Here is a 70,848-nt window from a genome sequence, read left to right as displayed (position 1 = left end):
CAGGAATGCAGTTTTGACATCCATTTGCCAAATTTCATAATCATAAAATGCAGCAATTGCTAACATGATTCGGACAGACTTGAGCATTGCTACGAGTGAGAAAGTCTCATCATAGTCAATCCCTTGAACTTGTCGAAAACCTTTCGCAACAAGTCGAGCTTTATAGACAGTAACATTACCGTCAGCGTCAGTCTTCTTCTTGAAGATCCATTTATTTTCAATGGCTTGCCGATCATCGGGCAAGTCAACCAAAGTCCATACTTTGTTCTCATACATGGATCCCATCTCGGATTTCATGGCCTCAAGCCATTTTGCGGAATCCGGGCTCACCATCGCTTCTTCATAGTTCGTAGGTTCGTCATGGTCTAATAACATAACCTCCAGAACAGGATTACCGTACCACTCTGGTGCGGATCTTAATCTGGTTGACCTACGAGGTTCAGTAATAACTTGATCTGAAGTTTCATGATCATTATCATTAACTTCCTCACTGATTGGTGTAGGTTTCGCAGAAACTGGTTTCTGTGATGATCTACTTTCCAATAAGGGAGCAGGTACAGTTACCTCATCAAGTTCTACTTTCCTCCCACTCACTTCTTTCGAGAGAAACTCCTTCTCTAGAAAGGATCCATTCTTAGCAACGAATGTCTTGCCTTCGGATCTGTGATAGAAGGTGTACCCAACAGTCTCCTTTGGGTATCCTATGAAGACACATTTCTCCGATTTAGGTTCGAGCTTATCAGGTTGAAGTTTCTTTACATAAGCATCGCAACCCCAAACTTTAAGAAACGACAACTTTTGGTTTCTTGCCAAACCATAGTTCATAAGGCGTCGTCTCAACGGATTTCGATGGTGCCCTATTTAGAGTGAATGCAGCCGTCTCTAAAGCATAACCCCAAAACGATAGCGGTAAATCAGTAAAAGACATCATAGATCGCACCATATCTAGTAAAGTACGATTACGACGTTCGGACACACCATTACGCTGTGGTGTTCCGGGTGGCGTGAGTTGTGAAACTATTCTGCATTGTTTCAAATGTAGGCCAAACTCGTAACTCAAATATTCTCCTCCACGATCTAATCGTAGAAACTTTATTTTCTTGTTACGATGTTTTTCAACTTCGCTCTGAAATTCTTTGAACTTTTCAAATGTTTCAGACTTATGTTTCATTAAGTAGATATACCCATATCTGCTCAAATCATCTGTGAAGGTGAGAAAATAACGATATCCGCCACGAGCCTCAATATTCATCGGACCACATACATCTGTATGTATGATTTCCAACAAATCAGTTGCTCTCTCTATAGTTCCGGAGAACGGTGTTTTAGTCATCTTGCCCATGAGACATGGTTCGCAAGTACCAAGTGATTCATAATCAAGTGATTCCAAAAGTCCATCATTATGGAGTTTCTTCATGCGCTTTACACCGATATGACCTAAACGGCAGTGCCACAAATAAGTTGCACTATCATTATCAACTCTGCATCTTTTGGCTTCGACATTATGAATATGTGTGTCACTACTACTGAGATTCATTAAAAATAGACCATTCTTCAAGGGTGCATGACCATAAAAGATATTACTCATATAAATAGAACAACCATTATTCTCTGATTTAAATGAATAACCGTCTCGCATCAAACAAGATCCAGATATAATGTTCATGCTCAACGCTGGCACCAAATAACAATTAATTAGGTCTAATACTAATCCCGAAGGTAGATGTAGAGGTAGCGTGCCGACGGCGATCACATCGACTTTGGAACCGTTTCCCACGCGCATCGTCACCTCGTCCTTGGCCAGTGTTCGCTTAATCCGTAGTCCCTGTTTCGAGTTGCAAATATTAGCAACAGAACCAGTATCAAATACCCAGGTGCTACTGCGAGCTCTGGTAAGGTACACATTAATAACATGTATATCACATATACCTTTGTTCACCTTGCCATCCTTCTTATCCGCCAAATACTTGGGGCAGTTCCGCTTCCAGTGACCAGTCTGCTTGCAGTAGAAGCACTCAGTCTCAGGCTTAGGTCCAGATTTGGGTTTCTTCTCCTGAACAGCAACTTGCTTGCTATTCTTCTTGAAGTTCCCCTTCTTCTTCCCTTTGCCCTTTTTCTTGAAAGTAGTGGTCTTATTGACCATCAACACTTGATTCTCCTTTTTGATTTCTACCTCCGCTGCCTTTAGCATTGCGAAGAGCTCGGGAATTGTCTTATTCATCCCTTGCATGTTATAGTTCATCACGAAGCTCTTGTAGCTTGGTGGCAGTGATTGAAGAATTCTATCAATGACGCTATCATCCGGAAGATTAACTCCCAGTTGAATCAAGTGATTATTATACCCAGACATTTTGAGTATATGCTCACTGACAGAACTATTCTCTTCCATCTTGCAGCTGTAGAACTTATTGGAGACTTCATATCTCTCAACCCGGGCATTTGCTTGAAATATTAACTTCAACTCCTGGAACATCTCATATGCTCCATGACGTTCAAAACGTCGTTGAAGACCCGGTTCTAAGCCGTAAAGCATGGCACACTGAACTATCGAGTAGTCATCAGCTTTGCTCTGCCAGACGTTCATAACTTCTGGTGTTGCTCTTGCAGCAGGCCTGGCACCCAGCGGTGCTTCCAGGACGTAATTCTTCTGTGCAGCAATGAGGATAATCCTCAAGTTACGGACCCAGTCCGTGTAATTGCTACCATCATCTTTCAACTTTGCTTTCTCAAGGAACGCATTAAAATTCAACGGAACAACAGCATGGGCCATCTATCTACAATTAACATAGACAAGCAAGATACTAAGAACTCCCACTTAGATAGACATCCCTCTAATCATCTAAGTGATTACGTGATCCAAATCAACTAAACCATAACCGATCATCACGTGAAATGGAGTAGTTTTCAATGGTGAACATCACTATGTTGATCATATCTACTATATGATTCACGCTCGACCTTTCGGTCTCAGTGTTCCAGGCCATATCTGCATATGCTAGGCTCGTCAAGTTTAACCTGAGTATTCTGCGTGTGCAAAACTGGCTTGCACCCGTTGTAGATGGACGTAGAGCTTATCACACCCGATCATCACGTGGTGTCTGGGCACGACGAACTTTGGCAACGGTGCATACTCAGGGAGAACACTTTTATCTTGAAATTTTAGTGAGAGATCATCTTATAATGCTACCGTCAATCAAAGCAAGATAAGATGCATAAAAGATAAACATCACATGGAATCAATATAAGTGATATGATATGGCCATCATAATCTTGTGCTTGTGATCGCCATCTCCGAAGCACCGTCATGATCACCATCGTCACTGGCGCGACACCTTGATCTCCATCGTAGCATCGTTGTCGTCTCGCCAACTATTGCTTTTATGACTATCGCTACCGCTTAGTGATAAAGTAAAACAATTACATGGCGATTGCATTGCATACAATAAAGCGACAACCATATGGCTCCTGCCAGTTGCCGATAACTCGGTTACAAAACATGATCATCTCATACAATAAACTATAGCATCATGTCTTGACCATATCACATCACAACATGCCCTGCAAAAACAAGTTAGACGTCCTCTACTTTATTGTTGCAAGTTTTACGTGGCTGCTACGGGCTTAGCAAGAACCGTTCTTACCTACGCATCAAAACCACAACAATAGTTTGTCAAGTTGGTGCTGTTTTAACCTTCGCAAGGACCGGGCGTAGCCACACTCGGTTCAACTAAAGTGAGTGAGACAGACACCCGCCAGTCACCTTTAAGCAACGAGTGCTCGCAACGGTGAAACCAGTCTCGCGTAAGCGTACGCGTAATGTCGGTTCGGGCCGCTTCATCTCACAATACCGCTGAACCAAAATATGACATGCTGGTAAGCAGTATGACTTATATCGCACACAACTCACTTGTGTTATACTCGTGCATATAACATCAACGCATAAAACCAGGCTCGGATGCCACTGTTGGGGAACGTAGTAATTTCAAAAAAAATTCTACGCACACGCAAGATCATGGTGATGCATAGCAACGAGAGGGGAGAGTGTTGTCCACGTACCCTCGTAGACCGAAAGCGGAAGCGTTAACACAACGCGGTTGATGTAGTCATACGTCTTCACGATCCGACCGATCAAGTACCGAACGCACGGCACCTCCGAGTTCAGCACACGTTCAGCTCGATGACGTCCCTCGAACTCCGATCCAGCCGAGTGTTGAGGGAGAGTTTCGTCAGCACGACGGCGTGGTGACAATGATGATGTTCTACCGATGCAGGGCTTCGCCTAAGCACCACTACGATATTATCGAGGTGTAATATGGTGGAGGGGGGCACCGCACACGGCTAAGAGATCAATGATCAATTGTGTGTCTAGAGGTGCCCCCCTGCCCCCGTATATAAAGGAGCAAGGGGAGGTTCGGCCGGCCAAGGGGAGAGGTGCGCCAGGAGGAGTCCTACTCCTACCGGGAGTAGGACTCCCCCCCTTTTCCATGTTGGACTAGGAGAGAGAGGGGAAAGAGGTGGAGGGGAGGAAGGAAAGGGGGGCGCCGCCCCCCTCTCCTTGTCCTATTCGGACTGGGGGGAGGGGCATGCGGCCCTGCCCTGGCCTCCTCTCCTCTCTTCCACCTAGGCCCACTAAGGCCCATTAAGTTACCGGGGGGTTCCGGTAACCTCCCGGTACTCCGGAAAAATCCCGATTTCACCCAGAACAGTTCCAATGTCCAAACATAGGCTTCCAATATATCAATCTTTATGTCTCGACCATTTCGAGACTCCTCGTCATGTCCGTGATCACATCCGGGACTCCGAACAACCTTCAGTACATCAAAACATATAAACTCATAATATAACTGTCATTGTAACGTTAAGCGTGCGGACCCTACAGGTTCGAGAACTATGTAGACATGACCGAGACACCTCTCCGGTCAATAACCAATAGCGGAACCTGGATGCTCATATTGGTTCCCACATATTCTACGAAGATCTTTATCGGTCAGACCGCATAACAACATACGTTGTTCCCTTTGTCATCGGTATGTTACTTGCCCGAGATTCGATCGTCGGTATCTCGATACCTAGTTCAATCTCGTTACCGGCAAGTCTCTTTACTCGTTCCGTAATACATCATCCCGTAACTAACTCATTAGTCACAATGCTTGCAAGGCTTATAGTGATGTGCATTACCGAGTGGGCCCAGAGATACCTCTCCGACAATCGGAGTGACAAATCCTAATCTCGAAATATGCCAGCCCAACAAGTACCTTTGGAGACACGTGTAGAGCACCTTTATAATCACCCAGTTACGTTGTGACGTTTGGTAGCACACAAAGTGTTCCTCCGGTAAACGGGAGTTGCATAATCTCATAGTCATAGGAACATGTATAAGTCATGAAGAAAGCAATAGCAACATACTAAACGATCGAGTGCTAAGCTAACGGAATGGGTCAAGTCAATCACATCATTCTCCTAATGATGTGATCCCGTTAATCAAATGACAACTCATGTCTATGGCTAGGAAACATAACCATCTTTGATCAATGAGCTAGTCAAGTAGAGGCATACTAGTGACACTCTGTTTGTCTATGTATTCACACATGTATTATGTTTCTGGTTAATACAATTCTAGCATGAATAATAAACATTTATCATGATATAAGGAAATAAATAATAACTTTATTATTGCCTCTAGGGCATATTTCCTTCAGTATGTGGTACTATCATTACTATCTTATATCTTTTGGCATGAACATGTGTATCACTACGATCGAGATTCAATAAACCATTCATTTTAGGTGCAAGACCATTGAAGGTATTATTCAAATAAACAGAGTAACCATTATTCTCCTTAAATGAATAACCGTATTGCGATAAACATAATCCAATCATGTCTATGCTCAACGCAAACACCAAATAACAATTATTTAGGTTTAATACCAATCCCGATGGTAGAGGGAGCGTACGATGTTTGATTACATCAACCTTGGAAACACTTCCAACACATATCGTCATCTCACCTTTAGCTAGTCTCCGTTTATTCCGTAGCCTTTTATTTCGAGTTAGCAACACTTAGCAACCGAACCGGTATCTAATACCCTGGTGCTACTAGGAGTACTAGTAAAGTACACATTAATATAATGTATATCCAATATACTTCTGTCGACCTTGCCTGCCTTCTCATCTACCAAGTATCTAGGGTAGTTCTGCTTCAGTGACAGTTCTCCTCATTACGAAAGCACTTAGTCTCGGGTTTGGGTTCAACCTTGGGTTTCTTCACTAGAGCAGCAACTGATTTGCCGTTTCATGAAGTATCCCTTCTTTCCCTTGCCCTTCTTGAAACTAGTGGTTTTACTAACCATCAACAATTGATGCTCGTACTTGATTTCTACTTTCACGGTGTCAAATATCACGAGTTGCTCAAGGATCATCATGTCTATCCCTGATATGTTATAGTTCATCACGAAGCTCTAATAGCTTGGTGGCAGTGACTATGGAGAACCATCACTATCTCATCTGGAAGATTAACTCCCACTCGATTCAAGCGATTGTAGTACTTAGACAATCTGAGCACATGCTCAATGATTGAGCTTTTCTCCCTTAGTTTGCAGGCTTAAGAAACTTGTCAGAGGTCTCATACCTCTTGACGTGGGCACTAGTCTGAAATCCCAATTTCAGTCTTTGGAACATCTCATATGTTCTGCGATGTTTCAAAAACGTCTTTGGCGCCTCAATTCTAAACCGTTAGCATTACGCACTAAACTATCACGTAGTCATGAAAACGTGTATGTCAGATGTTTCGCAACATCTACAGACGACGCTCGAGGTTCAGCACACCGAGCGGTGCATTAAGGACATAAGCCTTCTATGCAGCAATGAGGATAATCCTCGGTTTACGGACCCAGTCCGCATAATTTCTACTATCAACTTTCAACTAAATTTTCTCTAGGAACATATCTTAAACAGTAGAACCAAAGCGTAAGCTATGACATAATTTGCAAAGACCTTTTGACTATGTTCTTGATAATTAAGTTCATCTGATTATTTAATGAACTCCCACTTAGATAGACATCCCTCTAGTCATCTAAGTGATACATGATCCGAATCGACTAGGCCGTGTCCGATCATCACGTGAGACGGACTAGTCATCATCGGTGAACATCTTCATGTTGATCGTATCTACTATACGACTCATGTTCGACCTTTCGGTCTCTTGTGTTCCGAGGCCATGTCTGTACATGCTAGGCTCGTCAAGTCAACCTAAGTGTTTCGCATGTGTAAATCTGGCTTACACCCGTTGTATGCGAACGTTAGAATCTATCACGCCCGATCATCACGTGGTGCTTCGAAACAACGAACCTTCGCAACGGTGCACAGTTAGGGGGAACACATCTCTTGAAATTTTAGTGAGGGTTCATCTTATTTATGCTACCGTCGTTCTAAGCGAATAAGATGTAAACATGACAAACATCACATACAAATCATAAAGTGACATGATATGGCCAATATCATCTTGCGCCTTTTGATCTCCATCTTCGAGGCGCGGCATGATCACCTTCATCACCGGCATGACACCATGATCTCCATCATCATGATCTCCATCATCGTGTCTTCATGAAGTTGTCTCGCCAACTATTACTTCTACTACTATGGCTAACGGTTAGCAATAAAGTAAAGTAATTACATGGCGTTTTTCATTGACACGCAGGTCATACAATAAATTAAGACAACTCCTATGGCTCCTGCCGGTTGTCATACTCATCGACATGCAAGTCGTGATTCCTATTACAAGAACATGATCAATCTCATACATCACATATATATAATTCATCACATCCTTTTGGCCATATCACATCACATAGCATACCCTGCAAAAACAAGTTAGACGTCCTCTAATTGTTGTTGCATGTTTTACATGGCTGCTATGGGTTTCTAGCAAGAACGTTTCTTACCTACGCAAAAGCCACAACAGTGATATGCCAATTGCTATTTACCCTTCATAAGGACCCTTTTCATCGAATCCGATCCGACTAAAGTGGGAGAGACAGACACCCGCTAGCCACCTTATGCATCAAGTGCATGTCAGTCGGTGGAACCTGTCTCACGTAAGAGTACGTGTAAGGTCGGTCCGGGCCGCTTCATCCCACAATGCCGCCGAATCAAGATAAGACTAGCAACGGTAAGCAAATTGAACAAATCATCGCCCACAACTATTTTGTGTTCTACTCGTGCATAGAATCTACGCATAGACCTAGCTCATGATGCCACTGTTGGGGAACGTAGTAATAATTCAATCCTACGTGTCACCAAGATCAATCTAGGAGATGCTAGCAACTAGAGAGAGGGAGTGCATCTTCATACCCTTGAAGATCGCTAAGCGGAAGCATTACAAGAACGCGGTTGATGGAGTCGTACTCGCGGCGATTCAAATCGCGGAAGATCCGATCTAGCGCCGAACGGACGGCGCCTCCGCGTTCAACACACGTACAGCCCGGGGACGTCTCCTCCATCTTGATCCAGCAAGGGGAGAGGAGAAGTTGAGGGAGAACTCCAGCAGCATGACGGCATGGTGGCAATGGAGCTCGTGGTTCTCCGGCAGAGCTTCGCTAAGCACTACGGAGGAGGAGGAGGAGTTGGAGGAGGAGAGGGCTGCGCCAGGCAAGGGGTGCGGCTGCCCTCTCTCTCCCTCACTATATATAGGGGGGAGGGGGGTGGAGGAGGCGCCCTAGGGTTCCCTAGGGGAGGGGCGGCGGCCACAGGGGAAACCCTAGATGGGTTTGGGCGCCCCCACCCCTGGGAAACTTGCCCCCCAAGCCGGGAGGGGTGGCTGCCCTAGGGGAGGCCCCCCACCTCTCCACGTTACGTGAGAGGGGTTGGGAGGGGCGCACAGCCCCTTAGTGGGCTGGTGTACCCCCTCCCCTTGGCCCATAAGCCCCCCCAACGCTTGCCGGGGCCTCCGAAACACCTTTCGGTCACGCTGGTCGTCACCCGGTACTCCCAGAACAATTCCGGACTCCAATACCCTTCGTCCAATATATCGATCTTCACCTCCGGACCACTCCGGAGTTCCTCGTCACGTCCGGGATCTCATCCGGGACTCCGAACAACCTTCGGTAACCACATACTATTTCTCATAACAACTCTAGCGTCACCGAACCTTAAGTGTGTAGACCCTACGGGTTCGGGAACCATGCAGACATGGCCGAGACACCTCTCCGGCCAATAACCAATAGCGGGATCTGGATACCCATATTGGCTCCCACATGTTCCACGATGATCTCATCGGATGAACCACGATGTCGGGGATTCAATCAATCCCGTATACAATTCCCTTTGTCTATCGGTATGTTACTTGCCCGAGATTCGATCGTTGGTATCACAATACCTTGTTCAATCTCGTTACCGGCAAGTCTCTTTACTCGTTCCGTAACGCATGATCCCGTGGCTAACTCATTAGTCACAATGAGCTCATTATGATGATGCATTACCGAGTCGGCCCAGAGATACCTCTCCGTCATACGGAGTGACAAATCCCAGTCTCGATTCATGCCAACCCAACAGACACTTTCGGAGATTCATGTAGTGCACCTTTATAGCCACCCAGTTACGTTGTGACGTTTGGTACACCCAAAGCATTCCTACGGTATCCGGGAGTTGCACAATCTCATGGTCTAAGGAAATGATACTTGACATTAGAAAAGCTCTTAGCAAACAAACTACACGATCTTATGCTATGCTTAGGATTGGGTCTTGTCCATCACATCATTCTCCTAATGATGTGATTCCGTTATCAATGACATCCAATATCCATGGTCAGGAAACCATAACCATCTGTTGATCAACGAGCTAGTCAACTAGAGGCTTACTAGGGACATGTTGTGGTCTATGTATTCACAAATGTATTACGGTTTCCAGTTAATACGATTATAGCATAAACAAATAGACAATTATCATGAAAAATCAATGCACTGTAATCCATATATAGAATGAGTGGGTGGACAGTTTACCAAATTCGGATTCTGAGCGCAGCTGCTCCAGGGACTCTGCGCGTGTTCATCCATTTTCCGCAGGGGCCGTGCCAATGTGGCGCTGCCAAACTTCCCTGTATCTTTTTAATTATATATATATCGGATGTCCCCGAAGGAACGATGCTGGCGGCCGCGCTGAGGCGAATAAACCGGTTCGCCTCTCCCTAGCGGGCCGATGTGGGACTAAATAAAACGAGCTTTTGTTTGGCGAGTTCATCATGTGTGGCTGCGGCAGCTCCCGTCCGTCGCTGGGCCCTAGTGCTAGACTGTGTACATGTCAGTTTGTTGTCGACTGGGGCGCTCTGTGGACAGTTTTGGTGTGGCTGTTAACGCTCGATCACCTCTCGCCGATTCAACCGTGTGTACTCGTATCCAACATTCCAACCGGCCAGTGCTCTTGCAGTCGGATTCTTCGGAAGCTCTGTCCAGTTTGTCCAATGATGCTCTGGTTCGCTCAGCGTATGGCCAGTTAGTTTGAGAGATTAAGGAGTTGATGAGTGAGAGGGAGTTTGTACCTCAGAAAATTAAACGTAGTCAAAATAGAGTTGCCGATCGGTTGGCCACCTATAGCCGGTCTGAACGAGCTACATCAGTGTGGTTGGGCTCGATTCCACCTTGTATCGAGGACTTGTGGCCTCTTGACTGTAACTCTATGAATTTGCAATAAAACTCCTTTTTACCCCGCAAAAAAAAAACATGTGTTCAAAGGGAAACAAGCAAAATCAATGGCGACAAGGCAGGCTAGGAACCCTAGCGGCTAGCGCGATGGCCGACGATGAACTGGGCTAGCGAATGGCGGGCAACGACGGCGGTATGCGGCACTGCTACATCCTCTAGTCCAGCTCCCACTCTGCCACTGACATTGCCTAACGCAGATTAGACACTTCCTTGTTATAGGATTTTTTCCCTTAAATGTGCACACACTTCTTTTAATTAAATGAATATATGAATTTGCAATAAAACTCCTTTTTACCCCGCAAAAAAAAACATGTGTTCAAAGGGAAACAAGCAAAATCAATGGCGACAAGGCAGGCTAGGAACCCTAGCGGCTAGCGCGATGGCCGACGATGAACTGGGCTAGCGAATGGCGGGCAACGACGGCGGTATGCGGCACTGCTACATCCTCTAGTCCAGCTCCCACTCTGCCACTGACATTGCCTAACGCAGATTAGACACTTCCTTGTTATAGGATTTTTTCCCTTAAATGTGCACACACTTCTTTTAATTAAATGAATATATTTTTAGAAATAAGAATTTTAATTACAAGGACCATTTTTTGAAATATACAAATACTTATTTCTTATAAGATTGTTTTTTATTGAATCCATGAAAAATTAAAATTATTTATACACATTTTAAAACTTTTATGTACTTTATAAGTGTTCACTTTTTTTTGAACCCCTTCCCATCATTGGCGCCAGTGACCCACCCTCATAGCCACACACGAATCTATCAACCCCTTGCCTTGTTTCCACCGGTGACGCCGTGTGTCCTCGCTAGGAATCGACTGATCCAAAAATCATTTTTTTTTCAGGCAGCTGGTGATTAGCAAAGGTGAAATTATAATGATGTAATAAAGTACTAGATGATCTAGCCATAAACATATGCTTAACTATCAATGACGGTAATATATTGCATCACGAGCAAACAATGTAATGAAGTTAAATCATGGAACTATACACTAGTGCAGAAAAGCCTTATTATGGTGTGGCAAAAAACAACCTTGCTCGTTGGGTGCCAACGGCACCAATATGACGCTAGCGATAAAATTACTGATGGCGTTGAAGCACACTTCAGTAGTACTTGTGTGCTAATGACGTGTCACGTGACGGGCGCCGTACAGTAAGTATATGTCACCACTGACATATGCCATGTTGGCGCAACGCCACCATTTTGATTTTTCGCATATAAAAAAAATATACAACTAGGTAATCCATTCAACTAATGTATAATAAGTACTACATCAACTATCATAGAAGTTCAAGAGTTAAGCTGCTAGGTACTACATCAACTTAATATAATAGTTAGCATTTCAACAGCTAAGCTGCTATAGGTACTACATGAACTTAACAAACTTAAGAACTAAGATAGCTAGGTAGTCGATCACACATGATCAATGATTGCCTTGATCTGTCGAATCTTGTGTCTATTATTTCCTCCCTCTTTGAGAAAATGAGTCTTCATATTTTTTGAGCTCATTTTCTCTTGGCCCTGAGGAGCTTTCTCTTCTTCTTTAGCTAATCCCTCTACTGATCAGCTGATCCCTCTGCTCCTCTAGCTCAAGGTTCTGATCGACAAGATCAGCCTTCTCGTCAATTAGGAGATCCCTCTCCTGCTGCAGCGTGGTATTCACCTCCTTCAGGGCCTTGATGACACTTTCATGAGACTGCAGAAGCTGACGGTTGAGCATGTACACATCATAGACCTTTTCTTCAAACTGGGTCAGAATCGGTATGTATCCCTACCAAGAAATGTTTGAAATCATCAGATATGCATGTGTTTGAAATCATCATGCATGAGTTTGTCGAAGAAGAAGATGAGTTCTTACTCGGTTGCTGCTCGCGTCAGCATCGTCGGGATACATAGCAATGTTTCCTGTAGATCTGTAGTGGCTGTTATATGAGCTCATCAGTGCAAACTACAAAATAATAACAAGTCAGATTTGTAGTTGCTATCAATGTATATAACAGATCATGGCTAGTAGATCATTTGATTATGAACTTCCGTGCCATTGAACTCTGCTAATTTTCTGCATATGTCAAAAGTTCAAACCGAAGACAATTTCCTAGTTGGCACTAGTTATTAGAACTAGAATATGAATGCCTAACATGACCTATCAACACTACTTATGCCTAGGAGGAACTAGAGTATGAATGCAACTAAAAAAAACATAAAGAGCATTTCGAAATATTGCATGTACTCGTACTGCCTAATACATTGTGAAAGTTTTGACACTAGTTATGGAAGTTTCAGTTTTGGCACAGTCAAAACTTTGGCACACAAACCAGATCAGCTGGCAAGCAAAATTATGAAAGTTTTGCACCAGTTTTCAGTTTTGGCACTGTCAAAGCTTAGGCACTGTTTTGACCTAGTTTTCAGTTTTGGCACTGTCATTTTGACACTAGTTAAGTTTTGGCACTGTCAAAGCTTTGTCAGTGTCAAATTAAATTACGCAAGCTTTGGCACTGTCAAATCTTAGTCAACTGTCAAAGCTTACATTCTGACACTAGCTAGTTTTCAGTTTGGCATAGTCAAATCTTACATTTTGTCACAGTCAAACCTTACATACATTTTGGCACTGTTAAAGTTTACATTTTAGCACTTGCCAAAGTTTTTTTTCTAAACATTTTTTGGCACTGTCAAAGCCCATTCATTGACACTAGTATGAACCCTAGCTAATCTTCTGCAGTGCCGAGATTCAAAATTGGCACTGTCAAAGTTTTCATTCACACTAGCATGAACACTAACTAATCTAACTCAGAGCAGCAACAAGCAAACAAATTGAGAGGGAGATGATCACCAAGGATTGGAGCCGCGGTGCGTTGTCGCCTGCTTGCGTGCCCGTCCCGTCGCCTACCGTCGTCGGCGAAACACTAGCATTTGGGATCAAATAAAAAGACTCGGAAAATGGACGGAAACGGCAGCGAGAGGGGAGGTGTACATGTATGGAAGCAAGATCAGGTGGTCTAGAAGTATACATAGCATCAGAGGACGGCCGGAACCAGCCCACGACGATCTCTCTGTGGCCGCAGATCCTCGCCACCTCGAAGCGGCGGAGCACGTCATCGACTCATCGTCGGCGCGGACACAGAGCTCGGCCTAATAATCGCCGTCCCAATCGTCCAGGCGCGCGAGGAGTGCGAGCCGTCAACGACGCACTCGCCGAGCGACCCGCAGCCGTAGGCCCCCCTGCTCGCGCACTCGGCCGTCATCCAGTCGGTCGCTTCGTAGTAGCCAGTGCTGTCGTTCAGGAACGGCCAGGAAGGCGGCGCCGCCATGGCCAAGGGTGGCTAGATGCCTAGATCGATCGGATTCGGATGTCCAAGATAGTTTCGTCCGGGGATCACGGTGACCCGATCCTATATATCTCTACTGCTTACCGTCTGATCGATTGAGCCGCGCAAGGAAGGCGGGGCTGATTGATTCCATATACGCGTCTGCATTCCGATTTTAGTCCCACACTGCTTGGTTATGTATGGAAGGCCCGGTTGAAATAGAGGAGCAGCACGTCTGCTCATCGCCGGGCCAAGTAGCGGAGGCCTGTGACCCTAGCGGGGGCATCAAAGGTGGAGGGATAACCGGGGGCTTGCGGCGTACTGTAGAGGCCGTGTTCCATGACGTGCGACATGTGTGGTGGGTAGCGCCCTTCGCCGGTGCTCACGCGCCAGACTCGGTAGGCCCCTGCACGCACTCCTGAAGCGGCGGGTGTCACAAGCTTGCCGGCATGCCGAAGCAGCAACGACACCCGCTTCCCGATGGGTGAAATCGGCTTGGTCCTTGCGCCTCATCCCCGGCAAAACCACCAATCTTTTTTGACTTCTGCCCTTTTCCCATTTCTTCTTTCTTTTAGTGGGAATGCGCAGCATATGAACATCAGCAACATGTATCTTGCCCGGACAAAATGAACTTCAATTTCTACTTAGCTAGATCTGGATACAGTATATGAGATTGTGGCCGACTGACGCAAAATCCGATGGTAGATTGCCATGTATATGAAGTTGGCATATGGCCCAAGAGGATCTCGACTTAAAAGAACAAGCTCGGTAAAGCTTCCTTCCACATGTCCATCATGGAGGTGGTTGACGGCTCCGTGACAGCATAACCTAGAAGGCGAGTGTATGACTAAATGTGCTTGGCTTGGCCCGTGGGCCTCACCCCCAGCCAAACCATCAATCTTTTAATAAATTTATTTAAACTAGGCAAATGCCCATGCGTTTTGCTACGCGGCAATAAAGTATAGAATATGGAGCGACTTATATCAAATGCAATATTTTACCTGACAAAAAATACAATATCCAGTCATCCAAAACCAATGGAAAAAATAGCGTGCTACAACAAAATAGCGCCGACCTCAAAATATGCTATTAGCGTGCTATATCGCGCTATAGCGTGCTATTAGCGAGACGTTGTACACTGATATATTTAACGAGACAATTCTCAATAGGCGATTAATAGGCGCCGGCGCACCGGCCTACTTTCAGCCGTCTGATTAAGTCGTCTGCAGTTGTCTGCCGCACGAGCACGTATGGAAAAAGACCCCTGCCTCTCATCGCTCCCTTTGTCTCGCCGGGTCACACGCTCTCTGGTTGCCGCACCTCATCGGCCGTCCTCGCCGCCCTCGCCGGATGTCCTCGTCGTCGGTCGCCGCACTTGCCGCCGAGCGCCGCATCTCGCCGCTGGTCGCCGCCTGCACTTGTCTCTGACTCCACGCATGCAACGACTGTGGCCTGCAATTGCAGCCCCGATAGTGACGGTTGCAGCTCCGGTGGCGACGGGCCCGTCGCTCGCCGTCGACGCTCACCGTCGGCACGCTCGCCATCGTCAAAATCGCAAACAAAAAAGGTGAATTGGTTCCAGCAAAATTGAAGAACAGTTGTAGCACAAAAATACACTGGTTCCAGCAAAAAAAACCAAGACGATGGTAACAAAAATAATGGATGTTTGTTCCAGCAAAAATCAAAACAGTCATAACAAAAAGAAATTATGCTTGCAACAAAAAAGAAAATGGTTCCAGCAAAAGTACTTGTCGTTCCAGCAAAACTATGAATCATCGTCGCTGGGGTCGTAGCAAAAAAATCGCTGTTTCCAGCCAAAAAACTGCTGGTTCCAGCAATGATGGATCGCTGCCGTGGCCGTCGCAAGACGGCTATCGCCGGTTCCAGAGCATTTGTTTTGCTGGTTGCAACTCCACCTGCCTACGGTTGTAGCTCAATGATGGATCGCCGCCGTGGCCGTCGCAACACGGCTATCGCCAGTTCCAGCATTTGTTTTGCTGGTTGCAACTCCACCGACCTACGGTTGTAGCCCCGCCGCGCCGGGGTAGCAGCATCTCTGCCGCGAATCACATCGGTGGTTGGTGGTGGCCGCCCCGCTTGTAGCCCCGTCCTCCGCTGCTTGCAGCACCCCCCGCTCGCGGTCCCCTACCCAAGAAAAGAGGGCATCGGCAGGAGGTGCGGGCGCAGCAGTCGAGAACGACGGCGTGCGCACCATGGCGACGAGCTCACCTAGGCGACCCATAGTGACGAGTGAATCCTGGCTGCGCAACTCCCCCCTTTGCAGCAGCCCTGAAGGGTGTGGTGCGGGCGCTCTCAATAGCCCTCTATAGCTCAGGGGGCAGGGGAGGGAGGAGTAGAGAGAGGAAGGAGATGAGCAAGATTGGGGCTGCCGCTCCCATGACTGGTGATGGAAAAAGAAATGGAGGAAGAGAGATGCGGGAGGAGGAGATAAGGATGGGAGGGCTGGGCGGTGCTAGGACCCACCAAACGAGTGGCCAAAGACGTTTCTATCGTACAATGCACAAGCGACCGGCCCAAGCGTTGCGCCGGCGCGCCGCACAGAAACGTTTCCCTTCTCAATATGCTATAGCGTGCTATTAGCGAGGTTATAGCGTGCTATTTTTTTCAGCGTCCAAAACTGAGGAGACTAATATTAGGCATGCAAGTCTTTAATATGTATTTCTCAGTGCAACTAACATTAAGGTTCACCGGACTTTCTTAAATATGTGAGGCACGCACAGTTTATGAAATCACCTTGCAAATCAAATTTTAGTGTAGCCTCACTAGTAGAAAAAGGCCTATTTGTCTCGGTTCTGGAACCAGGACTAGAGGGTCGTTAGTAAAGCCCCCCCCCCCCCAGTCCCGGTTCTGTTACGAACCAAGACTAAAGGCCCTCTACGGGGCCGCTGTCTGGAGCTCCACCTTTAGACCCAGTTAGTAACACCAACCGGGACTAAAGGAAATTTTACAATTTTTTTTAATTTTCCCGATTTTCAAATTTCTGAATTATTTTACAAGTTAATCTCTAATACCCATCACCACTGCTCAATTTAACCTCTAGTCTCTAATCACCTCTCATCATTCCAAATCATCTAACTTCCCGGCCAGTCACCCATCCTCTCACTTCTCCAGCTTGAGCACGCTTAACTTCCGGGTTTTATCCCCCCTCGTTTCCAAGTCTGCACTTGTTGTTTTTCTGACAATAGTAAGATGTCAATCCTATTAACCCTCAGGAGTTTAGTTTGAGCATGAAGTCACACGTTTCACTGTTTGAGTTTGAAACTATTATTCTAAAAAACAATAATTATTTAGTAACACTAATATTTCTTGAATAAGTAGTTTGACCATAGTTTGACCAGATTTGACCAAAATTCAAAAACTGAAATAATTATTTAGTAACACTAATATTCTTGAATAATTATTTAGTAACACTAATACTTCTTGAATAAGTAGTTTGACCATAGTTTGACCAGATTTAACCAAAATTCAAAAAGAACTGAAATTTGAGCATAACTTTTTTTCTTTTTAGAATTTAAGAATTCTAAAAATTTGCGAAACGGCCTATGGCCGTCAAAATCGGATGTGGATTTTCGTGCTGAACATTTTGATATATTATACTTTTTTTCCGACATCGTATGCAAAAGTTATAGCCGGTTTACTTTTTCATAACACTTTTTTGCAAAACATGTTCAAATTTAAGTTTTTTAATTTTCCTGACTAGTAGATGTAGTAATATAACTACATCTCGAAGGATTTTATTTTTTTGAAGTTTTTATCATTTTTTTTTTCAAAACTGAAATGGCGATTAGGGGAGGGGGGGGGGGGTAGTGTTTGAGACACGAACCCCTTTAGTCCCGGTTTGAGACACGAACCAGGACTAAAGGGAGTCCCGGTTTGAGACACGAACCGGGACTAAATGGCATCGCACCCTTTAGTCCCGGTTCGTGTCTCAAACCGGGACTAAAGGTCTAATCTTTCGTCCCGGTTTGAGATATGAAGCGGGACTAAAGGGCATCGCACCCTCTAGTCCCGGTTCGTGTCCCAAACCGGGACTAATGGTCTCATTTAAACCCGGAATAATGCCTTTAGCCGCTCGAACCGGGACTAATGCTCACATTAGTCCCGGTTCATAATGCAACCGGGACTAATGTGTATATTGAGCTGTGACCAAAGCTCTGTTTTCTACTAGTGCCTGACGATTATGGTAGTTCAAGAATCCACCATTAAACCGGACATCTAGTGTGGCATCTCATGGTTTATGCTTTGTGACGATGCAACAAAACATTGATATCATCCAAATAAGCAGGACTAATCTAGGCATGTAAAACTAATACCTAGGTGCACTCCTATGAGAAAAAAACCAGGCAAACCAAATCCTAACATAGTACTATACATAAGTCCAGATGAATAGCTAATCCGGCAAGACATTTTTTGGGTTAGAATCAGGTATATTCGCAAATAGCATCGGAAACACTAAAAATCATGCGCCTGAATAAGAACTTGACACTTACCCGTCAAAATTGCCCACCATGGATTAGTGCATAAGCACCGGACCTCACATATACACATCGGACACATAACAAGCTATGGCATCAAACAATTTATGCCATAAGCAAAGTTACGCAACCAGCAAGGATAAGCAAATACCAACCAGTCACCTACACCTATAAACACTCAAAGGTTCTGTGGTCTCGACGTAGGCGAAGGTCCGGGGGCGGATGTGGTGAGTTGGTATAACAGCAACCTCAGCGCCGCGGTCCCTCTCGCCGATTTCTACCACGCCATGCCGTGCCTGCTTCTTTACGTCATTGCTTGGCTTGTGTTTGTACAAGACATAACCATGATAACGTCCTAGCTCTAGTAACAAGTCCCACTCCCATCTCATCGTCAGGATGTACTCACTATCATGAGTAGTAAAGCTTGGTAGTGTGAGCTGATGCTGGTGCGCGAGTTGATCTACTGGCTTCTCCATTATTATTTTGTACCAGCGGCTCCACGTACGCCGTCGTCCCACCATCGCATGCTCCATGACCCACACCTCCGTTTTGTCCGCCGTCCACCACCCGCGGCTAAACGCCACGCCCAGCCTCCCGCGCGCCTCCACAAGGTGCCAGCTACCGTGTCTAGACAGCACTTTTGGCAACGGCCTGACGGATGCGACGTGCTCGCTGTCGAGGTCAAAGGACACGACCTTCGCCTCCCCGCCCTTCACCGCCCAGTATACCGTGCCATCGATGCTGATCATGCCCTTGCTGACGTCGTATATCTCCGTTGGGCTGCCCGTGGCGACGTCTCGCCAGAGCGCCTCCCCGAGCGTGAACACCCAGACCCTGTCGAAGCTGTACGGGACGTGCATGACCTTATACCGCCCCGTCGTGGGGTGGTACGTGAAGGTGAACGTCAGACGTGAGTCCGAAGTGGCCTTCGTGTGCCTCATCGGGGGCGGCGGCGTTATGGCCAGCATCTCGCCGGTGACCGGATTTGCAAGGATGATGGGCCCGTCAGGGTCTTGGCTGTCGTACATGCAGACGAGGCCGTTGCAGGTGCCGACAAGGCTCATGCCATCGTAGTCGTAGTCGGCGCCGGTCCATCGCGATGATGGTAGGTCGTCCTCCTCGACAAGGTGTATTGCATCGACGGTGGCGACGAGCATCTTGGGGCGGCTCTGCATCTCGGTGGTGTGTGTGTCGATGATGTCGCGCCAGAGCCGACAGGCTAGACGGAACCGCCGTCGGGAGCTCGTCGGGAGGCGCAGCAAGACCTCGATGAGGACGTCGGTTGGGAGTAACCCCCCGATGTTGTTGTCACCGTCGGCCATGGATCTCTGCTGATCTTTGCTGCTCTTTGGCCTTTAGTTTCTCGTTTATTAATAAGCGAAGTCAAGCTACCTAGGAGGTGTCCGCGTCGGACTAGATGACCTAAACGGAATTGGCAGGGACGAGCATCGACAACAAGGGAAACCTTATGTTTCCAACTAAGGCACAAGTTGGATTACTAGTATTATTGAGATCGCAGTAAGGCAGCAGCCAACATGCACGTACGTGTGATTTTCTTCCTTTGACTCGAGAACTTACGCATTATTTTTCTTTTTTTGAACACAGAACATAGACATTCTCACGCACTAGGGTTTCACCACCGGGGCCATGCTTTATATACTTACTCCCTCCGGTTTTTTTTACTTTGCATATAAAAATTGTCTAAAGTCAAACTTCATAAAGTTTGCCCATATTTATATGAAAAAATATAACCATCTACCATGCTAAAGTTATACAATATGAAACTTTAAGTCATGACACATCTACCGGTATTTATTTCACATTGTGAATGTTGGAATTTTCTTTTATAAATTTGGTCAAATTTTACGAGGCTTGACTTCAGACAAATCTTATATGCGAACTAAAAAGGACCGGAGGAAGTATTTATAAAAATATCTGGTTTGCTAATTCTTAGCTAGATGAGAATTACGTACACTATTTAATCGGTGAAAAAAGATCGCCTCCCTTGTCGTTTGGCTCCTGGCGGCGGCTAGAGCGGCGAGGCACTTTTTTTTAGTGCTGAGCTGCGAGGCAGCTATAACCGAGTAAAACGGGGAGAGCAGTGCTATACACACGACATTGTGTGCACGATTCCTGCACGACAACATATATCACATCATCCATGCATGTACTCCCTTCTTTTCAGTTTATAGGACTTATCTTAAAATTTTAGTTTTTCCATTTTTATAAGACACAATTTGGTTGTTCCCCATCACAAGTTCAGATTTCAAGGTGCATTAAATCATTGTATGCAAGTATTAAGAGAAAATTGACCAATGCATGTACTTTATGCATGCATGCATTGTAACTAATGCATTGGTAAATATAAATTTTTGAGAAAAAACAAAAGCATTAATTGGGTGCTTCTGCAAACTACTCCCTCCGTTTCCAAATATTAGTTTTTCTAAAGATTCCACCAAGTGACTACATACGGAGCAAAATGAGCGAATCTACACTCTAAAATGTGTCTACATACATCCGTATGTTGTATTCCATTTGAAATGTCTAAAAAGACTTATATTTAGGAACAGAAGGAGTACAAAAAGTATTCCACCACTTACTATCTACTTTGGTTGGTGAGATTTTTGAATTGAGCCCTATAAACCAGAAAGGAGGGAGTATACATCAAACGGCTGGTAGCCCGTCGGGCAGCTCTCCTGCCCACCTGATTCAGGAACCTACAGCTCGCAGCTAGGGGTGGAAAGTGGTAGCAGATAATCCGAAATATTCGATATTCGTATTCGAGAAAATGCCTATTCGTATCCGAAACATCCGCATCCGAACCAAAATGGAAATGGAAATTATCCGTACCCGAATTTATTAAACAAATAAAAAATAAAATATGGTAGGAGATTTTGACACAAATATGGATATGGAAGTGGATATATGTATCCGAATAAGATTATGGGAGGTAATTTTTAAAATTATAGGCCCAATATTCCAATTATTCAACATAGAAGCCAAATAAGTAGTCAAATTTTACTCTTTATATGATTAAACTTATAAATTATTATGCATTACAATAGTATTTATTCATAAACCTATTTATCATTGACTTATTGTATGTCACAAGTTGATTATTTTAGGTCACATAGCTATGGACTAATTTACTTAAACAATATGTTGATAGTATTCGTATCTATTCCAAATCAAGAAAATATCCGGTACGTATCCGTATTCGAATAATATCCGAGCCGCATCCGTATCCGATAACATCCGTATTCGGATTCGTATTCATTTTAAAAATATGAAAATGGAAGTGGTAAGAGCACTATCCGTCCGCATCCGATCCATTTCCACCCCTACTCGCAGCGAAGGAACCTCGCTACAGGGCCGGCCCGCTAGACGTCGCCCATGACATATGGCCTGGGCGATTTCGGTCGTCTCTCGTGGAAGGAGGGAACCGCCCTTGCCGGCGCCGGCGCGGCCAAGGCTCCTCTCCGCTTCCTCCCCCCATTATCCCTTCCTAGTATAGATTCAAGCTCCTCAATTCGGTTTGGATCCAGCCTATGAATTGATTCCGGAATCCCCTCCCAGTTGGAGTCGGATCAGAGGCGCCTCCTCCTCCCCGTAATAGGGTTCAGGGTGTCAGCAACCTGAGGCTCGAAATCCCCATTGGATTCCAATTTTTATTGACTTCATTCATCAATACTGACAACACAACGCGCGCCGCCAAGTTAGTTTATGCCTTGTCGCTGTTGGAAATTTTCTTCAACTCGATCTGCTTCCTAGTACTAGAGATTTCCTTCTCTCCTCAACACTCCTGAACACATACTACTAGTATAGATATACTAAGAGACATACAGTAAGAGTGTGCAACTCTTCTCTGTTTGTCCATTGCCAGCTTGTAGATCTAGTCATGGATCGGTTTCAGCAGCCCAAGGAGGAAGACAGGCTCACCGCGCTGACCGACGATGTTTTGCTCAATATCTTGGGGAGAGTCGGCCTAAGTACGGCGGCAAGGATGAGCGCGCTGTCGACACGGTGGAGGCACCTGCCTTGGTTGCTGCCTGAGCTCAGCACTGATGTCCAGGATTTCCTACCTGGTCCACACGCAGACCCAGTCGAGGAAGATGACATGCTCAGAGCGATGGCATCTCTGACCCAAGCAGTGAGATGTTTATTTACTAGACCTCGGAGGGGATCCACCGTCATGAAGCTGCAGCTTAAGCTCTACTTGATCGACCGTTTCTCGAGCGATATTGGCCCACTACTATCTGATGCTATTGACTCCGGTCTACTCAAAGATCTGGACCTTACCGTTCTTGATGAGACAGATTACCAATGTTATCCGTATATGCGAAGCCTTGCCAAACGCGTGCATGAGTTTTTCAGTGCCTACCCTAGTGTGCCCCATTGCCTCACAAGACTCTCTATATGCAACATGTGCTTTGACCAATTGGACATGCACCATATCCTTTTTGACTGCTGCAAGCAACTGAAGCATCTAACCATGTCTAACTGTGATGCTGGTTGTTGGTCCCTGTGGAAGATAGATGCACCCAACTCAAACCTGAGAGTTTTGGAGCTCGACGACATGTGTTGTTTTGAGAGAATTGAGATTGTCTGCCTTCCCAAGCTGGAGAAGCTCCATTGGGATACATGGATATCTGAATATGCCCCCTTATCTTTGGGTTTTGCTCCATCCCTCGTGGAATTACACCTCTCAAATGCCTTCAGGATTAAACAGCATGAAATTAAATTAAGTCAGCTTCTTCACGGAGCGGCAGGCATAGATACTCTCACATTGGATTTCCTAGGAGAAAATGTAAGCTCGCTGTATTTCATTATGCTGTCAAATTTATCCTAGTTATATCTTGGATGTGCCTCTGTGTGACAGACATAAATTCATTAAAGTTTTCTACAAACTGTTGTGAAACTACCCACTTATAGAAGTTTACGGAAAACCACACATAGAATGTTAATTAGGGCCAGAAAACTAAGTTTTAATCAAAGCCTGTTGTGTTTAATGGTAAGCAAGCATGATGTCAACCCACATCCAAGATTGGAGTTTTCTTAATTTTTTCTTTTGCAATTCAAGTGTATTTTTCCTATCCTGACTTTTTCTGGAATGGATTTCTGTACCCATGTATACATCTACACATTGTGTCATTAACCTATATGAGGATCTTTGAAATCTTCCACACAAAAATATCTTGTTCGTACCTAGTTGTATGAAACTTATTGTTATCATTTATCTTGTGACTAGGTCTGGGTGCAACCTGAAATAAAAGAACTGTCCTCCACATTCAGCAACCTAAGGAAGCTATTCATACTAGAGGTCTTTTTTGAATTTGACCTTCTATGGATTACAGCATTTCTTGAGGCGGCTCCTTCTGTTGAAATATTGCATATTGGGGTGAGTACTCTATGCGTCTCATTGTTACTTGCCAGATTGAGTACGTTTTTACATTTCAAATTAGTATCATATATGAGGCTGTAACGCTTTTCTTTCTTGCGCATTTTTTCATTTCAAATTAATGTTAGTTGTCAACTTCTTAGGCAACTTATAGCATCTGTTTCCTTTTTTTTCAATCTCTGCATGCATTCAGGTAAAGGAATTGCTGTTCAATCTGAACCAACTGACGGCTGCTTATGCAATTTTAGGTACATGAACATGCATGCGAATTCGGTGTTCAGAGCGCACCTGAGAGTTTTCCTGAAACAACCAATCCTCAGTGGGAGATGGATTTCGGCGGCTCGATGAACTTGCTACTGAAAGAGCTCCAAATTGTCGGGTTTAGACCGCTAGAGCAGCAGCTGACTTTTATAAGAGCGATACTGGAACGAGCCCCCAATCTGCGGACGGTGGTTCTGAAGGATGTCGAGCATTGTGAGGATTGTAATGCCCTTGCCCTCAGTGCGCAGCCCGGTGCGTTGCCATGGCCTGTGTTTCCCAAGAACAAGGATGAGCGAGACACGGTGGTCAGGCGAGTTATGGATGGCACGTCCTTCTCAGGACCGATAATTTTTATGTGATTGGCAAGCCGTAGGTTTAGATAGAGTAATTATCTTGTCTAAACAGAGTAGAAAACTAGAAATACAACAAAACAGAAAAGATGTAATTGCTTCTATCATTAAATGACCTTTTGGCAGGGCAGCACTATCGCTTTATTAATGTAGAAGATTATGCAACTCACGATATATTGATCGGGTGCAATATGCACGTATATATAAGTACATAGGAGAGCCACGTCCTCAACTATACAAGGAAGGAGGAGGGCTTGTTGTACAAGAAATACACATGCAATATCTACATCTCAACACTCCCCCCCCCCCCCGGCAGTCGAAGTGGCACCATAGTCGACGCAAAGACTGGAACGAAACTCCTCGAAAGACGCAGTAGGCAAACCCTTGGTCATGATGTCCGCAAACTGTTGGGAAGTAGGGACATGTAGCACGCGCACATGGCCAATAGCCACCTGCTCCCGAACAAAATGGATATCAGTCTCAATATTCTTGGTGCGTCGATGATGAACCGGGTTGGCGGAGAGGTAGACCGCAGAGACGTTGTCACAGTAGACAATCATGGTCTTGTCAACAGGAGATAAGAGCTCATGGAGAAGCTGACGAAGCCAGGAACACTCTGCAACGACGTTGGCGACGACGCGGTACTCTGCTTCAGCACTGGAGCGGAAGACAATGGGCTGTCGCTTGGACGACCAGGAGATGAGTGATGGTCCAAGAAAAACGCAAGAGGTCGAACGGCGCGTGTCGGGGCAGCCGGCCCAGTCAGCGTCAGAATAAGCAGTCAAGTCCAGAGAGGACGAAGCCTGAAGTGACAACCCGAGGTCCAGAGTGCCTCGGATATAGCAAAGAATGCGCTTGACCGCAGTCCAGTGAGCATCTCAAGGAGCATGCATATGAAGGCACACCTACTGCATGGCGTACTGAAGCTCCGGGCGAGTAAGAGTGAGGTACTGAAGAGCACCAACAATCGACCAGTAGAACGGAGCATCTGAAGCTGGAGAACAATCTGTGGCAGAGAGTTTAGCCTTCGTATCGACAGGCATGGCAGCCGGTTTGCAGTTGAGAATCCCGGCACGGTCCAGAAGCTCGTGAGTGTACTTCCGCTGATGGAGAAAGAAGACATCTGCTCAGCGAATAACCTCGATGCCGAGGAAATAGTGTAGAGGACCCAAGTCCTTAATGGCAAACTCAGCACGAAGACGGTCAGTGAGCTGTCGAAGAAGAGTAGTCGGGCATGCTGTCAAGATGATGTCGTCGACGTAGAGCAGCAGGAAAGCAGTAGCATCACCCTGGTGGTAGACAAACAGCGAAGCATCGGAGCAAATGAAGCAGAAGCCAAGCTGATGAAGAAACGCTGCGATGCGCTGGTACCAAGCGCGAGGAGCCTGCTTGAGCCCATGCAAGGACCGAGAGAGCAAGCACACATGATCCAGAGAGGACTCATCAACGAATCCCGCCGGCTGCTGATAGGACACCTGTTCCTCAAGATGACAATGGAGGAAGGCGTTGGAGACGTCCATCTGGTGCACAGGCCAGGAGCAGGACACCGCGAGCTGAGGAACAGTCTGAATCGTCCCGGGTTTGACAACCGGGGCAAAGGTATCAGTGAAGTCAACACCTGCACGCTGACGAAAACCATGAACGACCCAACGCGCTTTGTGGCGGTCGAGAGTACCGTCAGGATGAAACTTGTGCTTGAATACCCACTTCCCGGTAATGATGTTGGCGCGAGGGGGGCGTGGGACAAGCTGCCAAGTGTGACTGCGCTGCAAAGCATCGAATTCCTCCTTCATCGCGGCGAACCACAACGGGTCGCGAAGCGCGGCATGGGCGGAGGTCGGCAAGGGCGACGACGACATAGAGGCTGCCGAGACCACACAGGTGTACTCATCCGGGGAGTATCGGGTACTTGGCCGGTGGACACCCATGCATGAACGAGTGACGGGGCCTGCGGGTGGTGGAGCCGCAGCAGCAGCCCTGGTGGAGCCCTCTCCAGGAGGGACAGCGGACGTCGAAGCCGGCGGTCTGGTTTATTAGAAAAGGTCTGGTTTATTCCAAAAAAAATCTGGTTTACTTGTTGATCTAATAACTGAACCTAGCTTATTGGTCATCACCATTACGATACCTACCTAAGAACATATTCAATAGAAGATGTATATTTGAAGATGTAAAAATAGGTGTTATATAATTTACATCATAAAAGTATGCTTTTCACATCTTTAAATAAGTCTGAACTCGAACAGATGATGTATATTTGGTGATGTAAACAAGGGCTCCAATAGATGATGCATATTTAAAGATGTAACATGGCCAACGGCCTTTGCGACATTTTTCCAAACACGTTGGAGGCGGTGGCTGCGGGCATGGTCGCGTCTTTCTCCATGGCTGGCGGTGGGGCTTGTGATGGTGGAGGAGGAAGCCCATGTCCGGCGGCAGTTGCTGCGGCCGACAACAGCATTGAATCGGCTGAAGCAGGAGCGGTCACATTCGACTTCTTCCGCACCCCGAAGAATCTGCTAAGGATCAAGCTACAACGGCGGCCGAGCTTCGAGAGGAGCGCCGGCGGCTGAGCAACGAGGAGCGGCGCGACGCCTGAGTGTCTAGCTTCAAATGTGGCGGCGGGAGAAGCTCGAATGGCCAGCGACGGGAGCTCGAATCGGGCATTGGATTGGCGGCGGAGGAGCGGCATGAGAACCTCGAATCGGGCGATGGAAAAACGGAGGTGACGTTGCAGCGGGTGTGCGGGGGGAACCCGGCGGCGGCGGGGCCGGCGGGGAGCTCCAGTCGGGCGGCGTCGTCGTGGCGGCGGGGCGGCAAAATAGTGGCCGATTTTCAGGCGGAGGGTGAAGGCGGGGCGCTAGAACCGTCGGCGAGGGGAGTGGAGAGGCTGGATCTGGTGACGGCGGGGTGCGGCGTGGTCCGGTGGGCGGGCAGCGCGGCGGCGGGTGTGCGGCGGGAGGCGTGGAGGTGGTCGCGCGGTAGGAGAAGAGGAGGGAAAGTTGTGGTTGGACGGTTGGGGCGCGCCTTACAAGACTAGAAGATGGAGATGCAAATTAGGGTTGTATTTTACATCCCTAGAAGCACATGATGTAATTTTTTTTATATCTACATTATGTGTTAGACCGAGTACGTGATGTAATTTTTTATATATCTACACTATGTGTTAGACATGTGTTTTTTGGCTCGGAGATATGTAAAAATTCGTTATTTTCTATCTAACATCTTCTACCGCAGATGTCTTGAGCCCTGGGGCCTGGGGAAAGGAGGAAGCTGCCAAACCTTGCCTCCTATAGTATGTGCGTACCCTCGTGGCTGGGCAGGTGGCGCCGAGCTCGATCGTGTCCTGTGCATGGCGGCAGGCGTCCTCGCAGCTGCCACCCACCCACGCTCGCTTGTCCTTATCCTCCCACCGAACTAGGAGTAGTAGAGTAGAAACCTCTCGACACTCTCTCACTTGCCTTCCTCGATTCTTCTCCTTGCCGCTCTGCCCTGCCCTGCTTAGCCTTGCCGCCCGAGGAGAGGCCAGACACCGGCCGGCGGAGCGGGGAGGGATCGGAAACGATGGAGCGGGTGCTGACCGCGCTGATGGACCTGGTGGTGCCGCCGGCGAGCATGGTGATGCTGGCCTTCGCGTGGCCCACGCTCTCCTTCCTGCGCGCCCTCGAGTGGGCCCTCAAGGCGCTCACCAAGGAGGACATGCGCGGCAAGGTCGTCCTCGTCACCGGCGCCTCCTCCGCCATCGGCGAGGTACGTTCACTGCATGGTGAATTAGTGATGCTGTGCCTAGCTCCGTGAACGTTGATGGGGATTGCTCATGGTGTGTGCGGCGCAGCAAGTGGCGTACGAGTACGCGCGGCGGGGCGCGAACCTGGTGTTGGTGGCGCGGAGGGAGCACCGGCTGTTCGCGGTCCGGGAGAACGCGCGCGCCCTGGGCGCCGGCCACGTGCTCGTCGTCGCCGCCGACGTCGTCCGGGAGGACGACTGCGGCCGCCTCGTCGCCGACACCATCAGCTACTTCGGCCAGCGTGAGTGCATACAATCAATCTCTTCCATGCTCTGCTTCAAAGTGGTAAATCTGAGTGTCTGACTGTCTGTAGTGGATCATCTGGTGAACACGGTGAGCCTGGGCCACGACTTCCTCTTCGAGGAGGCCGGCGACACGGCGGCGTTCCCTCACCTCATGGACATCAACTTCTGGGGGAACGTGTACCCGACGTACGCCGCGCTGCCGTACCTGCGCCAGAGCCACGGCCGCGTCGTCGTCAACGCCTCCGTCGACACCTGGCTGCCCATGCCCCGGATGAGCCTCTACTCCGTAAGCCCGCCCCTTTCCCGGCCGACTAATTGCACCGCCAGTGATCTCTCAGATCAATCAATCGTTGTGCGCTCTGCCGGCTGTGCTTGCAGGCGGCGAAGGCGGCGGTGGTCGACTTCTACGAGACGCTGCGGTACGAGGTGAAGGACGAGGTGGGGATCACAGTCGCCACGCACGGCTGGATCGGCGGCGAGCCCGGCGCCGGCACCGGCATCGGCACCAGCAGGTTCCCGCTCGAGGAAGGCGCGGGGGCGGCGGACCAGACGCAGGCGCAGGCGCAGGTGCAGCAGTGGACCAAGGCCGACACGGCGCTGCCGGCGCCGGGAGGGCAGGCCGTGGAGGAGTACGCGCGGGCGGTGGTGGACGGCGCGTGCCGCGGGGACGCCCGGGTGCGGCGGCCCGGATGGTACGACGTGTTCCACGTCTTCCGCGCATTCGCGCCCGACGTGCTCGGCTGGACCTTCCGCCTGCTGCTGTCGACCGCGCCCGCTCCGCCGACGGTCGCCGGCACTGGACGCCGTGCGCTCGTTGTTGCCCCTGTGGGCGCGCCGGCCGCGGCGCTTCCGGCTCCACCCGTCCGCCCGCTGATCGAGTACCCGGCCGCGGTGGCTGGTCGGAGGCCGGCGGCGGCGCAGCTGCACAAGCTAGAGTGAGATGAGTTCACGGCGCCGGCCGTCTGTGTACGTGGCAACGAGGGCCATTTGCTTAAGCTGTCTGTGCTCGCTATCTATGAACTGATTCTCATGGTGCTTCAACAAATAAATGCTCATGTATGAACGACTCCTTATGCATGAGATGAGAATGCCATATGCCTAGACTGAAAGTGCCTCATTTTGCCAAAACGATTTTGCTGTACGCGGATTTGCCAAACGAATTTGTGTCGCTGCACCGGACGGCAAAGAGGCTGTTGGTACATGTCAATTCTCATGCTGGTTCATTAGGGGGGAAAGAGACTGGCAATGTTGATTTCCAGCTAATCATTACTCCCTCCGTAAAGAAATATAAGAGTGTGGGCATGTAATATGTTGTAAGTGAATTGCACTGCAGGTTTGTATAGCCATCGGTGTGTTTAGATGAGACTGTGGTCGCAACTAACTAGAATATGGTGCGTCGACATAGTACATCAAAGTGGTCGTGCCGGAGTGGTTATCGGGCATGACTAGAAATCATGTGGGCTTTGCCCGCGCAGGTTCGAATCCTGCCGACCACGCTTTCTTTTTCGTTTCTATTTTTACTTTTTTTTTGTTGAAGAAATTTTGAATCTTGCTCGGTCAGTGGACGCGTTGTTTCCAAACCAACCTCATTTTTTCCTCTCTTATTACATCTCCAAGCGCAGCTAGTACACTCCATTTTTTTTAAATCGAGATATGGACTATGCTCCTTTTACGGGTTCTATTTTTGAGAAACACAATATAATGGGAAACACTTACCATCATCCGGTAGATCACAGCGGCCGCGTCCGCCACCTCCCATGTGGACGCGTTGTTTCCAAACCAACCTCATTTTTTCCTCTCTTATTACATCTCCAAGCGCAGCTAGTACACTCCATTTTTTTTAAATCGAGATATGGACTATGCTCCTTTTACGGGTTCTATTTTTGAGAAACACAATATAATGGGAAACACTTACCATCATCCGGTAGATCACAGCGGCCGCGTCCGCCACCTCCCATGTGGACGCGTTGTTTCCAAACCAACCTCATTTTTTCCTCTCTTATTACATCTCCAAGCGCAGCTAGTACACTCCATTTTTTTTAAATCGAGATATGGACTATGCTCCTTTTACGGGTTCTATTTTTGAGAAACACAATATAATGGGAAACACTTACCATCATCCGGTAGATCACAGCGGCCGCGTCCGCCACCTCCCATGTGGACGCGTTGTTTCCAAACCAACCTCATTTTTTCCTCTCTTATTACATCTCCAAGCGCAGCTAGTACACTCCATTTTTTTTAAATCGAGATATGGACTATGCTCCTTTTACGGGTTCTATTTTTGAGAAACACAATATAATGGGAAACACTTACCATCATCCGGTAGATCACAGCGGCCGCGTCCGCCACCTCCCATGTGGACGCGTTGTTTCCAAACCAACCTCATTTTTTCCTCTCTTATTACATCTCCAAGCGCAGCTAGTACACTCCATTTTTTTTAAATCGAGATATGGACTATGCTCCTTTTACGGGTTCTATTTTTGAGAAACACAATATAATGGGAAACACTTACCATCATCCGGTAGATCACAGCGGCCGCGTCCGCCACCTCCCATGTGTGACACGCGTCCAAGTGAGGACCTGCATACCATCCTTCGTTGGACTCGCTTTCGCAACAAGAGCTATGCTTCTGAAACATATGCTGTATTGCAATAGTCTACGACTGGCCTACGTTTTGCAACAGGACCTCAGTTACAAAACAAGTTTGCAACAAAACCTCAGTTGCAATGGGAAACGCTTACCATCATCCGGCAGATCACAGCGGCCGCGTCCGCCATCTCCCATGTGTGACACGCGTCCAAGTGAGGACCTGCATACCATCCTTCCTTGAACTCGCTTTTGCAACAAGAGCTATGCTTCTGAAACATATGCTGTATTGCAATAGTCTACGACGGGCCTACGTTTTGCAACAGGACCTCAGTTACAAAAGATCAACCAGCGGACGCGTAGCACGCCCACATTACAATCAGGAATGCATGTGGTTATTTAATAATTCAGCTACGGTATATGTTCATGATATATGTTTATGATATATGATGGTTATTTAATACAGCTACGGTATATGTTCATGATATATGATGTATGTGGTTATTTAATAATTCCACCAATCGTTGCTCTTCTCTTCCCCGGTTGATGGGGGACCTCACGGTAGTATGTCCAAGTGATCATTCCATCTTCCGATCACTACTACGAAACGATTATACATTCCATGGCATCAGACATGAGTTGGCCAGCTATTGTAGATATTTTACCATGTTAACAAAAAAGGCAAGAAAAGCCAACACCACAACAAAAGCATGTTAACAAAAAGAAAGATAAAAGGGACACCAACATGAAACCTATTGTTTAATTAAGACTTTATCTCACAAAGAGATAATAAATACATTCCATTCATGAGAGAACTTATCAAAAAATTATCCTCCTAGTGGAAAGAGTTTACACAAGTATTAGGCGAGACATTCAGGCAAACAGTGTCACAAAAACGAGTGCTAGCAAAGTCTAGAAAAGTTGAGCGTCACGATCTAGGTCTCCTTGGTTGACCGACATGTGTAGGCACAAAATGTTTACCAAAAGCTGTTGGTATTGCCTCAAATTTTGGCCTTAATTAACATCCGGAGGTCTCGGATCTACACAAAGCTAAATGTCATAATGTGGCCCATTCCGGCTCCATCACGCGGCCTCCGGTCCGCTTGCTAACGTGCTGTTAGAAGGGAGAGAGGGATTGTTGCGGAATATGATGAATGTATTATTGAGCCTCGAGGGCGAGTATATATTGAGTACAAGACTTGGAGGGCAAGACGCCTTTCCTGGAGATAAGGTAGGAGACGGATTACAAATCCTAGACTACCAAATACAAGTATCCCAAATATATCTCTAAGATCCCCCCGCGGTCGTAGCGGTAGCGTTGCGAACAACAGGAGCGTCGCGGACGGTCAGACTGGAGAGAATAGCAGCCGACGGACTGACATCCCCCCGCAGTCCTAGCAGGAGCGTCGTGGACGGTGTCGCGTCGCGGACGCGTTGACTGTAGAGGAAGCCGACGAGTTGCTCAAGCGGATGATAGCCCTTTGTGCCGATGTCGATGTAGCCGAGAGCGTAGGGTGGTGTAGCCGTGGTCGAGGTAGCCGTGCGAAGAACGCCGTGGTCGATGTCGAGTCGGGGTAGCCGGTGTCGATGGAGTCGCCGTGGAGCCGCAGGCGCAAGGAGGCGCCGAGTTAGTCATGGGCGCAGTGGTGTCGAAGAAGTGATGCGCCAGGAAGGAGAATGGTGTTGACGACACGTCGCGCCGGGTTTGCCAACCCTGGGGACACATCGTAGACGAAGGCACGCGTCGGTGTTGCCAGCACCGGGCATGCGTAGACGGTCGAAGACGAAGTTGACGAAGCGCCGCACCAGGCTTGCCAGGCCCGGGGACACGTCGTGGACGAAGGCACGCGGCGGTGTTGCCAGCACCGGGAATGTGTAGACTGGGACCTGCATGAGCTGTACGCCATGTCGAAGAGGTCGGAGAGGCCAGCAGAGAAGGACTCGACGACGGTTGCGGCGCCAATCGGCGCGGGGCCAATGTCGCCCGCGGTTGTCGGAGTAGATGAAGTGGTCGGGGTAGATGGCGGCAACGCTGGCGACGAGCTGGTGCTGGACGAAGACGAAGTGGGGTGGACGGGCGGCGGCGGCAGCTACGGAGGTAGCCGCGGCGGCGGCCAAAGAAGAGCGGCGGCGGCGGCCTGACGGCGGCGGCGGCGGCTAGGTTAGGAGTGCGGCGGCGGTGCTCGAAGTAGGCGAAGAACCCTGACAGCGTGACGAAGACCGGCGCGGACGGTGGCGTTCCCGCGCCAAGGGAGACGGCGCGGTGCATACCACGGGAGGTCGACGCGCGGTGACGGCGGAGTGAACCGCGGGCCGCGGCGCTACGGCCCAAGGGGCGACGCAGCGGCGGCAGGCGGGTCGGGGCGACGGCGGGAAGACCTGGGGCGACGACCGGGACCCCGGGCCGCGACGCTGCGGCCCGAAGGGGCGACGCAGCGGCGCTTCGCGAGTCGGTGCAACCGCGGGGACGGCCTCGGGACGGCGGCGTGGACCGCGTGCCACGCTCGCTACGGCCTGACGGGGTGACACAGCGGCGGCGCGAGGGTCGATGCAGCCACGGGACGGCCTAGAGCGGATGCCCTCGGGGCGGCGGGGGACCGCGGGCCGCGGCACTACGGCCCGAAGGGGCGACGCAGCGGTGACGCGGGTCGGTGCAGCCGGGAGAAGAACCACGGGGCGGCGGCGCTGCGGCCCGACGGGGCGATGCAGCGGCAGCCCGATGCTCGATCGGTGGAGAGGCGCGCTGAACTCGGGGACGATCTTCACGGGACCTGCGGAGGCGCGCGTAACCGACGGGCCAGGTCGGTCGCGCGACGTAGATGAGGCGGATCGCGGCGACGAGCGGGTGATCAAGCCGATCGCACGCGAGGTCGGGGACGCCGCTCGGTGGAGGCGTGGTGGCGGCGGAGTCCGAGATGAAGCCGGCGGCGGCGGGCGGCAGGGCAGCTATGATTGGCCGCCGCATGGCGCGAGGCTGCCGGGTCGGGGTGATGCAGGAGTCCCGGTCGGAGCAGGGCGGTGACGGCCGACGTAGATCGACGGGCGGGCCGTCGCGCGAACGGCGGCGGTGAAGGGCCGCCGGGTCGGGGCGACCGGCTGGCCGACGCGCGGACGACGCGCGAGGCCGCCGAGTCGGGGCGACCGACGGGCAGACGCGCGGACGACGCGCGAGGCCGCCGAGTCGGGGCGACCGACGGGCAGACGCGCGGACGACGCGCGAGGCCGCCGGGTCGGTGAAGAAGCCGGCCCATCGCGCCGGTGTTGGAGTAGAGGCGCACGGGGTCGACGACGGCGATGGGCGTCACAAACCGGATCACATAGACCGGAAAACCAAAAAGTAGGCGCCGATCAAGGCAACCGGCGAGAGAGAGAAAATCCGGATCAAAGGATCGGGAAAAAAGACTCTCTAGGGCAGCCGGCCAACACGGCTGGCGGACGAACCCTAGGTACGGGAGGCGCGGCCCTCGGCGGCGGTCATGGAGGCCGACCGCCCCGGGGGCGGCGCGCGGGTGCGGGAGCGGTGGCGGCTAGGGTTTAGGATCGACTTGCGACTGATACCATGTTAGAAGGGAGAGAGGGATTGTTGCGGAATATGATGAATGTATTATTGAGCCTCGAGGGCGAGTATATATTGAGTACAAGACTTGAAGGGCAAGATGCCTCTCCTAAAGATAAGGTAGGAGACGGATTACAAATCCTAAACTATCAAATACAAATATCCCAAATATATCTCTAACATGTGCGTCCTGTAGTGCAGGAACGCCGTCGTATCACTGACGCTAACGAGGCTACCAACGTAGGCACTAAACCGCTCGTCAGTCAGTCGTTTGGTGCATGAAGAGAATCTTGTTGTTCTTCATGAAAATGTGCAAAAAAAAAAGGATTTTTCCGTACACAATTAATGAAACCAAACACTAAGCTCAACATTGAGCTATGTCTGCAGGAATTAACTTACTAAGAATAAAGCAAATGTATTGTATATGCCTTTCACTTTAGTATTCCATTCATGTTAGCATGACTTTTTTTTGTTTTTTTTTTGTGGGTGCATGTTAGCATGAGTTAATTCATGAGTATCTTCTACATAAAAGCGTACAAGATATATGCAAATCTAAAAAAGTATTCTCGATGCGTAGTACAAAAGGGAAGTGAACCCTTGGTTGAGTGCAAACCAACAAGTTAGGTGCTCTAGCTAGCGTGGTAGACCATGTTGCTGCAAAGGATATATCCATGGAGATCGGCACGCACACTGGCATTCTAGAAACTGATGCGGTGATATTTTTTGAATCATACGCTTTACATATTTCTGCTGAGATATTTAAGAATATTGAGATATGGACAAACATGCACATATATACACTATAGGTCACTCAAGTGGCATAAATGGGCCTAGGAAGGATTGTGATTCTATTTGTTTTATTTTTCTCTAAGGATGTGTACCTACTATTCTTTTAAGGGTCATCATCTCAAAAAAGAAAATAATTTTGCTACAAGATATTATTTGAATTTGACGTATTGTGTGTGTATTTATTTTGATGGATAGACATTAAGATTATATATTAAAAAGATTTTAATAGATATTTATCAATATTGTTATTAAGATAGATGGAAAAAATATATTATTCAAGTTTGTATTTCTACAGAAAAATATCACAAAAGTATACAAGTTTCGTACAAATATTAATTATTTTAACAATTTTCCCTGGGATGAAAACGACGTTTGGTCAATTACATATCTAAACTATCATCGGGACAGCCGCAGCACCGCCAACAAATAACATGTAAATTAACTACACATGATGATTATTGATTGATCATAATAAAATTAAAAATTATGTATTAAAACAGAAAGTAATAGATAAAATGATATCCACTTATAACCTTATTCAATTTTTTATTCAATTAGATAAATGTCCGTTAGAACTGGGGCATAAATATTTCACCGGTTCAACAATAATTGTGTCAAAAATATAAACATTTACAATCCTTATGCACATCTAATAACATTGTGCCGATAAATAAATGCATGACCAACTGTATTGTAAAATAAAGATATAAACAGTTAACAAATTACTTTCACCGTGCCCATGTGCCAAAAAATAAATGCATTACAGATGTATCAATTCATATAATTTCATATAACAAATGTTATTAAGGTTTACCAGTGAGAAGTGATAAACTATCAATTGTTGACGTGAACTAAGTAACACTAATAATATGCTACAGTATCCTATATACTGATGTATGATTTATTGGGTTTGTTTTTCGCCTAGTTGAATTCTTGCAAGGGCTTTGTATTTCAGACAGATAAAGTAAACTTCAGTAGTTTTGGATAGAGTTAGTAAAGATTCAATCATCTCAAACCTCCCAAATAAGTACATGTCGGTACTGGATACATTTGATTTGGTCCATTAATGAAGTTGCATGCAATAAAAAACACTTTTAGAAAAATGTGATCAAAACGCACCTGGCTAAGGTAGAACATGACATCGTTGTAATCTTGACCCATTAAAAACTGTAGAAAATAAAGAAACTGATTTGAGATGTGCACTTTCAGTATCCTAAGCTCAAAACAACAATTCATAGAAGGCTCAAATACAACAGCATCAAGGATGGTCGAGGTTTATACCAGAACGTTTGTGCTTCCAAAATCATAGATTTTCAGCCTATGAGTGTTGGTTTCGAACTGACGTGCGCAACCGGACCCGCAGCGAACCTCGAACCATCTTGCGACGGCAGTGCATACAATTGCGGCATTCGTACGAACAGGACAAGACATACAAACAAATCTGTACGTTGCTGATCCGCGGCATGAACAAGACAGAAGAGGAATGGCTGAACGACTGGGTTTGTGTTGACCTGATGGAGATGGTATCGGGGATGAGGATGAGCAGCGGAAGTGTGCAGCACGTGCAATCATCGTCATCACATACCCTCTCTCGCTATTGTGCAATAGTGCTTCAATAGAGCACGACGTGGCCGTGCTGGCAAGCCCCAGTTGCCAGCTAGGGTTAGGGCCGGGGACGCGTGATCACTTCGAGCAGGGGTAGATGGTGATGAGATGTTGGGAAATCGGTGATGGAGACCACGGTGTGGTTGTGCCGATGGATAGAGGCATGGAGACGCCAGCGTCGGTCGGAATCATAGCGGTTGGCGGCAGCAGCAGATTGGGAGTTGAGTGGATAAAGAGCGGCGCTCGGGGTCATGGGGAGGCACTTAGGGTCGTCGGAAAGGAGGCGGGCAGCAAGGTGGCTGTGCAGGGCTTGAGCGACCGGCGTCGAGCAGAGGGAGGGAGCGATGGAGGCCGGCGGTGACGCTCCGGTGGGTGATGTCGATTGACCAGGCCGGCGGTGAAGCTCCGGTGTGGGCGACAACGACTGGCCAGACTGGCGAAGTCAAGCACTACTCGGTGCGGACTGCGGTGGCTTGGGAGAGGAAGAAAGGAAGGCTAGGAAGGCGCGCGGGCAGTCGATCGGTCAGGTCGCCGACGACGGGTAGGACTGGCGGCGGCCGATGCGGGGCATGGTGGCCGCGCGTGTGAGGTAGGTCACCCCTGGTGGCGATGGGCACCTCCTGGATTTGGATCGGGCTTGGGCACAAGCCCGAGAGGCGAGGATGGGCATTGTTCGTCTGGTTTTTCATAAGCTGAGGAGGTGGTCCACATACCGAAAACTAGAGGAAGAGCCACCCATGGAAAAAATGATGGAGAGGTTGGGGACAAAGGTTGGACGAAAGGTTAGGCAGCACGCGGTCCATTTGGCAGGAAAGGGAACCTTAGGTTCTTTGTAGATAAGAGTCAGAGATGGCGGAAGTCCTATCCTGCTTCCGAGCTCAAATGCATCCTAATGAAGAGTAAAATAAAAAATAGTTAAAAATTCTGAATTTATTTTGTAGCAAAACTTTGAAAATATTTTGTATGCTCAACAAATTTCAGCACGAAATGACATTCGTTGAAGTCTTGGCAAAAAAATAAAAACAAAATCAGTACTCCAAAATGTTTGCAAAACTAGCATTTTTGGAGTATAGATTTTTTTTTACAACTTCGAGGAATGTCATTTCGTGCTGGAATTTTGCGAGTATAAAAAACATTTGTCAAAGTTTATCACAAAAAAAATTACTGTATTTTTAGATTTTACTGCTCATCAGGGGCATTTGAGCTTGGTAGCAGATACTCCATGTCCTAGAGATGGTTTCGCACCTTTCTCCTTATCTTTATTACCGTAATCATTGACTTTCTTATCCTCTTCATTGCCTCGCTTTTGATTTTCAACCATGGTCGGAATCAACTCCCGAGCCAATTCCTTGGCAGCTGTCTCAGCCTTCGAATCCTCGTGTTTCCTGCCTGTCTGCTTCTCTTGTGCAATTCATAGCTCTTTAAAATAATGTTTGAATTGTTTACCACATGTGTCATGTAGTGTGCAATTCATAGCTTTACTGCTTGTTAAGGGCATTGGACTGTGCCTCATGCCGTAGGTTTTGGTTGTCTGCCTCCCGCTGCTTGGCAGGCCCTGTTTGGTTCGGCTGTGGATTCCTAAAAGCAGCTGTGAAAAATATACTATAGGAAAACAGCTGTGAAAAATTTGATGTGAAAAAGATGTAGATTATTTGGCAAACCAGCTGATATAACTTTTTTAGATTTTGGCCTGCAGCGGAATGAGATTTTGGAAAGCACGTCCTGAGTTGCTTCCGCTTTTGGTTCAGATTTTGGCAGCGGATTTCTGGAATCGGATTCTGCTGGGTTCGCCCTTTGGTTCAGATTCTGATCCGTTGATAAAAGCTGAACCAAACAGGGCCTTAGACAGTGCACTCACCAACTCCTAGAGATCTTTACGATCTCTGCTGATTCCCTGATGAAACATCTACTAACAGATTAGATGAAATACATTACTAACGGAGATACACATAAACTCAAGTACAACCAAGTACACTCAACACTTCAAAGCAAGCTGCAGAGACAGCGGGTGGAACACTCCAAAACAAGCTGCAAAACACGTAAACAATTCTTGCCGCCCATGTGGCCATGGCAGTCCTCATGGGCGAAGTAGATCTTGCTAGCTTCGATGTCGTAGACGAAGCACATCTACTTGGTGTCGATGATGGTGATGTGGGTGCTCAGTTCCAGGGCGACACAAAAGTCGGTAGCCATCGAAAATAACATCTGACGGTGCAGGTGGCCCAAGCGTGAGTTGGGGGTGCCTTCCTTGGCTAATCGCAGCGTCACCCGGCCAATGTCGACACATGCACTGAGTTGACTGGCTCCAAGGTAGGCACTGAACTGCTTGTCAGTCGTTTGGTACATGAAGATGATCTTGGTGCTCTTCCGCAAAAAAAAAAAAAAAAAAAAAAAAAAGAAGAAGCCCACAACCCTGTTCCATCTTTCACTGGGAAAAAAATGAAACACCAGAGAGTACTCAAAATATGGTTACAGGATTACATACCGCTAACGCAGCATTGCAAGAAGGAAAAATGCAAGACAGCTCCAGAGCAAAATAAGCCAACTGCCGAAAGAAAAAGCTTTAACAGCTCCTTCCACTCTTCAACGCACAAGCTTCCGCAACAACCTGGCCATGGCGATCGAAGTTCTTGGCCACTCCGTCGAGGTCCTTGTCATCTTCACCGGCTTAGTGTTGGGGATTCCCTTACTTTCTTCTCCAGCTCGATCAGCCAGTGAGCAGTCCAGGGAGCTCAGGTCTTCAGAAGGGCATAGCGGGCGCCACCTTATCACCAGCCTAGAGAGGCAATGCCAGACGACCTGCAAACCAGAGCACAAGCATCGTCCAAAAATGATGTCATTCCTGAGTTTCCAAGTGTTCCATATAACAGCAGTAGATAGCATAATTATCGCGGCATTCCATTTGTTGTTAATCCACAAGCAAGCAACCTTGTTTTTTTTTCCTCTTCTTCGAAGCATATCATTATCCTGGAAATCTCACAGTTGAATAATAAAATGTGCGACATTTTCCTGTTCAGAGCACAACTGTCGCAGCTGCCATAGAGCCGGGATAATGACAGGCATAACAACACGATGGAGGTTCATAGCAGCATATAACGACTGTGAGGAGCAGATTACATAGTACTACTAAAGAGGAGCAAATAGTTTCGACTTGACACCACTGACCCATTAACTTATCAATGAAACCCCAGAGTTCAATCTTATTACCATCCCACACCTAGCTAATAGTTGCTCCTTTTTCATTACACGCAAAGTATATATCCCAGAAAATTATGGATAGGCTAGTCTGGCCAAACCACTGGTCCTCCCAGAACCTAATCTTTTTACCATTTCCAACAAGCCGTTTGTACCAAAATTGAGCAGCTCCTTACTGCCCACATCAGCCTTTTCTGAGAGGGTGATATTATGACGACAAGCAAAAATGTTAGGTCTGGTGGTATTGTACTTGCGGTCAATAATCTGTTTTCACAGGTTGTGATCATCAAGATGATGTCTACTTGTACAAGAGGCCAGGAAACTAATGTTCATGTCTCGAATGTTGGGCCAGGATCTCAAGGCCCCATGCTCCTTTTTCATGGTCACCAAATCCCAATTAGCAAAATGATATTTCTTATGTCCATCATACCGATCATCTTTCCCATGGGAAGTGAGCCATCTGCGAATTAATTGCTTAAATAGCCCAAGCAAGAAACTTAATAGCAGATAGCAGGTATGTAGGTGTAATTGCTAAACAAGATTTAATCAAGGTAAGACTACCACCATAGGAGAGTAACCCCACTCCACCCTGCCTTTCAATAATCTTGTCAGTTGTCGCTCGGATAGCCCAAGGGATATGCAAATCTAAAGAAGGATTTTCAATACATAATTAATGCAGCCAAATCCCTTTCTCAACACTGAAAAGGGATTTCCAAGAGACAATTAATGCAGCCAAATCCTTTCGTCAACATTGAACTATGCCTGCACGAATTAACTCACTAAGAATAAAGCATTGCATATACCCTTCACTTCCACGCTCAATTCATGTGCATGAGTTAATTCGTGAGTATGTTCTGCATAGAAGTGCACAAGAGATATGCAAACCGGAAAAAAAAGGATTCTCATTACATAAGTTATCATGAGTATCTTGTGCATAAAAGTGTACAAGAGATATGCAAATCGAAAAACGGGATTCTCACTACATAGTTAATGCGGCCAAACTCTTTTCAATGTATAAAAGGGAAGGGAAGGCTTGGTTGCATGCAAACCAACAAGTTAGGTGCTCTAGCTAGTGTCACAGACCGGGTTGCTGCAACTATGAAGCCCGACACGCGCGCTATCATCCTCCTCCTGCTGATGCTCACCTCGCTTGTGACGTTCCTCCATCCTGCCGCTGCTGACAATGGTAGGCCGTGCCCCAGCGAAGGATTGAGCCTGCGCCTGGTCCCCAGCACTGGCTGGAACAGCACCATGCACGTCGACGGCGACGGTTTCCTGCGCCTGGACGAGGCAGCTACCACCACGCTTCGGCCGCACATTCACGGGCCCAGAGGGCTCACGTACAGCGTGGCCACCACCGTCGGGACGGGCCACGGCCGCCGCACGTACGACCTAGAGCTGGACACGGCCAGCAGCCTGACATGGATGCAGTGCGTGCCGATCGCGCAACCATTCGCACAGGTTGCCCTTCAACCTTCAACCCGGCGGCCTTGCCATCGTTCAGCCGCGTTCCGCGCGTGAGCACCCTATGCAATGGACCATCCACGCGCAAAGAGTGCGATTTTTGAGCCACCCGCCTCAACGGTGCGCGCGTGAGCGGCGTGCTCATAACGAGACCGTCGCCTTCGCGGACAACGCGGAAGTTCATGGCGTCGTCATCGGCTGCGCGCACACCACTACGGGGTTCCACAACCACGAAGTGCTCGCCGGCGTCCTTGGCCTAGGCAAGCAGAGACCGTCGCTCATCTGGACTCGGCTCCACCAGCACGGGCACGACGGACGCTTCTCCTACTGCCTCTTCGGACCCAGGCATCCGAACAGGCACGGCTTCCTCCGGTTTGGCGCCGACGTCCCGGCCACGGGCCACATGAGGAGCACCAAGATCCTCTACATGTGCATGACCGACCCGGAGTTCAGCCCCTACCACGTCGGCCTCACAGGCGTCAGTGTCGTCAGTATCGCCGGGCTGCCCCTGAGCATGCCACATGGCAGGATCAAGGAGCTGTTCCAGCGCCACAAGTTGCACGACGGCAGGTGGTCCGACGGTTGCGTGATCGATCCCGGGACGGGCATGACAGTGATGATCAAGCCCGCGTATGACCTCCTAGTGCACGCGGTGGAAGAGCGTGTCAGGAGGCTGGGGCTGCCGAAAGTGGAGCGCGACCAGTACCCCGTCTGCTTCCGCGGCGCAACTCGAGCCGTCTTCGAGCACCTGCCGACGGTGACGCTGCACTTGGACGATGACCTAGTGCTCCAGCCACAGCAGCTCTTCGTCCTCGTCCACCAAGACGCCTGCCTTACCGTGATGCCGAGCGAGCACATCACCATCATCGGCGCGATGCAGCAGGTGAACACGCGCTTCGTCTACGACATCGCAGCGGGCAGGATCCACTTTGCCCATGAGGACTGCCATGGCGACATGGGAGGCCAGAATTGAACATTCCCTTTCTAGCGGCCAATGGGATTAGATGTTCTGAATTGTTTACCAAATAAAAATGAAGCAAAGCATTTGTTCGGGAAAACAAAACAGACTAGCCATGCGTCCCCTTTTCATACCATATGGTTTTAACTTCTCAATCAAAATCAAAACAGTAGAAACTACAACTAATTAACCAATAATTAAAGCAACAGAGCAGCTGTCACTACTGTACATCAGTACTAACAAGCAGAAAACCATGTCAGGCTAACGGCAGAATTGATGTTTGCTTGGTTAACATGTACTCAAGAAGCTGGGTCAACAGTACCTTTTATCATGCAGATGATCTTAATGTCGCTGATGCCAAGCTCACAATTGGCAGGTAGTGGCTGTTTCTCCTGGTGGGGTTGCGATAACAAGTCAATGAGAAGGCTCTTCATATCGCTTTTCAGAAACTCAAATGAAAGCTTGCATCCCGATTCTGTTGTACAATGCTTTGGCAAGTGTCCTAACCAGACATCCAGATCCATGAGCTGCTGCTGACCTGCTGCATCGTTAGCGTCCAGTGAGTTGATAACTCATTCAGCCGGCCATCAATTATCAAATGATCATCGATTTGTATCGCATTGTTTGATACCACCTGGACATGGATCCTGAATTCTGATATTGTTTCCGCAGTCTTGGGCTTATTTATCGAGGGACAACATTAACATGAATGCGGTTCCAGGTCTTGATACCATGTTTTGACACTTGAATGACGTATGTAATCTCCTCCTCCTCCCATCCTGCCTTGTTTTTTGTTGAAACGGTCAAGTGGCAAAACTAATAATCTTTTTATCAGTTCATGAATCATCTACTGATGCGAGGAGCTGATCCTCATCTATGGATAACTTTCTTAAGGCTTTAGACAACAGTGTATATCTGGTCACTGTCTTCCTGTAGAGCCCATGTAACTGCTTCAGTTCTGCTTGCGTCAGATTTTCAGTTTCCGAGTCCATGAAAGGGAATCTTGAACCTGCTAAATGTCAACTGAAAATTTGTGATTATGCAACAAAAGAAAGAAAAATCGAAAATCCTCAAGTAGATGGAAGAAGAACACAGCCACTAAATGAAAATTAAAGGCTATGAGTATATACGCAAGTCACTAGGTAAACTGGTTCTCAGACAAGAGCATCAGAAAAAAACACGGTTATGCCCATGGGGAAAGCTGATAGCTCAAGTCCAAATTTATACTAAAAATATCTGTTTCAAATGAGCTGAAAGTGGTAAGAAACAGACCTTCTGCATCAATTTGCTTCTGTAATCCGCTCGTAGATGTAGCCAACCCTTGTGAACTACTAGGGCTAGCAACAGACATCTGAGTGCCTAGTTTTGCAGATTCCATATGCTTCTGAAACTCACTTTCTTCCATGGATAGCGAGTGGCCATTAACATTAATTATAAACATCTTTGCTGAAATGAGGTTTGTGAGATAGTATTCGACTTCTGAAACAAGCTTAGTTTCTCTTCTGAAGAGTTGAACAAACTTCAGATTTGAGTGCAGCTGAGGAGGATTGGCCTGCGTAAGTTTTTCAGGTGGCTTCAGTTACTCAATTCAGTAAAACATAAAAACATGGAACTGCAATGGGTCCTAGGAGTGCCTGAGTAGACCACAGAAAGTATCACCAAGACATAGGCAATTCATATGCTCCCTAGTCCGTAGAGAACTCATGTTCATTAGTGAAATCAAGGGAAAAATAAAAAATTTAAAACTTAAAAGAAGTAAAGATGCAGAAAAAAGTAACAACAAACAGCAGCAAAGAGAAATGATTCTGCAATCAATTTCAACTGTAAGATCACGACATATTTATTTCAGAGTGCGCACATGGCTAAATGGGGAACTGAAGTAACTCCTTTTCACAGTTAAAAGGAATGACTAAAATGGGAACTCCTTTTCACAGTTAAAAGAAATATGACTAAATAGGAATTGAAGGTTGAATGTTTATCTCCCGCCTTTTTGTCAACTGAAATTTGATGAACAAAGGAATATAGTTGGCACCTCAACGAAAACCAAACGATAATTGAACAGACACAAAGAGAATGAACCAGCGAGCCTAGTTGTATAGTACTAGTTACAATGTCAGAATATCTATCCACAGGGATCACCATAAATCCTAAGCAACCAAGTCCAAACAACAATTTTTGGTTCAATAATCTGCAGCCAGTCATTTAGAGACTATAAGCCTGAATGAGGGCAATGGAGCAAGAATAGACATTTACAACAAGAAGCTTGCCTTGATGGTAATATAAATGAGAATGGGAAGGAACTCATCAGCGCCAGACGGTGTCCGGTCATTTGTCATGGACACGTTTAGCAGCAAGTTATTGATGACTTGGCAACAGCTCATCATACAGAGAAGCTTCTCCCACGGGGACTTGAAGGAATTAATCTTCTGTAGTTCTTTAACTGCAATCTACAATGACAATGTGCATCAACAGAGGTCAGAGCTAGTTTGGGCATTGGTTCTATGACTGGAATGGTATCTTTCATGCAGGATTGCCATCAGAAAACTAAAGATGCTGATGAACCAACTGAATGGCACATGATTCAAAAAGGTATATTCTGAATATAATCATCAGTAAACTGAAATGAGCAGTGAGAACAGAGCACATGGGCTTACCAGCCAGGAAGCCTCGTTGTTGAGGACCTTGGGTATGTCGAGGTGATGGGGCCTGACAAAGCGCTGCAGGAGGCCGATCTTGTCCGAGACCTCGGCGTCGGCCGCCGCGTCCTCCGGCGACGCCGCAAAGGTGCGGTCGAACAGCTTGGTCATGATGTACTTCTCGAGGCCCTGCTCGGCACGCAGGGGCAAATCAAGCAGAGGCGTTTAACGCGGTGCGATGCGAGGATCCCCCAAAACAAAATTTTAACATGGAATTGATCCTCAGACCTCGAGCGCGTGGTCGATTTCCTGGTGGGTGGCGTCGGCCCAGAGCGGGTGCCCCCGGATGGCTGCCTCCATCTCCGCGAAGAAGGCCTGGACCCTGGCGCCGTCCGCCTCCGCGCTGGGCTCGTCGAGGGAGAGGGAGGCGAGGAAGCTGCGGGGTAAAGCTCCCGGTTTTAGATCAGATCCACGCGGGGGAGCGGGGAGGGAGGGGGAGGCAATGGTCGATGGATTGGATTGGATTGAGTAACCAGAGTGAGCGACTGACCTCTTGATGGAGCGGAAGAGGTCGGCGGCCTCCGGGCGGCGCATGCGGTCGAGGAAGCCGTAGAAGTCCACCCGCGACGCCGCCGATGTGGGGCTCTCCATCGCCGCCTGCCCGCCCGCCCACAGAGAGAGAGATTTGGAATTTTGCCTGTCCGTCGGAGCCGGCGAGAGAGAAAGAAGAAGAGGAGGCCAACCGTAGTCGGTCGTTTTCCTTGCGGGCACTTTTTCCCCCAAATGATAACGACTAAAATTGTCATCTGAAAAGTAAAAAACAAACACAAAAAATTTGTCATACTCGCGTCACTAAACTTGTCATAAGTGCATGACCAATGCATAGCCTCGGGTGATGCCCCGTAGGCCATTTAGTATCGGATATCAGGAAAAGTAGATTTAGATGGAGCAGCGGGATCTGCAGGAGGCGGGTGCTTGGAGAGAAAAAATATGGTCCGGTGCATAAAGCTAAAAAATTTATTTTTTATTCTTTGACAAGGCCTACTAATGGTAACTTGGATTGGGGAGAAAAATTCAATTTAGATGCCTCAAACTACTTTTTGTAATAAGGCATCCGTATCCATAAGCCACCATTATACATGCCTTAAAAAAGTTCGAAATTACCATATGTTTGTGCCACACGTGTGACACTTATCAGGGTCTTTTTTTATAGGCTCTGAGCTCTCTCCTTCTTCTTTTCATTGTTCCAATTCGAAGGAGAGTAAGAACAGTTCTTTCGCAATCTAATTTGTCATACTCAAGACAACAAAGAATGACACACACATGAAAAAGAGATGGATCACTTACCAAATCATATCTTTGTACTAGATGGCTCGTCTCTCCTCTCCCCCTCCCTCCCCTCCACCGGCCCCCAACCACCTCCCTCCCAGCCAAACTCCGGTCGCCGCAGGCTCTCCCCATGGCCACACGCTCGCTACCAGCCCCCTGGATGCGCTGCTCCCCTCTGTTGCGCCACCACCATCGCCTTTCTTTGACCTTCCCTATGTCAAAGCTGGCCAGGTCGCTCTCTGCTGCTTCCTGGGCTGCGGCAACGCCATGGGCCTAGAGTTCGAAGATGACTGCAGTTACAACTGCCGTCTTGCGGTCACCACTCCGGCGCTGCACCTTGCGTCGCCCCTCTACATCGTCTTCGAGTTCTCCACACGCCACCTTGACGCCATCACCGTAGCTGCTCTGCTCCAAGCTGCCCTTGGCGGCTGCGCCGAGGATTTCTTCGTCGCCATGTGCTCCCCTCTGGTCTTCCGCTTCCATGTAGCGCTTCCTCGCGGGTCGCAGAGATCATCCTCGACCAAAAATCGATCCGTCACCGTAACTACGCCTTCTCCTTTGCTCGCTCACTTCCTCTGCTCCCACCCACGCCTGCCGCGGCTGCCTCATGCATGTCGTTCGCCACCCTCATGCAACTTCCTGAAGATATCTGCCTTCACTTTGAAGGTGTGGTCACCACGCAACTCCGGTCACCTGTCGCCGTTGACCCATGCAAAAGCGTCCATGGCTGCCGTATGTATGCTCGCGTCATCCAATTCCCGTTTGCCCTAACCGCTGACTCAATGGCCCTCATCCTCGCCCATCTTTTTGGTGGCTGCTTCCCCCACTTCAACGTTGTGGACGATGGAGACTCTTGCTTCTCGTTCACCGTCGCCAACCCAGTTGTTGCCCACCTCATTGCATCCATGGGCGACTTCCATAAACGGGGCATGTTGATCCGCTTCCCTCGTCCGCCTACGCTGTGTGGCCCCGGACGCTCGCTCGCTGGAAAGGCCGGGCCGCCCATGCATGGATCCACGACCTCCTCTCCGATGACGATCATCTCTGCATCACAGCCCTCACCGTCAACAGCCCTTGACCTGCCCAAGGTTAGACGCTTTCGGCCTGGTATTAGCTTTTTTTACCGTATGCTACATGCTAATCACCCTAATCAGCTACCGCCACATATGCACTACACCTCTCACATTCACTGTTTCTGGGTCACCTTTATGTCACTGTCCATTAGCCCTAATGAAGTGCTCGTTGAGTCAGCACTAAACCACTGTTTTTCAGTCAAACAAGATTTCTATGCAGTCAAGGTAGATGAGCTCATTTTCAAAACTGGCATCTTCTCCCGCTTGGCCAAAATTCAAATTCTAAAGACCGGGTCGTTGGACTTCACTGGCTTTCGTCTCTTTCTTTTTGACCAGCTTGATGAGGCCGTTTCTCACTGCAGCCGGCACCTAGCTCTATATCAATCCTTTTCTTACAACTTTGTCCGCTTCTTCCGCGCGTCATCGCTGCTGCCACAACAACACTGCAGCCTACATAATAGCCTAAGAGCAACTCCAATAGTCCCCCTAACTCCAAAATAATTGCCGTTTATGGGAAGTTTGGGCAAAAAAACCCTCTCCAACAGTTCTCGTAAAGTGGCTATCGGGGGTGCGGGGGCGAGGTGGTGCTGGAGGCGACATCGGGGAAGCTGCGGCGGCCGTGCGGCGAGGCGGTGGTGACGGTGACGTTGGAAGGTGGCGTGCTATGGAGGATGTATGTGGATGCGGACTGCTGGCCTGGGCACCGGAACTAGGCGACGGCGCAACGGGTGGGGCGGCCGGGAGTGCTACCTATCGATGGGAGGAAGAGAAGGGCCTATGTGCCACCGACTGGCGGGCTAGGGGAAGGAGTAGGCGGACGTCGCGCGTCTGCTCCGACACAAACGAGGTCCAAATGTGGGCTTGAAATGGGTCACCTGCCGGACAAAAAGTGGACGCACGTCCATTTGGATCGGCACGTTGGGCAGACTTTTGTGTTCGTTTCAACTCAAATGGGCACGCACGGACGAAATGCGTCGGCGCGTTGGAGTTTGCTCTGAAGGGACGGGGAGGGGACGGAGAGCCACATGTGTTGTCTTCTCTTTTTTTTGGCTCATTAAAAGCCCATGATGCCTTTGGGCCATTTTAAGCTTGTGACGAGTTTCGACCCATAAGATCCGTTATGTCTATGGGCTGTTGTAAATTGTGGTTACTTTCGACCTATTAACGGCTCATTAAGTGTGTGGGGCCATTCATGGCCCCTTGTGCTTTCAGCCTGTTTGTGGTTGATGTTGTGTTTTGGGCCTTTGTTTTACGAGGTCATTCGGCCAACAAGTCGTCGGTGTTAGAATATTAAAGTGCTTGGCAGTTGATCCGGTGATGGAGGAGAACGAGGCGGCCAATGCGAAGGAGCTGGTAACGGAGTTAGAGAGGAGGCACATACATCTGGGTTGTGCGGGCGAAAATTCCTTTTTTGCATGGATGCAAGACTGAAAATTCTGTGATCGAGCACATGTAAAAACTATGAACATTCGCCTCATTTTGATTGTGGTACCGCTATGAAGTATGAACACCGCACTTTTAATTGACTCTTATATTACTATGCATTTAAATGGGTGGATGACCGGCTCCCGCATTCACGTCCACGGATGCGTCCTGGCGTGTCCGCGAACAGATACTGTGAGTTGAGTAGTCGTGTTGGGAGATGCGCTAATGAAGGAATGGGGAGGGGAGGGAGAGCCACATGTCTAGTCTTCTTTATTTCTTTTCATTCAGTTGACAACATCTAATTCAAGAAAAAGTTGCATTGATCTAAAACCGTAAACTTTTTAAATAAAAGGGTTTACTTGAAGCCCACATCCTAGTTCAGTTGGGACCGCCTGTGTCGTCGCTGCATCTCTCGGGGGCGAAGTGGATCTTCCCGGCTGTGATGTCATAGACGAAGCGCGTGTCCACCTGCTGCATCGCGCCGATGATGGTAATGTGCTCGCTCGGCACCACGGCGAGGCAGATGTCGTGCTGAACGAAGACGAAGAGTTGTTGCGGCCTTATCACGAGGTCACCGTCGTCCTCCCCGCCCTCCTCGAAGTGCAGCGTCATCGTCGGCAGGTGCGGGATGGCGGCCTGAGTCGCGCCGCTGAAGCAAAGGCGATACCCGTGGCGCCTCACAAGCGGCATCCCCAGTCTCTTGACGTGCTCCTCCACGGCGTGCTCCAGGACGTTGTACGCGAGCTGCGTCATCGTCGTCGTGCCCGTCCCGGGATCGATCAGGCACCCGCCGTACCACCTACCGCCCGACTTGTGGCGCTGGAATAATTCGCTCATGCGGCGTCCGGGTGGCCCGGCCAGGCGCTTGCCGGCGACGCTGACTCCGAGGAGTTTGACGAAGTAGGCGCTGAAATCCGGGCTGGTCCAGCGCATGTAGAGGATGTTGGTGCTCTTCATGTGGCCGGTGGCCGGGACATCGGCGCCGAACCGGAGGAAGCCGTGCCTCTCCGGACGCGTGGGACCGAAGAGGCAGTAGGAGAAGCGGCCGTCCTGCCGGTGCTGGCGGAGCCGAGTCCAGATGAGAGACGGCATCAGCTTCCCCAGGCCGAGGACGCCGGCTAGTACTCCATGGCTGTGGAACCCTGTGGCGGTGTGCGCGCAGCCAAAGACGACGCCACCAACCTCCGCGGCTGCGGCGCGGCCGCCATCGTCCGCGAAGGCGAAGGTCTCGGTGCCGAGCACACCGCTCGCGTGCGCGCCGTCGAGGCGGGTGGCCCGGAACTCGCAATCGTTGCCCCTGGATGGCTTATGACACAGGTCGCTCCCGTGCGGGACGCGTCTGAACGACGTCGAGATCTCCGGGTTGAAGGGCGGCGGCATCTGTGGGAACGGATGCGCAATCGGCAAGCACTGCATCCATGTCAGGCTGCTGACCGTGTCCAGCACCAGGTCGTAGGTGCGGCGGCCGCGGCCCGTCCCGACGGTGGTGGCCACGCTGTATGTCAGCCCTCTCGGCCCGTGGACATGCGGCCGAAGCGCAGTGGTGGCTGCCTGCTCGTTGGGGTGCAGGAAGCCGCCGTTGTCGACGTGCATGGTGCTGTTCCAGCCGGCGCTGGGCACCAGGCGCAGGCTGAAGCCTCCGCTGGGGCGTGGCATGCCATGGGTTGCAACGGCAGGCTGGAGGAACATCGCCAGCGAGGCAAGCACCAGCGGGAGGAGGGCGAGAGCGCGTGTGTCAAGCTCCATGGTTGCAGCAAAGGAGTCACAGTAGCAAGCTAGAGCACCGTACCTAACTTGGTGGCTTGAATGCAACCAGTGTCCTCGCTATCCTTTTGTACTACACGGAGAGTTAAATGTTGAGCGAGGATTTGGCTGCACTAATTAATTGTGGTGCCAAAATCCATATCTTCATTCATTGTGCATATCTCCTTGTAGTACTATATGCATATCTTCATTCGATGTGTGCCGATTCATGTGAACATGAATTGGAGTATACTACAACATGTCTGTCTTTGCCCTACTGAGCAAGACTTTTGGGCTGCATTAACTATGTAGAGAAAATCTCCTTTCTAGATTTGCATATCCCTTCACTCTCACTCACGTTGGAGATACATACCAATTAACTCATGCAAACATGAATCGAATACTAGAGCGAAAGCCGTATCTAATATGATCATTTTATTCTAAACAAGTTACTTTGTGTAGATAGAGTTGGTCATTGTATTCTAAACGAGTTACTTTGTGTAGATAGAGTTGAATGCTGAGCAAGGGTTTGGCTACATTAACTATGTAGCAGAAATCCCTTTTTAGATTTGTATATCGCTTGCACAGCATGAATTTACCCATGCAGGCATGAATTGAAGAATAATGCTAAACTCCACTGCTGTAAGCGGTTATGAAAGCAGGGTTGTGACAAAGTAATTTTATTCATTTCAATTATCTTGCGCTAAAATGTAAAGAAACTATACAACATATATGCATGATATATAAAAGATGATCATCCTGGATTGAGCAAATTACCGATTTCTGTGTTCGGTTCAGTCGACCCCTACATAAATCTAACTGTCCTGAAACAAGCAAGGTACCACATAAATCTAACTGTCCTAACCGAACCTAACTAGTAAAGAATATCTCTGATGCATGATAACATGGAGAGAGTGTGACCATTGCTAAATTGTGAAGATACTAGGATGTCGCTACAGAGAAAACCTAACCAAACCTTAGAACCCGTAGAAATCTCTCAAGGAATCGCTTCCCACCATCCATGAGTTCCACAAACAGTGCCACCCTATGATCATCGAAGCAAGCATCACATATGGAGCGAATGGACTCTGACCTCCAGGAGAGAAGCTTCAACCACATAGAAATGTGACGCGTGAGAAAGGGGGAACATCACCAGGAGAAAATTAGTGAGGGTGGACAACACGCACTTGTCATGAACTTAAAAGCAGTTTGACTTTTCAGTGAACTAATACACCTTACATTTTAGAACAAAGGGAGTAATTTTCTAATGAAAACACAACAACACCAACCACACAACAAAGCATGCATAACCCTTTTAATGCATATTGTCTCTCGTTTTCGTAGTTGTTGCTAGAAAGCGAGTAAAATGCAATCCATGGTTGCTGAATTCGTCATAATTGTTATACAAAATAAGATCAGTACGGTCAGTAAGTATAACTTCACGTGATTATATGATCACTGGCTCATCATATAACTCCAAATATTTATATGCATGTCAGTCTATTGACCGATCAAAATGTCCACATGGAAAATAATGCAGCCTCGCAGTGGGCCAAAGAAAGAAACAATAGAAACTAAACTAAAATTATGCTAAAGTGAGGAGTCGGGACATCACATTGGCCGCCGCCGCACACTAGCCATATGATCACACACGACTTTATATTAACGGGAACTAAGTAAACAACCCAGTTAGACAAGCTACCATATTTTTCTATGGATTCTGTTTATTACAAAAAGACACAAATCCGTTATAGAAGTTCAGGAAACTACAAAAGCACCTCAAACATAATAAAAATTACATCGAGGTTCCTGGACATTTGAATGACCACCGCCGCTAGAACGAGTTGCCGGCGCATCGCTATCGCTGCCCCATACCAGAGCCGACTTGACCTTATTGATGACAGACGAGAAGCTTCATGCACGCGTCCCTAATGAGCATCGTTCTAGAGCCGAAGTCGTCGTATTTAAACCCTTGAATCAATCTGATGTGCCTCACACCAGATGACACCCTTGCGCACATATGGCGAGAAACCCTAAGCTCGATGCACCAACTAGAGGCATGAATCTACACTGGAGCTTCATCCACTCCGTCCTGACTAATGAATTCAAGGAGGTTCGAAGCCTGTAACACTAACTCGAAGATGAAGCATCACCATCCGTTCAAGTGCCGTACCCGAAAGGACTAAAAAACAATAAGCTAAACTACTAACCAGATCCGAAGGATTGGGATCCCCCACCCACCATTGGAGCGGCAAGCGGAGTGGAGAAGAATCCATGGGCGGGCAAGTCGAGCTTGGAGGGGAGAAAAACTTTGCCCTAGCTACATATTTCCGTTTGAAAATATACGTATTACCTTTTTATTGGTCCAGGTCTCAAGAATGCATGTCATGCATTGGACAATAACTTGTGAGTTGATCTTTGTTGATTAACTCAATTTAATCAAATCATTGCGCTTAAGAGAAAAAATGATATAGGGTTTACTATAGGAACGCACGGCCTGCAAATATTTTCTGAAACAAATAAGGTACTTCATTTGCTTTGACAATTGCTAAATAGTTAAGGTAGCAAGGCAGTGCCACTGAGGACAACTATTTGCAGTTAACAACGATGTGTCCAAATGTCCAGTATCACATCGTTTAGCTTACTCCACATATCAAGTTGTCGCTCCATCACTACAATATATATCAGCTACTGTTTGCCATTTAGTACCTGTCGTTAGTTACTTTACGACTAGTTTACCTATGTTAGACCACCAATACTCTCTTTAAGCGGCTACATAAGATTGCCTATGGCAAGGCAACACATTCATTTTAGTATTGCTACAAGGACATATATTTCTAATATATAGAAGATGCGCCACCCTGCGATAATCAAAACACAAGCATCACACATGGAGCGGGCGAACTCCGGCCAGGAGAGAAGTTCCAGCCATGCAGAAGAAGAGAAAACAAGAGAAAGGGCCTTGTGGTAAAAGGGAGTAGCAGGTAGAAATTAGCGACTAGGGGTAGATCTTGGGGGTGTCAAGGTGTCATGAAAGCCCCTGGAAAACTGAAAAATACTTTGCATAATATACTTAACACTAATTTTACAGAAACTTAATGCTATTTATAGACTATTTTTTGGATTTACTATGATGTTTAACTCAAATTATACTATTTTAGTGGAAATTCACATATTTTTTACACTGATATTTTGAAGTTGTGTTGTTTATACATTGTATATATCAACTGTGGCACCCTAGGTCCATCATTGTTAGCAAGGGCAGACGACTGATGACGTTGATACCCGTTCTGAACTCTGAAACAAGTGGTGGCGAGTGGTCTGCTCTTCCCATGCAGGCGGGCCATGAGCACATCTAGCATGGCTAAGAGTGCTCATGAATTTTTGGCTAAACATTTGAAGTGAATTAACTTACATGGTGTCAAATATTGGACACCACATTTAAAAATAAGCAAAATGGTTCCTTTTCTATTACTCTTCCCTAAAGGCAGTGCGTACTAGATGCTTGAGTGACCAGCTTATACAAATACAAAGGAGCAAAGAAACAACCAACACCAACTAAGAAACAGAAAAACCAACCAAACCGAGGAGATTTCACACTCAAGTGCAACACTATAGAAACTGGACTATAGGGAAAACCCCTTGTACGCCCTCTACAAACAATCTATCAAATTATTGGTTCGAAGCTTGAGCACATGTCCTTCTATATATTCTTCTGTGTGGACCATAGAATCTTCCCATTCCTACATAATGTAGATCACCATGTAGAGATACATAATTAAAGCAGTAACACAACTTTAGACTTTTGACCACAAATAAGATATCAAATTTAGATATGAACACGAAGGACACCTTCTCAAATGGTAACAGTTCCGTCTAAGAATGAGGAGTCAAACGGATCTGCCATCGACAGATCATGGGCATGCTTGCTGATGCTATAATTGGAGCCAGTCGAAGCAAACTTTTTGAATACAAACCGAGCACCTGGAGAAGCTCTGTCTTCGACTTGTAGCTTCCTGTTTTGATTGTCCCTCCATTTGTCTATGTCGTGGCCATTGATTGAACTCTCAAGGATTCCAAATTCCATTCTCCCTAGCACTTTGGCATTCAGAACAAAGAACCTGGCAAAGTCAACTTCTTGACCATTGACATAGTAGATCTTCAACGACATTGTCTTTAGATGGTGCTCAAGGCATTCAATTGGATCATCTAGTGAGGCATACTTCCTCACAGTTTTGATATTCTTCGGTGGACACCAATGACGACACGCTTCAATGGATCTAACTAGAGACAGAAAGAAAAAAACTTTTTCGTAACAATTTGACAACATGATGTCTTGACATTTTAAGCAATATAGCGAATATGAACACTCACGGCGATATAGAGCGTCTCCAAGCAGGGGAAGCACTTGAGAAAGTCAAGACCTGCATCCAAATCAGGGCCGACATGATCAAGAGCGAAAACCTTCACTGTGCGCATTGTGGTTGTCAAGCTTCAGCCTGGACGTGACGAGCGGGCTTTTGGCCCGGCTCGCAGCCAGTTAAGGACCGGACCGTATGGTCCTAGACCGTTAAAAAAGTTGGTCGGTCCGAGCTCAGGAATCAGGCCCGATAAAGCTTCGGTCCGGTCCTGTTTTTAACCGGGCTAACCGAGCGGACCGAGACTTGGCCTAGTCCAGCTCCAACACCTGTTAACTAGGGCACGCACCGCATAGAGAGAGGGAGAGAAGGAAGAGAGAGAAGACTTGACCCGGTCCTCGTCCAGTTCAAGGCGGGCGGCGACAACGCCTTATCCCTCTCCCATCCCACCGGCGAGCGCCGCCACCGTTGTCACCAGGCCCACCACTCGCCCGATCTCTCCTCTCCATCCCTCCCAACTCGTTGACGTCGCCCCTATCCTCTCCTACAGTGCCACCTCGCCTTGCCCGAGCATGCATGCCACCGCACAGAGCATTGAGGGCCACTGGCGCACAGCACGCACGGCCGTCGGCCAGCCCGCGATGAATCACCTTGTCAAGTAGCTCTGCCACCTTGAGATCTACTTCCTAGTGCAAGGAATCGGCCGAATGGGCACCAAAGCCGTCACCATGTTGCGAGAAAACCTAGAGAAGGGCCAGCCCAGGACTGAGCAAAGCCGTCTCTATGTTTCAGGAATCGGTCTAATTGCAACTACCATGAAACAAAAACAAAAGACAACACCCCTCGTGTTGCGAGTCGAGCGTGGACTTGCAACTAGTGCAACTATAAAAACTACACCCCCGAGTTGCGAGTCGAGGGTGGACTTGCAACTAGGGCAACCATAAAACTTTATCCCCGAGTTGCGAGTACATGGTTGACTTGCAACTGGGGCGATTACAAACTACATCCCTCGAGTTGCAAGTCGGGGTGGACTTGCAACTGGGGTGAAAACCAAAACAACACCCCCGAGTTGCGAGTCGAGGATGGACTTGCAACTGGGGTGATTACAAACTACATCCCTCGAGTTGCGAGTCGGTGGTGGACTTGCAGTTGGGTGATTACAAACTACATCCCTCGAGTTGCGAGTCGGCGGTAGACTTGCAACTGGGGCATAGAAAACTACATCCCCGAGTTGCGAGGACATGGTGGACTTGCAACTTGAAAACAAACAACACCCATCCTCCAAGTTGCGAGTCGAGGATGGACTTGCAACTGGGCCAACAGAAAGCCCTAGTTGCAGGTCGAGGTTCTAATTGCAACTACCATGAAACGAGGAGAAAAGACAACACCCCTCGAGTTGTGAGTCGATGATGGACTTGCAACTAGGGGAACTACAAAGCTACATACCCGAGTTGTGAGTACATCGTTGACTTGCAACTGGGGCAATACAAAACTACATCCCTCGAGTTGCAAGTCGGGGTGGACTTGCAATTGGGGTGATAACCAAAACAACACCCCCCCCCCGAGTTGCGAGTCGAGGGTGGACTTGCAACTGGGCCGACAGAATCCCTAGTTCCAGGTTGATGGTCTAATTGCAACTACCATGAAACAAGAACAAAAGACAACACCCCTCGAGTTGCGAGTCGAGTGTGGACTTGCAACTAGGGCAACTATAAAAACTACACCCCCGAGTTGCGAGTCTAGGGTGGACTTGCAAGTGGGCCGACAGAAACACCTAGTTGAAGATCGAGGGTCTAATTGCAACTACCATGAAACAAAAACAAATGACAACACCCCCCGAGTTGCAAGTCAAGGGTGGACTTGCAATTAGGGAAACTATAAAAACTACACCCCCGAGTTGCGAGTCGAGGGTGGACTTGCAACTGGGCCGACAGAAATCCCTAGTTGTGGGTCGAGGGTCTAATTGCAACTACCATGAAACAAGAACAAAAAAAACAAAACACCCTCGACTTGCAAGTCGAGGGGTGGACTTGCAACTTGGGCAACTACAAAACTACACCCCCGAGTTATGAGTCGAGGGTGGACTTGCAACTAGGGCAACAAAACTATATCCACGAGTTGCGAGTACATGGTTGACTTGCAACTGGGGCGATTAAAAACTACATATCTCGAGTTGGAAGTCAAGGGTGGACTGGCAACTGGGGTGAAAACCAAAACAACACCCCCCCCCCCCCCCGAGTTGCGAGTCGAGGGTGGACTTGCAACTGGGGCGATTACAAACTACATCCCTCGAGTTGGAAGTCGAGGGTGGATTGGCAACTGGGGTGAAAACCAAAACAACACCCCCTGAGTTGCGAGTCGAGGGTGGACTTGCTACTCGGGCGATTACAAACTACATCCCTCGAGTTGCCAACATCACTGATGCATGGAAAAAAGGGTCTGCTCAACAGTGAGGAACCCTACCCACATTTTGGGACACTGGAGGACAAACCCTAGATCGATGAATACACAAAAACAAAAGGAAACAAGGTGTTAAAACTGTGAAAACCTATACATTTGGGCATTGATGCACAAATCCTAGATCGTTAGCACACAACAAGAAAGAAGAACGATGTGCTAGATCTGTGAGCTAATCGCATAGACACACAACAAAAAAGCGGCGGGGGAGGGGGGAGAAGAAGGAAGAACATGGCAACTCACTCGGATCGCGTCTCGCTTTCCTTCTTGCTCTCCAGAAATTGTCACCGCCTCGAGAAGCAACAACCGAAGAGGAACAGAGGGCAATGGGTGAAATGAATGTCGTCGGGAAGGAGAATGCTATAAAGAGGGGGGAAATGGATCACCGCTCCCTCGTCTTCAAAAACTGCTATCACAAAGACAAAAAAGGCAGCCCAACAAAAAACAGCACAACACCCTGCGCCGCCTCTTGCATCCACTCGACAAACGGGCCGCGAGACAGACAACAACGCAACGCCACGGCTCGCTAGTAGCAACCACTCGAAAATGGGTCACGAGACACACAACGAAGGGTGCCCCTATTTGTCGCCTTACGCGAGAGGGGCAAGCCTCGCGTCGGGGGCAGCCCCAGATGGGCCGGCCTAGCCGCGCGGGAGACCAGGGCCTGTTATTTTTTCTGTTTTCTGTTCTTGTTTTTTGCTTTATTTTTGTACTTTTATTTATATTTTCAAATATTCCACACACACACACAAACACATCAAAAAACACTCTTCAAAACACATTTGAAAATTGTTGAACAAGTATTTGAAAAATATTGAATAAGTATTAAAAAAATGTTGAACAAGTATTTGAAAAATGTTGAATTGACAATGCTGAACATGTATACAAAAAATGTTGAACGAGTATTTAAAAAGTGTTGGACGAGTATTAAACGATTGAACAAGTATTTGAAAAATGTTGAATAAGCGTTCGAACAATGTTGAACATGTATACAAAAAATTTTGATCACTTATTTAAAAAATTGTTTTGACATATACGAATATGTAGATTAAAAACAAAAAAATAAGAAAAAAAGGAAAACAAAAAATGAAGAGAAAAAAAAATAAAATCAAACAAAAAACGAAGAAAAGCCACTAAAAAAGAAAACCAAATAAAAGGAGAGAAAAACGAAGAAACAAATGCAAAAAAGAATGGGAAAAATGGAGAAAAAAAAAGACAAAACAAAAAGAAAGAAACGGCTTGATCCGCTTCAAGTAGGATGCCTCCCTTTACATAGCACAAGTCTAGTTTCTTAATTCCCCATTTTATAATATGTCAAAATTTACTTTTAAATATAGAAAAAAATAGCTGAAACATATAATGGCAACTTCAGTGTAAACATCATGACAATTCATGTGCAATAGACACGAAAACTTTTAACAAAAAAAAATTCGTCGAAATATATTGATATGAGATCTAGTTTCGAAGATCTCATCGCGACGGTTTTAATGGTGAAAACGGATCTTCAATCGGATTTTTCATTTAAGAGATAAAACATTTTAAAAACAGAAAATCTAAAAAGATTTTCACATGCATGCATGCGGTGACATGGTGTCGTCTGTGTGCTATAGGGCGTGTGGGCGGGTTTGGCTCCCACCACACGTGTGGGTGTTAACGTTGTCCAAAAATAAAGACGAATATATTTGTAGGACACTAGGAAACATGCCCGTGTTTTAGAATTGGAGAAAATAAATATCACACACCTTTCCACCACTACTGGAATTTTTCTTTTTGCCGAGTGTTAGGCTCTTTGCCGGGTACATTATATCGGACACTTGGCAATATTGTCTTTGCCGAGTACGTAACTCGGCAAAAACGCGAAACACGGCAAACAGGCACTTTGCCGAGTGTTGTGGATAAAACACTCGGTAAAACAACAAAACACGGCAAACAGGGCTTTACCGAGTATCACACTCGGCAAAAGGGGGTCTTTACCTAGTGTCACACTCGGCAAAGGGGGTCTTTGCTAAACTTCATGGTTTTGGCTGTACAGGTTGCATACGACCTCGGATGAAGATGGTCCAAAGATCAAATTTGTTTATTTTGACGAGACGGATAGTCTTCATGTTGAAAACTTTTTCATTTAAGCCATATTAATTACACTTTTTGGCATGCTAAATATCAATATAGTCTCGAATGACCAAGGTGATGGTCATATTCATTGCATAGTTTATTATAATGTTCCAAAATTAGACACATAGGTGCATATTAACATTACAAACAATGTTGCTAAATAGAGTTTCCTACTTTTTTTATACAAAGAAAATCAATTTACATTTTCTAAGTGTCAAAACTGGGTGTTTTTTGTGAAGCAACTACAAAAATCAGGGTGCAAAATGGCACCACCATAATTATCACAGTAAACAGACCATATTTTATGCACAATTCCTAAGTTTCATGGATTTTCTAGTTTTCTAGCTACTTTCGCACATTTAAATGACTTTATGTCAATTTCCCGAAAGTAATTCAAAATTGAACTGCAAGTGTGTGATAGCTCAGTAATAAAAATTAGCAAAAAATACTTCTAGATACACAAGTAGTCATTATATGGGAGAACCACTTAGAGTTTTGTGAGATTCAACCCTTTGTGATGAATAGCCATGTTGACCATCTTGACCCCGTGTTGGAAAAATGAAAGAAAAAGAATACAAGTTTAAAAAGTGCAATCTTTTCGCATGGAGTCCTTTTATGTGTACTAGTTGCCAGGAAAAATATCAAACTTTCAATATTATAAATTTGAAAAAAAATCCTTCACAAAACGGGCTATCGTGTATGAACACTCATGGCTTTCAAGTCAAAGGACCAAGGTGATGGTCATATTCATTGCATAGTTTGTTATAATATCCCCAAATTGGACAGATAGGTGCATCTTGACATTAGAAACAATGTTGCCAAATAGGGTTTTCTACTTTTTTGTACAAAAAAATCAATTTTCATTTTCTAAGTGTCCAAAATGGGTGTTTTTTGTGAAGCAAGTACAAAAATCAGGGTGCAAAATGGCACCACTCCAATTATCACAGTAAGTAGACCATATTTTATGCACAATTCCCAAGTGTCATGGTTTTTCTAGTTTTCTATCTACTTTCGCACATTTAAATGACTTTATGTCAATTTCCCGAAAGTAATTCAAAATTGAACTGCAAGTGTGTGATAGCTCAGTCATAGAAATTAGCAAAACATATTTTTAGATATACAAGTAGTCATGTCGACCAATTTGACCCCGTTTTAGAAAAAATAAAAGAAAACGAATACAAGTTTAAAAAATGCAATCTTTTCGCATGGAGTCCTTTTATGTGTACTAGTTGCGAGGAAAAATACCAAACTTTCAATATAACTAATTTGAAAAAAATTCCTTCACAAAACGGGCTATCGTGTATGAACTTTCATGACTTTCAAGTAAAATGACCAAGGTGATGGCCATATCAAGTTAAACATCGGAATTAAACATACAAGTGCATATTGCCATTAAAAACAATGTTGTCAAATAGAGTTTCCAACTTTTCTGTAATTTTTTTTTTCATTTTTTAAGTGTCAAAAATGGTTTTTTTTGTAAAGCAACTACAAAAAGCAAGGTGCAAAATGGTACCATTCCAACTTTCACAGTAAGTAGACCTTACATTATGCTTAATTCCGACGTTTTATGAATTTTTTAGTTTTTTAGCTACTTCCACAATTTAAATGACTTTATGCTGTTTTTTTATCAGGTTTTTTCCGAGAGCAACACTCGGTAAAGTGTGCCTGTCTCTGATTGGTTGGGAGCTAGTGCCACGGATCGATGACATGGCAAGCAGACAACCACACACATCTCGTATCTCATGCTTTCTCTTCATGCATCAGAACCACACACGTCTCTATCACAAACAAACACAAACACACATACATGCCACGTACAGCCACACACACACGCACCTTATCTTCTGTCCCTCTCATCTCTCTCACCGTCTGACACATCCACACTCCCATACACAGGCACACAGCCATGGAGAACTCGAAGCACGCCGGCGGAGGACTCGAGCAGCTGCAGCAGCCTGCCGGCGTAGTGCTTGAGCACCTCTAGCTTCAGGTGCGCACCGTTCGTTCTCCGGCTCGCCTGCATGCCATCTCTCAAGCAGCACGTACGCCGGCGGCCGGCCACCAAGCTCCCTCATGCACGTAGCAGCGAAGCAGCAGATGCGAGGCAGCTGCAAGTGGCAGCGACATCACATGCACACGGTGGGAAGGCAGCAACTCACCAACCACACGCCAGCGAGCGGCGGCACCAACAACCACGGAGGCCATGAGCCACATGCGTCGTCGACGGCGCCACCAAGAGCGGCGGCCAGGCTCATCTCGCATAGACGCGTCTTCTTGCTGAGCAGCAGCACCCGCACGCTCCGGCAAGCCAACAATGGACCGGCCAAGCTACCACACAAGCAGCGGACAGGCTAGCTTGGCAGAGGAGGGTGCATTGCTCAGACGAGTGGTGACTCGCGAGCTGTGGGCCACTGTAACTCGCCGGCATGAATCGACGTCGCCGTTGACGGCGGCGTTTTTTTTAAATTTTGCAGAACATCTTTACCGAGTGTACAACCCGGGGAAGCCATCACCTTTGCCGAGTGCAACTGTACCAATTTTTGCCGTTTCCGTCGTCCGTTAGTTATGTTTCACCGAGTCCCAATATTTGCCGAGTACCACAAAAAACGCTCGGCAAAGGCGTTGCCGAGTGCGCGATGGTTGGTTCTCGGCGAAATTCTATTTGCCGGAAGGCTGTGTACGTGAATGTCCTTTGCCGAGTGCAACACTCGGCAAAGGCTTTGCCGAGTTTTTTTGGGCCTTCGCCGAGTGTTTACAGCACTCGGCAAAGCCGTCGATTCCAGTAGTGCACGGATCTAATCTCTATTTCGACGTAGCTAATCTAAATTCATTCAGTCAGATACTAACATTATTTCCTCTTAAAAAAGTTATGATATTAGTATGGTGAAAATACAACGCCTCTATAGTTTGGTCTTCTTTGTGGCTTTGGAAAATATTAAACGCCATAGGTATGTATGATACTGCCGTCGGTACACTTAGATCCAACGCCATAGGAATATATAATATTGCTGACGTGCGCTCCAACGCCACCACTATTTTTAACAACGACACCATATTTGTGGTGTCGGGTGTCCACGCCGGCACGGACAATTTTGCCATGTCATTGTTAGGCTTTTCTGCACTAGTGTTGTCGATGACAGCCAAGAAATCTTCGTGCATGAGTCCCTAATAAGGTCCATCACGCTGGGGCCATAGCGAGCCGCGGTTTTTATAGTTAAGCCTTTGAATCCACATGAAGTTCGTCACACCACATGACATTGTCACGAATGTAACATGAGAAACCCTAAACTCCACGCTCCAAGTACACGACTTGAATGTACGCCATAGCTACATCAGTTATGTCATGACTGATGAATTCGAGGAGGCCCGAAGGCTGAAAGACTAACTCAAAGATGAAGCGTCGCCATCCATGTGAGTGCCACCGCAATAAGGACTAAAAGACCCTAACCTAAACTACTAGCCAGATTCGGGGCACTAGGATTCCACTCCCCCACCACCCACCGCCAGAGTGTGGCGGGCGGAGGGGAGGAGAATCCACGAACTGGCTGGTGGACCTTGGAGGGGAACTTTGCCCGAGCTACAAATTGTCGTTTAAAAACATACTTACCTTTGTTATTGGTTCACGTCTCAATATAAGCATGTCGCGCATCCGACAATAAATTGGTTAACTCAATCTATGCAACCTATAAATATTTTCGACAATAGCATGTCGTGCCTTCACCAAAAAAAATTAGAAAATATTTTTGGAAAGAAACAAGGTACTTCATTTACTTTGAACATTCTAAATAGTTAAAGTAGCAAGCCTATGCTACCAAGGACAACTAATTTCTATTGCTTGTTATGTTCTTTGTACTATCATAATTTGATGCATAGATCGGGAGTTTTCCCTGAAAAAAAGGACAACTAATGTTGTTATTACAGTTTGACCGATAAGAACACTTTGACAACATGACGCTCCAAGGCTACAATATATACCAGCTACTATTGACTGTTTAGTACATGTCATTAGTTACTTTACAACCAGTTTACTTATGTTAGACCCCAAAGATCTCTTTAAGTGCCTGTATAAGTTGGGCTATGGCAAGGTAGCGGATTAATTTTAGGTATCTTGCTAAAAAAATACATATATTTCTGATATATACAAGATGTGCCACCCTGCGATAATCAAAACACAAGCATGACAAATGGAACAAATCGAACTCCGGTCAGGATAGAAGTTCTGGCCATGCAGAAGAAGAGAAACAAGAGAAAGGGGCTTGTGGTAAGGGGCTAGTGGCAGGAGATAGAAATCAGCAATTAGGGGTAGATCTAGGGGCCTACAAAAATGAAAAATACTTTCCATAGCATACTTAACACTAATTGTATAGAAACTTGATGCTATTCATAGTTTATTTGTTGGATTTACACTACTCTTTTAACCAAATTACACTATTTAATGGAACTTTGAGAAAGGTGTAATAGCTCCCGGGTGTCCCTACACACTAGTGAACAGTAAATTCGTAAAAAATTGAAAAAATAAAATAAAAAATCAGAAACTTTCATGGATCAAAGATGATCAAAGTTTTGATGTTCTTGCAAAGTTTTAGCCACAAATAACATTCGTGGAGCCCTCACAAAAAAAAGAAACAAAATCACTGCTCAAAAGTGCACACAAATTATGAATAGTGATTTTGCTTTTTTAGGTGAGGGCTCCTTGAATGTTATTTTTAGCTGAAATGTTGCCAAATCATTGAAACTTTGATCACATTTGTTGTCCCAAAGTTGAATTTTTTTTATTTTCTTTTTAATTGTTTTTGAATTTACCGTTCACAGAAGGTGTAGGGCCACCCGGGTGTTGAAAGTCCTGTCTCGTGCAACTTTACATATTTTGTTCTGATATATATTGAACCTATGTTTCTTATACATTGTATACATCAATTGTGGCACCCTCGGTAGTAAGATCCTAGGCCTACATTGTTAGCAAGGGGCAGAGAGGACGCTGATTGCTGGTTCTGAACTCTCAAAGATGTGGCTGCTAGTGGCCTGCTCCTCCCATCTAGGTGGGGCATGAGCTCATCCAGCTTGTTGTGTAAGAGTGCTTGCGAATTTTTGGGAAAATTTTTAGGTATGTAACTTACGTTGTGTCAAACATTGGTTACTGCAATTAAGAATTAGCAAAAAGGCAATCTGTAATAGGACATGTTTCGGTGACCAGCTTTACAATACCAGGGACGGAGCAAAGAAACAACCAACCACACCAACTAAGAAACAGAAAAAACCAACTAAACCGAGTAGATTTTGCACTAAAGCAACATGGTAGAAATTGGACTATATAGAAATCTCCTCATACGTGCTCTACAAGCACTTCCACAAGTGGACCATGGGATCTTCCCATTCCTACATGATGTAGAGCACTGTGTAGAGATAACTCATTAAAGCAGTAATACAACTTTAGAGTTTTGACCACAAACAAGATATGAAAGTTAGCTTTGAACATTAAGGACACTTTCTCAAATGGTAACATATCCATCAAAGAAGGAGTCAAACGGATCTGCCATCGATAGATCATGGATATCCTTATTGTTGTGATGATTACATTTAGTCCCAACAAAGTTCTTGAATACAAACTGAGCACTGCAAGAAGCTCTGTCTTCGACTCATAGTTGCCCGTGTTGGTTATCCCTCCATTCGTCCATCCGTTTCTTGGAGATTGATATCTCAGGCAAGCCAAATTCGATTCTCTCTAGCACTTTGGCATTCAAAACAAAGAACCTGGAAAAGTCAACTTGTGGACTGTTGCCATCGTAGACCTTCAACGCCATATTTTTCAGATGGTTCTCAAGGCGTTCAATTGGATCATCTAGTGAGTCATACGTCATCACAGTTTTTATATTCTTTGGCCGGCACCTTGGTGGATCTAACTGGAGACAAAGGAAAAAAGAACACTTGCTAACAATTTGGCAACGTGATATCTTGACATTTTAAGCAATCTGGCAAAAAATACTCACGGTGATATAAATCCGCTCCAAGCAGGGGAAGCACTCGAGGTAGTCAAGAACTGCATCCAAATCGGGGCCAACAAGAACAAGAGACAAAATCTTGACCGTGTTCATTATGGTTGTCAAGCTAACGGCGACCATTTTCTAAAAATAAAATAAAATAAACCAAACATGTATCAATAATAGTAGCTAGCTTAAGCAGTAAGGCTGCCCGTAATGGGTGTATCATAGTTAGCATCATGCATGGTAAGAAGACAATTTTAAGAGGTTGCATATAATTGAGCCAAGAAAAAGAGAGTTCAGTATCATAATATGATAACATATCATAGTAATTAGTGTACTACTTTGTGTCTTGCATGATACCAATAAATAAGGTCATCTATTATACTCTCCCTCCGTCCCAAAATAAGTGACTTAAGTTTATACTAACTTTGTACTAAAGCTAGTACAAAGTGAAATCACTTATTTTGGGACGAAGGGAGTACTAAAGATGATACTAAATTATGATACTATGTATTACGGAGGTACTGTCATAGACTATGATACTACCCACTACGAGCAGCCTAATGCAAGCATATATATAATTTAAAAATCTCATCAACTACGTACCTGAAAAACACTCGTGCCAAGGTGGAGTTGTGATATGCCTTTACTTAGACCACCCAATATTTCTAGCTTAGGAGCATGGACTACCCGGATGGTGGCCGGACCATACTTGGGATTGAGCGGCAGCAACCTCTCGAGGGAAGGTGCGTCCTCGATGACCAGCTCTTGGACTTTGACAAGGTGAGAGTAATAAGGAGCACAAAAGCTGATGCTCTTGAGAGCTGGAGAGTTGACGCGGAGGCTGACAGAGCCCACATTCTCAGCCAGCAGAAGGCTTTCCAACGCAGGGCAGCCGGACAGTACGGCGCTGAGAGCCTCCTCCGTCAGGGTTACCCTGTACAGCGTGAGCTGCCGGAGGAGCGGAAAGTCCACGGCTAGGTTGGGTGGCACTGGCAGACAGCACCGGCCGAACGTGGCCACCTGGAGCGTGGGCGCGCGCCGGAACACAGACGGTGGCAACATCGACACGTCGTTGCCGTTCCTGCCGTGGCTGTAGTCGATCCGGAGCTCCTCGAGGTGCGCGAGAACCCGGGAGGAGAACCAGCCGTCGACCCTGGCATCGCCCGCCTCGTCCAGGATCGCTAGCCGCGTGTGGCCGTGGTAGCGATAGCGGAGCGATTTGATGCAGATCGAGATGCGGTGGACGGGGCCGAGGTGGGCAGAGAGGATGTCAGAGATGGTCTTTTCAGGTACGTCGTCGTCGAGGTTGAGAGGCGCGGAGCGCCAGATGGGGCGCCACCGACGGGAGAGAGCCTGCATGCGGGCGCCGTCCTCGGTGGGGAGAAGGGAAACGATAGTGCCGAGCAGATCGTCCGGGAGGTCGCTAGTGAGATCGGCCTGATCCGTTGCCATCTACCCGGTGTGATCGCCGGCAATAGGTGAAGGGGATGGACGAGGGGTTTCGCGTCTCTGTGCTTTCTTACTTGTTATCGCGTCGTGGGATACGTCCGAGTTGCTTTCCAACACGCACATGGCGTCGTGGGCTGGGTGTGCGTCCGAGTTGCTTTCAATCGTGTGCGTGCGTGTGTCCATTCCATGGGCGATATGATCACTAGAAATTTCAAAGGAAAAAACTCTACCAGCTAAGAGGAACTTAATCTCTGAGACTAAATGACCAGAAGCCGATCGATCAAGAATATCTGAAGACAATGCAGAAAGTGTCGTCGAAGAGTCGGATTACCACGGGAAAGTCTGATTGCTCGAAAGAAAGCATTAGATCCTCCCTTAAGGCATGTATAGTTGCACTTCAAGGTCATCATTGCAGAAGAAGAGGTGTCGATAAGCAGCAAAGATCAAGTTTCCATCCGGATTCCTGGGGACCATCTTGAACCCGCGGTCCCGTCTAAGGAGAACGAACCGTCGACCAAAAGGGCGATCCGTCCCTCAGCAGGAGCAGGCAATGGTCTGGCCGACGCAGTTTCCTTGTTCTTGGGTTCCGACCACCCCTCGCCCTCTACCATTTTAACTTTGATCATCTCCTCCGAGTTGTACTCTTTTGCATTCCATATAGAGTTGAGATAGCTAATTATAAAGGTGACTGAGATTTTTACCGGAACATGGTCCTTTCCATGCAATAAATCAGTCGCAAATTCCAGACTTTCTATATTAAAATCAGCACCATGTCATGTATCCTCTCTGTATAGTTTTCTAGCATATTGAGCAGCCATTCCTCCCTAGTAATTACTAGAAAGAAGTTCATTGCTTGGGATTGGGCATATCGTCCTCATTCCTTCCAAGAGCTGCACCGCTTCCTTGCATGCCACTAAAGCATCGAAGGAGCTCTCATCTTGAACACCACACAACGAGCAAGTTGCACATGTTCGAAGGTGTCTGTATTGTCTGCACTTAAAGGTAGCAAGTGCACCGGTCGCCGCCTTCCATGCCATCACTTTCATCTTTTGCGGGACAGGGACAGTGGCTTGCCAGATAAGGTTCCAAATCGGCGGTCTACCATCAGGTTGAGCACTAGAAGCACCATTAGAAAAGGGTTCCTCATGGTTTTGCATAGCTAAATGATAGGCACTCCTAACTGTGAATCAGCCACTTTTCTCTGGATGCTAGGCAAGAAAAATCATCTTGCTGTCTTGGAGACGTACTAATCTTACAAATTTGCAGCACATCCATAGGCTAAAAGTGCTCATTAAGCAGCTGAGTATTCCAAATACCATTACCATCCATGAAGTCAGAAACTCATTCGAAACAACAATTCCTCTTTGGAGTGATCGGTTTGAAGGAAGGACCACAAGGGATCCATGGGTCTTGCCAAGTACGAATATGAGTACACTTACCGACCCTACAAATAATCCCCTTTTAAGCAATTCAAGGCCATGCTATTTCTGTGACTTCCAATCAAGCGGAATTACCGTCGTAGACGTGCATGGTACACAAGAGTTTGGCTTTTATTCATCTAGTCACCTATGATATTTGGCTTGTTATTACATACATCAAGATCAATGTTGTTCTGTTGACACCTACAATGCCTCACAACTGAGGTATGTGATGGTAGGTCAATGGTCAGAACTTCCAACTGAACAAATAGTGTGTAAGTAGAAACAAAAACGTCGAACTCAACGGCAGACGCCCATCTCCCTCCTTGATCGACGGAGGGCTACCCGTCCATTGATGCTTGGTGGGATGAATTGTTGAAGACATTCGATAGTAATGAAAGGAGGCGTCTAGTGGGCTCCTCATCTATGATTGACATCATGTGGAATGCCTAGAACCACCACATTTTCAATCGCTTGAGAATGACAAAGATCAAGGTGACCCACCTGGCATTTGAGGTCATCATGCAAAGGGACCTAGCTCTTAGGCCAAGAGTAAATCCGAATCATGAGTAGTTATTATGTGATTGCCTTTGTTGATATTTCAGCACGTCCCATGTCCCAAACATGGCAACATATAAACATTTCCCCCCTACTTACTGAGAAGGCAATGCTCCTACCAAAAAGGGGAAGTCGGGAAACAAAAGGGAGAATGAATTACGAGTCACTCATGTGTGATGTGGTGGGCAGACACTCTCACCTTATCCTGTGTCAGGTGATGGAAATGCAGGGGTTCACGGGAAGCTAACGATTCCTCAAACTCGAATTACAGAGATGACTTCGGCCAGGATGGCATGGACCGGTGACCGGTCACGCCAGGAGCTGGCCCTAGTCTAGCCAAGCCAACATTTTAGAAGCTACATGACGTTTTGTGGAGCCGGGTGAAGGAACTATGGAACGATACCATGCGAGAGGAGAAGGTTGGATGGCTAGGCGGAACACGTGGTGGCATATCATAGAGAGTATTCACAATACGTGATCTACCACGGGTCTCCATCATCTTTTCCTCGACACCTAATCCGTCGTGGGTGGCTTTTGCAATTATTTTAAGGCGGATGGTTCTCTAAAGGTCCATACGGATGACTCATCAGTTGTATTTGTCATCCATTGGTGATGCAATGATGGTAATGAGTGCCCCACCGATTCATCTTGGAAGGGAACTTCTAGAGAACTTCATTGCAAACTATAGTTTTGGCCAAAAGTACTAAATAGCCACCTCAACCAGGACGCCAGCCGGGTATGAGGCCGCCGCAGCCACCTGCCATCAATCCATCTTCAGTAATTGCTCCTAATGTGGGCTGGAGAATTGCCGGAAATGTAAAGGAATGAGTTGCTGAACAAACTGGTCCAAAAACTAGTAATTGCTCCTAATGTGGGCTGGAGAATTTTTCTGGCTGTAGGCGAGGAATTCGTTGTGGCACGAGGAATTAGGTCCCCCTGGCATCGCCCTGGGTAGCGGCTCTGAATGGAGTATTACAGTATGTATGTAGGATTTTATAATAATTACACACAATTAAGTGTAGCAAAACTGATCTTTGTCACACTATGATTCACTAGAGAAATCTTGTAATAAGAAGGTGTGAGTAGCTTACGATACCAAGGGGCAGAAAAACCGACTAAACCTAATGGGTTGCATTCAAGTACAGCAAAACATAAACTGAACTTTAGGCAAAAACTTGTACTCCTCTGCAAAGCACCATCACGTACACTTTCGCAACTTCTCAGGTTTGAAGCTTGATTTAATAGAACCTTCCATTCCACTGATGCATAAAGTACGTAGATCACACTGTAGAGATGGCATTAAAACCGACGAGACACCTTTAGAGTTTAGACCACAAATTAATAAGATATAGGCGGTGCATTAAAATGGTGAGACAACTTTAAAGCTTATACCACAATTAACTTATGAAATTTAGGCTCTAAACATCAGACACGAATAAAATACCTTCTCAAAGGGTAAGATATCCAGCGAAGAAGTAGGCGTGGAATGGATCAGACATCGACAAATCACGGATACGATTGTTATATTTCAAGGTACTAAAAGCAAACTTTTTAAAAACAAATTGAGGACAGGGAGAAGCTCTCTGCAATGATTGGTCATCCATTCTT

At 47.1% G+C, this 70,848-nt stretch overlaps 6 protein-coding genes and 1 non-coding gene across 9 annotated transcripts; 3 read left to right on the top strand and 4 right to left on the bottom strand.

Annotated features, from left to right (window-relative positions):
- Positions 1-18,665: 18,665 nt before the first annotated feature.
- Positions 18,666-19,829, bottom strand: LOC109743630 (putative F-box protein At1g32420). The gene has a single exon (XM_020302723.1). It carries the CDS (start codon positions 19,827-19,829, stop codon positions 18,666-18,668), a length of 1,164 nt encoding a protein of 387 aa, XP_020158312.1.
- Positions 19,830-27,947: 8,118 nt separating this feature from the next.
- On the top strand, positions 27,948-29,654 carry LOC109743639 (11-beta-hydroxysteroid dehydrogenase B). The gene is made up of 4 exons (XM_020302732.3): positions 27,948-28,263; positions 28,349-28,541; positions 28,614-28,831; positions 28,924-29,654. Exons 1-4 carry the CDS (start codon positions 28,078-28,080, stop codon positions 29,482-29,484), a joined length of 1,158 nt encoding a protein of 385 aa, XP_020158321.1. The 5' UTR covers positions 27,948-28,077; the 3' UTR covers positions 29,485-29,654.
- A 305-nt stretch (positions 29,655-29,959) lies between these two features.
- On the top strand, positions 29,960-30,041 carry TRNAS-AGA (transfer RNA serine (anticodon AGA)). The gene has a single exon. It is a non-coding gene; the product is annotated as a tRNA-Ser (tRNA).
- Positions 30,042-39,482: 9,441 nt separating this feature from the next.
- Positions 39,483-46,099, bottom strand: LOC109743629 (vacuolar protein sorting-associated protein 9A). 3 transcript variants are annotated; one of them, XM_020302721.4, is made up of 8 exons: positions 45,885-46,099; positions 45,623-45,770; positions 45,353-45,523; positions 44,966-45,145; positions 43,971-44,250; positions 43,333-43,707; positions 43,021-43,236; positions 39,483-39,880 (listed from the first exon to the last, which is right to left on the bottom strand). In XM_020302721.4, exons 1-6 carry the CDS (start codon positions 45,983-45,985, stop codon positions 43,535-43,537), a joined length of 1,053 nt encoding a protein of 350 aa, XP_020158310.1. In that variant the 5' UTR covers positions 45,986-46,099; the 3' UTR covers positions 39,483-39,880; positions 43,021-43,236; positions 43,333-43,534. The 3 variants fall into 3 exon arrangements, with proteins under 3 accessions (XP_020158310.1, XP_020158309.1, XP_020158311.1); XM_020302720.4 differs by having other exon boundaries at positions 43,021-43,707; XM_020302722.4 differs by lacking the exons at positions 39,483-39,880; positions 43,021-43,236 and having other exon boundaries at positions 43,458-43,721.
- On the top strand, positions 41,805-42,713 carry LOC141023173 (aspartyl protease 25-like). Its single transcript, XM_073499512.1, has one exon. The coding sequence runs from the start codon at positions 41,805-41,807 to the stop codon at positions 42,711-42,713; it is 909 nt and encodes a 302-aa protein (XP_073355613.1).
- Positions 46,100-49,408: 3,309 nt separating the features above from the next.
- Positions 49,409-50,947, bottom strand: LOC109743631 (aspartic proteinase nepenthesin-1-like). The gene has a single exon (XM_020302724.4). The coding sequence runs from the start codon at positions 50,905-50,907 to the stop codon at positions 49,540-49,542; it is 1,368 nt and encodes a 455-aa protein (XP_020158313.1). The 5' UTR covers positions 50,908-50,947; the 3' UTR covers positions 49,409-49,539.
- A 13,582-nt stretch (positions 50,948-64,529) lies between these two features.
- On the bottom strand, positions 64,530-67,267 carry LOC109743632 (FBD-associated F-box protein At4g13985-like). Its single transcript, XM_073499511.1, has 2 exons — positions 66,419-67,267; positions 64,530-65,953 (listed from the first exon to the last, which is right to left on the bottom strand). Exons 1-2 carry the CDS (start codon positions 67,265-67,267, stop codon positions 65,792-65,794), a joined length of 1,011 nt encoding a protein of 336 aa, XP_073355612.1. The 3' UTR covers positions 64,530-65,791.
- Positions 67,268-70,848: the final 3,581 nt, after the last annotated feature.

This window comes from Aegilops tauschii, chromosome 5 (genome assembly GCF_002575655.3).
Source record: "Aegilops tauschii subsp. strangulata cultivar AL8/78 chromosome 5, Aet v6.0, whole genome shotgun sequence".
Taxonomy (NCBI): Eukaryota; Viridiplantae; Streptophyta; class Magnoliopsida; order Poales; family Poaceae; genus Aegilops; species Aegilops tauschii.
The sequence above is the reverse complement of the archived record's forward strand: the minus strand, read 5'-3'. Positions and strand labels throughout refer to the sequence as shown.

What these genes read in the sequence shown, in the direction of transcription:
- LOC109743630 (XM_020302723.1), bottom strand. Translation starts at nt 19,829, where the DNA reads ATGGCCGACGGTGACAACAACATCGGGGGGTTACTCCCAACCGACGTC.
- LOC109743631 (XM_020302724.4), bottom strand. Translation starts at nt 50,907, where the DNA reads ATGGAGCTTGACACACGCGCTCTCGCCCTCCTCCCGCTGGTGCTTGCC.
- LOC109743629 (XM_020302720.4), bottom strand. Translation starts at nt 45,985, where the DNA reads ATGGAGAGCCCCACATCGGCGGCGTCGCGGGTGGACTTCTACGGCTTC. An exon ending in CTCTTCCGCTCCATCAAGAG is followed by an intron (nt 45,771 to 45,884) that starts GTCAGTCGCTCA and finishes TTTACCCCGCAG; the next exon opens with CTTCCTCGCCTCCCTCTCCC. An exon ending in ACAACGAGGCTTCCTGGCTG is followed by an intron (nt 45,146 to 45,352) that starts GTAAGCCCATGT and finishes TTGTCATTGTAG; the next exon opens with ATTGCAGTTAAAGAACTACA.
- LOC109743632 (XM_073499511.1), bottom strand. Translation starts at nt 67,267, where the DNA reads ATGGCAACGGATCAGGCCGATCTCACTAGCGACCTCCCGGACGATCTG. An exon ending in TTGGCACGAGTGTTTTTCAG is followed by an intron (nt 65,954 to 66,418) that starts GTACGTAGTTGA and finishes TTTTATTTTTAG; the next exon opens with AAAATGGTCGCCGTTAGCTT.
- LOC141023173 (XM_073499512.1), top strand. Translation starts at nt 41,805, where the DNA reads ATGCAATGGACCATCCACGCGCAAAGAGTGCGATTTTTGAGCCACCCG.
- LOC109743639 (XM_020302732.3), top strand. Translation starts at nt 28,078, where the DNA reads ATGGAGCGGGTGCTGACCGCGCTGATGGACCTGGTGGTGCCGCCGGCG. An exon ending in CATCAGCTACTTCGGCCAGC is followed by an intron (nt 28,542 to 28,613) that starts GTGAGTGCATAC and finishes GACTGTCTGTAG; the next exon opens with TGGATCATCTGGTGAACACG. An exon ending in CCCGGATGAGCCTCTACTCC is followed by an intron (nt 28,832 to 28,923) that starts GTAAGCCCGCCC and finishes CTGTGCTTGCAG; the next exon opens with GCGGCGAAGGCGGCGGTGGT.